General features: G+C 41.9%; 2 protein-coding genes across 2 annotated transcripts in view; one reads left to right on the top strand and one right to left on the bottom strand.

Annotated features, from left to right (window-relative positions):
* Positions 1-39,921: 39,921 nt before the first annotated feature.
* On the top strand, positions 39,922-53,626 carry LOC134667528 (uncharacterized). The gene is made up of 6 exons (XM_063524978.1): positions 39,922-40,131; positions 40,242-40,979; positions 41,039-42,510; positions 44,737-48,183; positions 50,410-52,654; positions 53,516-53,626. Exons 1-6 carry the CDS (start codon positions 39,922-39,924, stop codon positions 53,624-53,626), a joined length of 8,223 nt encoding a protein of 2,740 aa, XP_063381048.1.
* An 8,854-nt stretch (positions 53,627-62,480) lies between these two features.
* The window catches only part of LOC134671435 (uncharacterized), a 2,703-nt gene continuing 2,085 nt past the window's right edge, over positions 62,481-63,098 (bottom strand). The window contains exon 3 of the mRNA XM_063529296.1: positions 62,481-63,098. This exon is cut by the window's right edge and continues 1,011 nt beyond it. Within this exon, the coding sequence (XP_063385366.1) occupies positions 62,908-63,098 (191 nt within the window). The 3' untranslated portion in view covers positions 62,481-62,907.

Below are 63,098 nucleotides of genomic sequence, written 5' to 3'. Positions count from 1 at the left end.
ACGCTTGAAGCTAAAGGCACGCCTCTTCGGGACGCTTCGGGTCTTCGGCCTTATGCGGATATCGGCCTAGGGCCTTCGCAATAGCTGTCTACATCATGTTTCACTTAAAGTATTGCGGCTGTGTCCCTAAAAAAACCTAAACCGCATTTTTGTTTTTAAATCCGACTCACGCTTGACTCTAGATTTCTAATAAGTTTTCCTGTCATCTTTAGGTAAAGGACTATTTTGTGTATTTTTTTCAGAATTTTAGTCTTAGTAGTTTCGGAGATAGAGGGGGGGGGAATGGTCATTTTTTGTCTATTTTCTTGAATAACTTCTAAAATTTTTATCGTAAATTTATAAAAAAAATATATTTGAGATTCTCACAATGAGCTCTTTCGTTTGATATGTAACACGACATAGTTTGCAAAACTTTGATTTTTAATTTTATGGTTTACCCCCCAAAAGTAGCCCCTATGTTTAAAATTCATTTGTTGACGTTACATATCCGTTTTTGGGTCACAGACTTACATATGTGTACGAAATTTCAACTTAATTGGTCCAGTAGTTTCGGAGCAAATTGGCTGTGACAGACGGACGGACAGACAGACGCACGAGTGATCCTATAAGGGTTCCGTTTTTTCCTTTTGAGGTACGGAACCCTAAAAACGAAAAAAAAAACTGTAATGATATCGAAATCTGTACCCCTAGTGTACAGTCGCCATCAGATATATAGGAGCGGCCGAGGTGATCAAAAATATCTGAACACGCACTCTAACGCTTTGACAATAGAGGCGTGTTCAGATATTTGTGAGCACCTTGGCCGCTCCGATATATCTGATGGCGACTGTACATTTCATTCGATAGCGTGACGTGACGTACGCGTTTGTGTTAAGTGTCAATTTGTATGGGATTTTGAGTTTCCAAAACGTCCTGCTTGGTGAGCTGTTCAAAATACAACAACAAAACAAAATTAGACATATTTCACCTTCGAGCAACACCGGCTTCCGACACGTCGGAAGGGAGGGGCCCAAGCGATATCTCACCGTACAAATCATTCTGCCATTTTTCGCGGGGGGAAGGTGCACACAGTCGCACTTCTCACACACTTACATACAAAATCCAATCAAAGGCCCTACCTCGAACCACGTTCGACGTGTTGCCTCTCTATGGCACTTGTAAATTCATACGTAAGTGTGACAGGGAGGCAACACGTCGAACGTGGTTTGCGGTAGGCCCTCTGTAATGACGACACAAATACATAGAAAATGACACACGTCAAAGACAAATCTTGCAAACCTCGATCTCTTTTTGTGTACGGACGAGTGACTAGTGTCACAACACGTACACTAACACATTTTCTTTGAAGTATGTCACTGTATTCTGAGAGATGAGAAGTCGGATTTGTCGCTCGACCGATCCGCAATTTGTACTGAGCGAGTAAAATCGATAAATCCAACAATTACTTGAGACTAAAATATAATAATTGTATTTAAATGTAATTAAACGTATGATATGTAAAAAAAAAATATTACATGTGAAATGTAACACTTTCTTTTTGTAAATTTGATGTCCCCGACCTCTTTTTAGGGTTCCGTACCTCAAAAGGAAAAAACGGAACCCTTATAGGATCACTCGTGCGTCTGTCTGTCCGTCCGTCTGTCACAGTCAATTTGCTCCGAAACTACTGGACCAATTAAGTTGAAATTTCGTACACATATGTAAGTCTGTGACCCAAAAACGGATATGTAACGTCAACAAATGAATTTTAAACATAGGGGCTACTTTTGGGGGGTAAACCATAAAATTAAAAATCAAAGTTTTGCAAACTATATCGTGTTACATATCAAACGAAAGAGCTCATTGTGAGAATCTCAAATATATATTTTTTTATAAATTTACGATAAAAATTTTAGAAGTTATTCAAAAAAATAGACAAAAAATGACCATTCCCCCCCCTCTATCTCCGAAACTACTGAGTCTAAAATTCTGAAAAAAATACACAAAATAGTCCTTTACCTAAAGATGACAGGAAAACTTATTAGAAATCTAGAGTCAAGCGTGAGTCGGATTTAAAAACAAAAATGCGATTTAGGTTTTTTTAGGGACAGCCGCAATACTTTAAGTGAAACATGATGTAGACAGCTATTGCGAAGGCCCTAGGCCGAGGCCGAAGACCCAAAGCGTCCCGAAGAGGCGTGCCTTTAGCTTCAAGCGTGAGTTGGACTGTAGATAAAAAAATGCGACTAGGCTGTATCTGGCACACAGCCGCAATGGTACTTGTAGTACTGATTGATTAGGTTACTAGGTATTGTCACGTGTTTTACAAAGCACTATACAGGGTGGCCAAAAAATAAACTAAGTGTATTCCAGTTGCCGACGTGCAACACCGAAATCGCGAAGAAAAATTTGGCTGTTTCATACGTTTTGGCTGGTCCGTTTTCTATGATACATTTTTTTTTCGCGATTTCGGGTCCCATAGTAAATGTTGCTCAGTAGGTACAATCCCAAAACCTCCCTGGCTACGGGAATGTGCGTATTTTTTGGCCACCTTGTAGGTATTATCTCTCTTTGGCCTTCGCTTTTAAAACACTTGCGGAAGTTGTAGGAAGCGCGACCCGTCAGACGTTCCGAGTTTTAAGCTCTACGCGGAGCCACAGAATAAATAATAGTACTAGGTACAGAAGACTCACTCTCTAACAAAACGCGTCTGTCACGATCAGCACAGATATGGCCGCTAGGTGGCGACAACGCCACGCGCGGCTTATGGCAAACCCCAAAATTGGGGTCGAAGGGATGTACTTTTAGCTACCTGTAGCAAAGCGACGAAATCGCGGAGTGAGACACGCCTGGCGGAGCTAGGGTGACCAGACGTCAGGAATTTTCCTGACATGTCAGGAATTTTAGGCATATGTCAGGAATGCGGCCGGAAAAGGGAAATGTCAGGAATTTTGGCATTTCCGTTTCCCGAAGGACAAATAAACAAAACAATAAAATGGTATACACAGTAAAAATAATATTTTTAATCAAAATAACAAAAAAAATAGTAAAACAGTTTACTGACATAAGTATTTCCCTTTACAAGCTTAGAACTTCACTTCTTTCATTTAAAAAATCACCTTTTAACTTAACATTGGTATATAATTGAGATCAGCTTTTATTCACATTATTAATACAAATAGTTTACTACCAATAACGTAAATCCGTAAAAGTACATACTCGAGCGTTTGCTACTAGACGCCATGTTAAGGACACGACACGCGCACTGTTATAACGTAGAAACTGGACTAACGGTGCGCCGCGCGGCATGCCAATGCACCCCCCCCCCCCCCCCCCCCCGCCACCTCGCCACCCGCCGCGACAGCTCATGTCAGGAATTTCGGTCGAAAATCAGGAATTTTGTCTGGACTTTTGAAATTTGTATCTGGTCACCCTAGGCGGAGCTCGGTCTTCAGTCTTCGCATTTAGACACTTGTACTATTGTTCGGCATTTAATTTCCTATCTAAGCTACTTTGCATATTTGCAGAGATATAAGCCACCACGCCAGACTTCATATTACATGTGTTGAAAACTTGATTGACTCATTCGGGTTTTTCAAGACGTTTCACTCATGTCACGTTACACGTACAAAAAAAATTGTTGAAAATTGTGTGATGTACGGAACCCTTGAAACGCGAGTCCGACTCGCACTTGACCAGTTTTTTTATAACAAAAAACCGAGCAAACAGGCATTTTTGTGCAGCAGTGTTCACGCGCGCGTCTGGACTCAGTCTAGTGAAAAATCTAAGTGCAACTAGTTTTATTACACGCGCTAGATTTTATTGACGCGCTAATCTTGTACCTCGGCAGAGGGGAAATAGTGCGAATGCCGCCTCCCTTCCGTGTTGCTCGAAGTATTTCACATTTTATAAAAACTTTTAACAAATTAAAAACCGGTCAAGTGCGAGTAGGACTCGCGTTCCAAGGGTTCGGTACATAAGTCCGACTCACGTTTGACTGCACATTTCTATTAAATTTTCCTGTCATCTCTAGGTAAAGTACTATTTTGTCTATTTTTTTCAAAATTTTAGGCCCAGTAATTTCAGAGATAAGGGGGTGGGGGAATGGTCGGACAGACAGACAGACGCACGAGTGATCCTATAAGGGTTCCGTTTTTTCCTTTTGAGGTACGGAACCCGAATAAAGAAAATATATTTCGTTTCCTTCTAATTTCCTGGTCTAGACCCCTCATTACATTGTAATAGAGTTAGACCAAGAAAAGTCTGCAGCGATTTTGATAGCCCACGCAGTGCAAAGTGTTATTTATACGTCATAATTTCAAAGACGTTTGACGTTTAAAATAACAATGCAAACTTTTCTTAGTCTAAGGGCTCATTTAGACGATGCGAGAACTCGCATAATAGTTTCATTACATTGCGGGTTTTGATCGGTCGGTTGAATTGGATGTAACCAACAGTCCGCAATGTAACTTAAATCGCAAGCGAGTTCGCGCGCCGTCTAAATCAGCCCTGACTCTATATGGGAGACCGAGCTTTGCTCGGAAAACATAAAAACTCAAAAATGCCCGTTTACCCAGAGATAAGACCTCTAGCTAGATCTATTTATCGGTCCCGAAAACCTCTATATAGCAAACATCGAAATCGTTAGAGCCGTTTCTGAGATCCCCGAAATATAAACATGAATTGCTCGTTTAAAGGTAAGGTATTAGCAGTGGGGAGACACTCCTGACTTCGGTCGAACTCGGCTCCGTTCGGCTCAGCATTGCTCCGAGCAATTACTAGGGTTGGCACCACTTGACTTCCTTGTACGTGCACGACCACAGATAAGATAATCACTTGAATTTTGACAACCCTAAATAGTCGAAAGGGTTAGTGCTATATATTAGAAAGGGATAGCATGATTCGACCCTGAATCGCTGTCAAACTTTTTCTTCTTAGATCCAACTTCTTTCCGATGGATCTGTGAAATTTCTTCTGTGGTCTTAGATAGTTAGATTATCTACAGTAGGGCTACCGCCAATACCGAAAATCGTCAATTGCGGGGATTTTTCTCTGTCACTCTAATTACGCCTTCATTGGAGTAAAAGAGAAAGATCCCCGCCATTTGCGAATTTCGGTTTTCGCGGAAGCCGCTCAGGTGTATGTTTCTTTATACGTGTTAGGTTTAGGTATGTATTTTATGTTAAGCAGTTGACGGGCAGGTGTCAGATGGCTCCATTATGTAACACTCCAGATATTACGGGAGATATGCGGTGTCGAGCTCAGGTATCAAGTTGATTGCAATTCGACACGAAACTCTGATTATTAATGTACTGGGAAACTGATAGCTATATTGGTCAAACGCATTTCAGAAAAAGGTCACTTCTGTGGACAATAAGGTTAACCCACTACATCTATATGTAGTGGGTTAACCTATGTACATCACGTTTTTTTATTTGAGTCTCAAGCCCTGAAAAAATGTAACCCGCCTTTAGACGAGCTTACGCTACGTCTTACGTAGGCGAACAACGCGCGAACGCGGCGCGGCGCGGCGCGGCGAAATCAATCCTTTGATGCCCATAGAAGTGTCCTACGTAAGCGATCTCGTTGCGAACGCGGTGCGGCGCGACTTGCACGCGAATGTCAGGCGGCGCGGCGCGGCGCGGCGCGGCGGCGGCCGCTTTCGCCGCGCCGCGCCGCGCCGCGTTCGCGCGTTGTTCGCCTATAGTATGAATCAAGCGATCTGAGCTAGTTCACTCAAAGAGTCTCAAGAATACAATACCATTGAGTGGTAAACCACAAATTAGGATAATCCCCTCGTAGTAAAAGCAGATTATAACCGCCTTGAAATGTTAGTATAGATTAACGACTCTATTTCTTTAAACAATAGACTACAAAATACACTAACTAAATAATGGCTAACCCAACTTTTTTTTGCATTTAACAACCATCGACACCTGTTGTGGCTAAGGTGCATGTGACTTTCCAAAAGATTGAATATGATATTATCTTTTTAAACCATTTTAACCCCATTCAACACGACATAAGGTTTAGAATTCAATATAAATGCAGTGTACTTCTAACTTATTTTGTAAGTAAATTGGTTGGCGCCTACGAGAACAAAAGCAGATAATAGGATTGTAATAGAACAATGCCATTGTTAGTACAGGTAAGTGAACAAGATCAGTTCAAAAAAATTTACCTATACGTAAGACGTAGCGTTAGGGGAGCAATCCAAAAATTTGATTCTCGGCGATGCCTAATACAGGAAAGACGCAAACGAGTTAAGCACACAACTATATGTGTATCATCTGTCAAATTATAACATAGTCGATGAACTTTTTAGTTGCAGTAATTTTGACTTACCTAACTCTTTATTACAATAGAATCGGTTGATCGTCGCGAACCAACACTAAGACTAACCCTACCACAGAACATTTAAAATAAATTAGGTTCAATAAATTTTCACCTCAAATAATTTTATTAGGTAGGTACATAAGCTGTAACTTGGTAAAATAAATAATACGAATGCAATAAATTCAGCAACTTAAAAATAAGCGATAAAAATTCTTCAGTAAAACCATGTAAACCCTACCTGGGTTTTTAGTGGGACTTTAACAAGTGGCCGAGAGGACAGCTTGTAAAATAAAGTTAACAGTTTTATCTCCTTTTCGTGTTATAACTACCATCCAATTATCGCGCTCCACTCCAATCCGACCTTTGGAAATATGATTTCCGCGTTTTTCGCCGGCTGTCAAATAAAGCTGACGAGTCAGTTATTCCATTTTGCGGGACGTCAAAGGCGCCTTAATTCGGGAACCATGAAGGTGAGGTATATGTATCTGCCAGTCCCGGCGTTAATCTCTTTTTCAGAGCTATGCAAATTGGCCTTTTTGCTTTAGATTTTTCGCCGACACTCTAGTGTTAGTTACAGTGGCTTATTACCTACTACGAACTCGAGTGGGTCAGTAAATTTGACCAGAGATGCGATATAGTTTTAAAACATATATATATTAGAACACGAATATATTTTTTTTCGGAAATAGGTCATTACAAAACAAAATTCTCGCGAAACTTAATAGATAGTTAACTAAAAGATGAAAGACACCCATTTCTGAAGAGATAGTTTCAGTCAGAAGAGGTGCTTTCACCCGAGTTAAACACTCTACTTTTAATTTACGAGGATAGTACAATGTGTTTTACAAAACGTGCCTATAAGTATAAACTTGTAGTAGGTATGTATTTCTTGAGGTAATTTTCTGTAAGCAATTGAGTTAAAAGGTATCAGAAGTTATACGGCAAATCCATTTTGAACCAAATTTTCATTGATAATTGAAAAAAAAATCAAAGAGCATGAGACATGAAAATATATTTGTTATATGACGTAAAAATCATAAAGGTACAAAATACACGTCGAATCAAGAAGCTCTTCCGTTTCTCCATATTGGAAAAATATTTCATCCAATTTTAAAGCGCAGGATACTGACTTCCATATTTTACCGAACGAGCAAATTATTTACAGGTAAAATCCGAAATGAATCATATCAGCGTAGTACGCTACAGACGGCGTTAATTGTTTTCGAATCATCGACGTAAAGTGAATTAATTTCTGCATAATTTTAACGCGTCGAAGAATGGATTCATGCACAAAGGGAATGCAAGTAAATCTATATTGGTAATACTGTCAGAATCAATTTGGCGGTGGTGGAATAATGGTGGAAAAATAAATAATAATGGCGACAACAATCGGTCGTGCTCTTCACTCGTCCCAGTCTTCCCTGTGATCATAATTATAAGAGAAAGACCGTTCCAATGGGTATTTACATTTCCACGTGCACCTTTTGGTAATTATTTTCAACTGAACGAGGACCCGGACAGACTGCGGACGTCAAAATTTCAAATCACTTTTATACTCTAAAGTCTGTTGTACGTGTGTTGTATTATTTTACCCATCATCTATAAGTAGGATTTGAGACACAAAATATTGTGCCTCGGCGCCTAAATTCATTCGCTGCCGTCTTAAGTGTGAAAAGACGTATGTTTTAATGAAACTCCTAAGGACATATAATTGTGTCAGGATGGCCGGGGTGTGAGCATCGTGGCTCTAGTCTAGTAACTATAGTTGGTCAAGCAGATCTTGTCAGTAGAAAAAGGCGGCAAGTTTGAAAAATGTAGGCGCGAAGGGATATTCGTCTCATAGAAAATTTGAATTTCGCGCCTTTTTCTACTGACAAGATTTGCTTGACCATCTATAACGAGGTTAGCGCGAGTACGTTAATATCAGATTTACCATACCTGAAGGAGGTGAAAATTTACATGATATGGAACTATCTACCTAAAAAATTTGAAAAATTATTTCAGGGACATTGTGTTTGTTTGTTTAAATAATAAAGAAATATTTAACCGAATACCGCTGTACAATTTTCAAAACGGTTATCAATGTAGGTATCTTACAACGGTTTTTAGATGATGTTAGCAGATTAGCACTTTGGGGCACATGGTGTGAAAGCCTAGTGCGGTCAGACACTTATTTACATGCTTGAGTCACGATTTAAGCCACAATCAAATAAATAAATAAAAAACTAAATAATCTGGCAAACCAGTTTTGTTTAGTAAAAAAAGAAGATAAATAAAAAAAATGTGTCAAGTTTCGACCTCCCATAAAATTATTAAATTTCGCGCACTTTCTGACAAATTATAGTTTGTCAGCGTGCTAGTCGGTTTACCCACGGCTACGTCTGATGCCCGGGTAATAAAATCAAAACTGTATACCGGGCAACATTGTATTACCGAATTTCCCGCCATTTCCCTCAAATATCCGGTAATGAGTCCCGACGCGGCCAAAATAGGGATGCGTAACTAGTATTTGAAATAGCGTTATGGCGCGGTTATCCAACTTATTTGGGAAATTGGATGATGCTTTGACGAGATATCGGATATGTAAACCACAAATAAAAAAATACAGACGGTGAATAGGCGAGGCGACAAGTAAAGGGGTAAAGTGGGTACTTACCTCTAAGTACATACCTACATACTATGTTTACAATCTTCGATATAGTATTATATTCTTTGTTCTATATGCAAGGCAATGCATACAAACACGGTAAAAACCACCCATTTGCCCTCAAGTCCATACAACAACAAAAAAAACCACCCATTTGCCCTCAAGTCCATACAACAACAAAAAAACCACCCATTTGTTTTGTTTCGGGGTCACTAAAAAACTATGGTTATTAAAATGGATTATTATAAAAATTCTGTGCAAGCCCCGCAGTGCGTAAATCGACATGCACTTGACCGAATTTCGAATTTAGATTAAATACTCAATTCCCTAAGTTTTTGTAGCTTAAATGAATTGGCTGCATGTTAACATGCCGCCCTCGTGTTAGTTAGAGGACACTTTTAGATATTACTCTTTTGACAGCTGTCACATTTCAAATAGCATGAAAATTTGTGGCCACAAAGGTTTACATGTTGACATCATCTTATTTAATTTCCCTACCACCCACTTCCCACATATCGAATAGCATGAAAAGTTTGTGGCCACAAAAGTTTACATTACATTATTACCATGTTGACATCATCTTATTTAATTTCCCTACCACCCACTTCCCACATATCGAATAGCATGAAAAGTTTGTGGCCACAAAAGTTTACATTACATTATTACCATGTTGACATCATCTTATTTAATTTCCTTACCACCCACTTCCCACGTATTATATCGAACACAATCCATGTCAGTGAACACTTCAATGTTGTTTGCAAGCAAAGACCGAACCTATTTTCTCAGTCAAACCGTATACATCCACAAACTTAGTTCGTCGCGCTCACGTACCAACTTAGCCGAACTATACCGAACTATCCCGAAGTGTACAGCTAGATGTCAGCCCACTGCAATATTGTGGGAAGTACGTGACTGCATGGATGATGTTCCCATCTCTTTATTAATGTTTGCCTCGGGTTACAAGTATATTTGTGACCTTTTCTCTATAACCTTATAAAAACCTCAAGAAATTTTGAGAACCACAAACGTCTCTCGGGGAAACCACGACAGTGGAAGGAATGCCACAGCTGAAACCTTCTAAGAAGAAAATGTCTCTGAAACCGACCAGTGCCCCCAATACAAGTAGGTCCTATATAGGGTGTGAGTATGAAGGTCCTGCCTGCGGCAAGCGGTGCGGTGCTAGAATGCAGCCGTGTGCGCAACAATTCTCCTGACCGTAATCCAATATTATCTAGATAGAACATTAATAAGAAGGCAAAATCATTACTTTTACCTCCGATCACCTTATCCATGTCCGTTATATGACTCTCACGTTCGCGCTTGTATCAAACTAATCGAGACGAAAGCTCGCCTCCTCTCTGTAATAACTACACAACTACCTGACTACAAAAATTTGCTCCCGACTGTAAGCTGGTCCTAAAATACATTGACCTCAAAATCCGTAACAACTGTTCCTAATCAGAGCTCACACTTACACTGGGCGTCCTGTAAGCGCTCAGTAAACGTGAAAAGTAACTGCCCAAGCGACGGTAGCCATTATTCTCTCTTTTTCTCGGACAAGTGTTTAATTTTATTTGTTCTGGAAAAAAGCGGAATTGTCTTTTCTGTTCGGAACGTGACGTTTTAGTTTCCAGTGGCCTGGTATTGTAGTGTTAGCTGAATAAAGCGCTTGACTAGAATGAGCAGTCTATTTGAACTTTTTTACACAGTCGTTTTTTCTGAAATTTTACTGGGATTATAAAATAACCTCTGTCAATTGGTAGCGAATGTTTACCTAAAAGTAATACCATTGGGTTACTTTACTTAGATACTTTGTGATCCAGTGGATAATGACTATAAAACGTATTTTTATTCCTACAGAGCGGTAGTACCTACACATTTACGTTTGCTATCACGTCGATGTCGTTATCACGCAATAAATGTGTCCATCACACGCTCGCTGATTAATCTTCGCTCAGCTGATAGGTCAAAATCGACATAGCTTGATAAACACACGAGACACACTTATCAAAGGGTATACACTTATATATATAGTTTCTACCAAAATAATGCAAGTTTATTTCAATTATCTCTGTAACACTGAAAAAGCCACCAGATAAGCTAAAATCAAGTTAACAATGAAATATAATTGACACGGCCGTGTTTCATCAAATTGATCGCATTATCCCGAATTTCGGCTTCAGTGGTGGTAACCCTATTTGGTATGATATATTAAATTATTGAGTAAACGTCATGAAGCGAATTCGATATTGTAACTTGTATTTTTGGAATTGTTTTAGTATAATATTTCGATGAGATATTTTGAACAAAATTGTGCTTGTCTGAAAGCTGCACTATGAGAGCTTGAAGCATTTAAAGAGAATAGTGGATAAGTGGACAACCGATTTTCGATACAAACGTAGCCTCCATTTTCCTCCCTAGATATTGATACTATGGAAAATATTGTACCTACTTACATTTAGGCAGCTGTCATTCTGAAGAAAATCAACGGTTAGTGAATTACATGATCATATTATTATTCTGATCCATCTTAGGAGTCACGTTTTTTGCTCGAGCAGAATATGAAAAGAAGATTTCATTATTGCGAAAAATAATAATAATATTAACCGCAGGGCAGCTTGTGGCGAGCTGTTGGGGAGTAACGACCCCACGGACCCGAGTGCTCCCGAGAGTCGGTCAGGGTCTCCGTCTCCGGCGTGTCTTCGTCGGTCGGAGTGGACCCCAAGGAGACCCGCAGGACTCTCAGCTCTGGCTTGCCTTCATTGGCCGTCCAGAGAGGAGTCGCTAGAGCTATATGCTCCAGGGGTGGAAGTGAAAGATGCATAAGACGCGAGTTGGCACAGTGGCTGGTAACAGCCACTGGGTAGAAAGCGGCGCACACCTCTCGACACCCCTGAGCCGCCTACACCAGTGTTGCTCCTGGTCGTCTTTACGACGACAGTTTCAGGGGCCCACCTAGTTAGTGGCAAGTCACCGCCTGCCTCGATAACGTGTAGAAGCATTGTTATGGCAGGTGTCCGGACCTCTCTGCAATAGCCCAATCTTTTGACCAGCCAAACTTCAACACCATAACCGGCACTCTTCTCCACTGTATTTACAATAGCTCCTATGCCAGCTGGGACCGATTTACGGGTATCTATTTGTACCCGTGGATGGGTTCTAGCTGGTGTATTACATAACATCAAACTTGTCTTAAAGGGCCTCTGTGCTGTTGGCTTCGGCCCCACGCATGCCTCCCAAAGGTCCGGGACCCCATGGTCCCGAGATATGGAAAGACATACAAATATTAACTGAAGAAAAAATAATTGTTTATTAATAATGCCTTTTAGTACAACTATTATGGCACAACTAATCCAAGACCCTTTCCCCTTATGGTGTTCAAGTTTCACAGTACGATCTAAAACTGTTACCTAATACTCGTCTCTCGTCTCGTCGCTCGTAGCCAGGACGGGTATTACCAGTAGGTGCATTAAAGGGCTCATTTAGACGATGCGAGAACTCGTATGCGAGTTTCATTCATTACACTGCGGGCTTTGATTGGTCGGTTGAATTGGCTGTAACCAACAGTCCATTAGACGTAACTAAAATCGCATGCGAGTTCGCGCGCCGTCTAAATCAGCCCTAATAATTGCCGTACGTACATGTTATGTTTATATTGTGTAGTCACCTTTAGCTTAGCTTATTGAGTCTGGGGTCTGCTTGCTTACTCAATATGTATACTATGCCAATATCAGCATACGATAATTATGTATATGGATTACTGGCCTCGAGCGGGTTCGTCCGGTAGATTTACGACGTCCCTTCCTCATTAGACAGAAAGACGTAACGTACCGTACGTTTATGTGTAACATATGGTCTTTTTCCGATAAACACGGGTAAAGGGAGCTTCAATATTCATGTTCAAAGGGCGCAAGGTCGTGCCACGGCAACATTTTCACCCGGTCCTGAATTAAGTAAAGATGATCTTTGATTTTGTCGAAAATAGAACAGCTATTTTAGTTAGACTATCTTTAATAAGGGTGTGTAATATAGGTTAAATTTGAACGCCAAAGATTTTTCTGTACTAAAATTTAATCCTTGTCACTTTGACATAAAGTGCCCATGTCGAATACTAGTGCAGCGTCGAGCACTAGTACTTCTACCTTACATATTTAATACGATTGGTCATTACAATAAAGCGCTGGTAGCTTAGCGGTAAGAGCGTGCGACTTTCAACCCGGAGTTGCGGATTCAAGCCCCGGCCCGTTCAATGGGTTTTTCGGAACTTATGTACGATATTTACCAGTCGCTAATCGGCGTAGGAAAACATCGTAAGGAAACACATTAAGGCCTAGTTTCCCTTATTCTGGGGCAGTTGCTTTCGTAAAATCTAGTGCCTATGACAATTCTTGGTATTAATTGCCAAGCGGACCTCAGGCTCACATTTCGGCAGTTTTTTTGACAGAAACCGATCCTTCGGTCGAAACATGATTTTTATGCCGAAATCTGCCGAAACCGAAACCAAAACTTCGGCCGAACATTGATAATTAATGTGCAGAATCAAATCGGCATGGGTCTACTCCTACAGATTTCTCTAGTACCTACAAAAAATACCTGAGTTTGGGTACTTACGGACCGAACCACCTCTTTGGATTTCAGAGACTTTATATTAAGGTTGACGCACGCTAGACCGGGACGGGGCCGGGTCGCAGCTTCCGGCGCGTCGTTTTCTATGGAAAGCACCACGTGATCACCGATCAGCCGTCATAGAAAATGACATGTCAAACACCTCGGCCCAGGCACGGCTCGGTCTAGCGTGAGTCAACCTTTATATTTTACTAGACGGGCCCGCAGCTCCGCTCGCGTAAATGAAATAAAGTGTTTGTCTTATGTTTACTTAAATACCGATATTATTATGTATTGAATTGAACCCTGCCAGGGTTTATAACTGTGATAGGGACTTCTTATTTGTAACCGATATTTGGATAACTTACTTCGCAAATTTCTCAAAAAATTATGTGATTTGATAAAATGCAAGATTGTATTTTTTCATCTACGTAGGTATTTATTTAAAACTTGTTTCAACATAAAATTATGGGGTTGCATTTGAATTACGCATTATAGGGAGGGGGGAGGGAGTAGGACCCCCCCGCCCTCCGAACCCATCCCCAAAGTTAGGAAATCAATAGTTACCACGAAAATATTTTTTTTTATTTGTTGAGGTTATGTTCAATAATACAACCAAAGCGTACGAAAGGGTAACCAATTTTGAATTTTGTATACATATTTTTGAGCACTATGTCCGTATACATGTTTTTGACCACTGTATTTCGTTTTTGACAGCGAGTCAGGTGCGTTGTGAACGCAACTTCAAACTCGCATAAAAAAACTACGCGTCTCCTAGACACGAATTGGGTGTCATTTGAAAGTGGTGACCAACCCCTATAAAATGCCACCCTTCCCCCCGCCCCTCCCTATAATGCGTGATTCAAATGCTAACCCAAAATTATTATTTATTTTTATAAGCCCAATTGCAAACACGTTCATTAGAATAATTTCCGCCTTAAGACGAATATGTACGACCACCGCCCATAAATCGCATTTTCATACAAATGTAAATAGTCCCCATTTCCCTGTCTGGATATTGACATTACTTACGACGGCTACGGTGACGCAACGACCGAAAATGAGTCCTGGCTTCCGACACCAGATCACACCATGTTTCCCGGTCTTGCGATAGCTCTCGCCAGTCGCCATGGCCGAGGTTGATCAGATCTTGAGCAACCCTTGAGCTCCAAAATATCTGAGCATGCACTTTAACTACATTATAATTTACATTGTTCAGATATTTGTGAACACCTCACCCGTTCCGATATATCTGATGGTGACTGTTCAGCAAGAAGAAAAAATCCTACCTGGTCGAGTCGCATCGTATTACGCGAGAAAACAGTTCCCGAATTGGTTATATCTGTAAAGTCATTAAAGTATAATTATCACACACACATTATTACGGGCACCATCCCTTAAACTGATGGGTTCTCTGGCCCATCTCGGAAGCCGTGAAAGTCAATCTGAATAATATAACTCAAAAAGAAATTTAAAACAATAAAATACAAATTATTAACACGATAATCATACAATAATATTAATTTGATTGATATGTCATGTCATAAATGGCATAAGGCACTCGTATGGGCTATGGACTAAGGTTGAGGTTGGCAGCACTTTTTATTTTACTTCGTGTAAAATAAAAACTTTTTACAAAAAAAAGAAAACCGACTTCAAAAAGGATGAAATAAAATATTATCCTTTTTAAGTCTATGCGTTACCAACTGATATGTTTGAAGTCGGTGCCAAGCCAAGTAGTAAAGAATACCCGTCAAAAATAATCATCCAATCAGACTTTCGCGGTTCGCGGCAAACTAAGTACGCGTAAAGTACGAGTTAATACTTGTTTATCCTTTAATTTAATTGTGAGTTAGTGCACATCGAGACTGACTGTAGAAATTCGAGTTGTTTATAAAGACTGATTGAACTAAATTGCAAATACGAGTATAGTTAAATTAAATTGTGAAAAGTGTAAATAATAGTTTCGTTATGGCAATATTCTGATAATGTATTAGTGCTGGTGAGTAATCGCTTTTTTACGGACTATTGGTGACTATAACTTGATTGACCTATTAAAAAAAAAATGGCTATAAACGAACTACTTTACGGAGACAAAACCAAAGCGAGCAAAATGTACGCACGTACGTGTGTACGTGTACGTATAGAATACTCGCCATATCGGGAAGCTCCATAGGCAATTATCTACCTGCGAAACTTACATACATATTACATAATTACATTATTTTATAATTTATTATAAGAACTAACAAAAAATCTTTCACAAGGTGACAAAACGCAACGCGTAATAAATAGATCGATCGCTGATACGGATCCGAGACGCCCTAGAATCACTAGAGTGCTGTATGCGCTGTGTAATGTAAGAGATAGCTGTAATGTGGCCGTCTCGCGCGCGCCCGAGCGCTGTTTCACGTTCGGGTCATGTTTCGAGTGATGAGTGATGTGATATCTCAGTGTACCATTACGTGTTCGGAAAAGTGATGTGATATAGCATCACTTTTCGAAGCACTGTTTCGCGCATGTCTAATAGAAAGCGATAGTTTTTATGTTCTAGTTTTATTCCTATATGTAGATAATAGATTTAAACAGTTTTTTCTTATCATACGTGCGTTGTATTCGAGATACGTGTCAAAAACTTTTTTAGAAATTTGTAAGGCGCCATCTCTCTTCTTCGCTGGTTTTTTATCCCGTTCTGGTTTTTCAATTTTATATATATGATAGTAGAGAGATTAGCCAGTCATTTCCACGAGCAGCATACTGCGCAAATTTCCAAAAAATGTCGTTCAAAAGCGCTCCGACAAGCCCGTGTACCGAATATCTAACGCCATTTGGCATCCCTTGCCCGTGACACGTCACGCGACGCGCCGTCACGCGTCACGCGATCGTCACGTCACGCACCCGTCTCGTCACACGTTGCGAAATTGAAACCGCTAATCGAGCTGTCAACTGAACTCCGTGTTTTTCTGTTAATTATTGTTTGAAATATCCGGGTTTGCGGTGGGAGTTGAGTTATTGATAGTTCGGCTGCGGGCTGTGGTATGAATTCGTTTTTATTTAAAATATGCAAACTGATTTTTATGTTTACTGCATAGCGACTGTCGTATTGTTAACTGTTTGGTTTGCATTTCACTTCTATAGATTGGCCAATAAATCATTCTAATTATCCTTAAAAATATAATTACATTAGTTAAAAAACAATATTAGTTGCTCTTGATTAGTGTTTCAAAATCGTCTGCTTTGTTGCTTAAGGGGCTACCCGAGGTTTTCAACGATTTTTGACAAGTTTTGAATCGTATCTTCTTTTTTGCACTACAGATAGAATTATAAGGCAAACGGTTATCGGTTCTTCAATCTTTTATCTCCGGTTTTGTCCACCGTATTTTGAAAAAATGAATACTTATTTTTTTATGAATTTTTTAAACATAGTCTAAAAAAACACTTTTTTCGTATCTAGTTTGCAGTGTAGGATCTTACATGTACGAAATCCACATATTTGGGTTCGTCTTTGAAGTCTCGAAAATCGTGTCCAAGGTTTTAATTTTAAACTAATTAACACAAAAGTTATGGCCAGAAAACCAGTTTTTTAGCCTAAAATTGTTCAACTTTGATGCTAAATATCTCGAAGACAATGAACTTTAAAGTAAATATGGGATACTATATGGGATACTATAAGCCGTTGCTGTTAATATGATAAGCTACAAAAAACATTAGAAAACTAAGGGATTCAGATCGAAGGTCATTGGCGTGGGGGACCCCCTTAAGAAACATGACACTTTTGGTATAGTCAGCCAAGAAAGTGGTCTACCACTTTTCGACTGTATCATCTGATTGATAGAGTCGAAAAGTGGTGACCACTTTCTGCGTTGACCGTACTAAATAGGAAAAATTCTTATCATCATCATATTGATATGATTTCGCCGCAGTCTGATAAATAAGACAAAACTTCGTGTAACTTCGTAACGCCTGCGACACGAGCACGCTTGATGAAAAACTCTAGGTAGTTAAAAGGTTAATAAAATGAAATAGACCCAAGCAGCGCAAAAAGGTTCTCTAGAAAGGCGACCGCGAATCGGAGGAAAAGATCTCCAATAAAATGTAGTGACAATCATATGATCAATATCGCAGTGAACCGTTGGATGATGGTAGTAAACGTCGGTCGTTGTAGAGATCCTTGAGGGACTTTGTACAGTCAACTGTAAGATAAGAACATGCCCGCTAGGTTGACTGCCGAAACAGATGGCGCTGTGCTGCACCATATCTTTTCAGGTCACTGGATTATTGTCCAACGTCAAATTTTAATAACCAATGTTACCGCATAATGTACGAGGGCGTACAGCGCCATCTCGTTTAGCTATCAAATTCAAAGCACGAAATTGTCTTAGACTTTCCCCATCCTTCAAAATTTGTAAATCTTTGATTTTAAGCATGACCTAAATCAAGAAACAACTAGACTACAAAACACCAAATAAATAATGACCCCATTTACCCCAATGAACCTATTTTCCCCAACACCCTAAGCACAACGCCCCACAGTGGTTCGGGTTGTATGGGCGCGCGGAATTAATTGTTTTTAAGAATAGGTGGGATTATAAAACGTGTGTAATGTGGTTTTATCGATAGAAATAGGTAAAATAAATAATATAAATAAATTTTTGTTTTGTTTATTAGAAATTTATATTAAAATCATCAAAAATATACTAAAAATACAAAATTATAATAATTCAAAAATGGCTTACAGAATTAAATTGCAATAAATTGAGTATATAATAAAAATAATTACTAGTATAAATAAATAAAAAAGGCTTTAAATTAATAATTTTCTACAATAAATTGTTGTATTTCGTCGTGCTCTCGTCCTGTTTTCTTATAATTATTATTTGCTCTTAAGCTGTAAATAAAAAGGTCAGAAGATGTCAAAAGCAAGTTTATGATATCTTCGTTCGCAGATTCCCTTAAGCATTTCCTCGAATGGTACAATCTGTACCGACGATAATCTTATTCCGCGCTTCCTGGGCTTCTTCGGTTAACATTCCAATCGGTAGAGCAGCAGCGGATATTATTTTACTTCCATGGGTCAGTATTTTGTGTACTGTATTTGGCATATAGTACCATTCGTACAAGCCAACGAATATTTCAGCTGTTTTATTGCAGTAATCTCCAAACTTTTCAGCACCTATTGTGGCACCAGAGTTAATTGCCTGTAATATTACTGAAAACCGGTGAATCAGTTCTTTCTACCCCTGTAATCTCTGCAACTAAACTTGGGTTACTGAAAAATCTCCTGGAGGTATTACCATCATTAGATGACCCGATACCTTGCTTGACGAAGTCAACTTTCAAACCCAATCTTTCGTACAACTCTTTTTGAATTTTATTCTTTTCTGCTTCTTTTTGTGACCGTGTGACTGCATTTGTACTCCATTTACAAAATGACTTGTTGTAGGCTATGTGTAGAATACATTCCATGAGCTTTCAATACACTTATGCACATCTCGGTCACTTGAAATAGCAATTTCAACTAACTCTGCATTTGAAATGCTGAAACTTCCCATAACTACTAAGTAGGTACAATAACGCAAAAAAACAGTGTTATTTTCTCGAATCGATAATTGTAACTGAAGAAGAAGAAAATAATGTATGCATTTTATACCCAAAATCAAGATATTTATTTATTAATCACCCCCATTTAGTGCCATGCCTTATGGGAAACGGTCGCAGAGATAGTTCAGAGCCGGAAACCGCTACCAACTTTTAGTATGTTGTTGGGTATGGCATTGGGTCTCCAAAACTGCCGGGAGACGGCGGCGCCGGCCATCTACTTCAGCGGAATGACGTCATCAAAATGACTCCCGCTTCGTTGCGAATATTGCATACTGCACCCAAACTATGCATAGCACATACACTTGTGGGGTATTAAATGAAAGCCAATTAAATGAACTATATTTTATTTATACAAAGTGTACCAAAATATGCATTAGTTTAAGAGAAATTTACAAATAAATAAAAATTACGTAAAAAATTATTCGATTATTTGGGTTTTACAACCAAACCAAAAGTCGGACGATAAAGCAATGTACTACAACATTAAAGATGACGTCTCAAGCCATACACTGATATCAATAAAATCAAAATTGGACCAAATATGTGGAAATTATGCATCAAAATGTAGATATTTGCCCATACAAATGTATAAAAGTTAAAAAAATCCAAATTGGTCATTTTCAGGATAATCCGCATAAGCTTCTAGTATGTTATTAGCAATATGACCTGGATTCTAAAACTGCCGGGAGACTATCTTTGTTGTTCCTCAGTTACAAATAATGACATCATATAAATAATCACTGCCGAATTTCGCAAAATGTAAATTATAGCTATACCACGAGTCTCACATACACGTGAGTTACATGTAATGAAAGGTTATTAAATGTATTATGATTCACCTAATCATTGTTTGTAAAAAAAAATTACGGTTTCAGAGCTAGAAACAACGAAATACCACTTTTTATGCAAAAAGTAGATATGTATCAATTTTATAGCTAAACTAAAATCGTCAAAAAAATTTTGCGTATAATATTTGAAAAACCAGTTATTCAACTATATATCACAATTTAAATTTTACATTTCCGACAAAAACTGTGGAAGTTGTTGAAAAAAAAACTAAAGCGCCCCACCAATTCTACCTTAATGCACTCATATTATGCAAAGAATAGTCCTAATTATCGACTATTAAATGAATGAACATTACATAAAATACATGAAAACGACATTTTCGAATGGAACCATAATTAAAAAAATAATAATTTACTTGATAAGTAAGCAAAACACTGTTTCTTTAAGTACCTAATCTCCTCCTTTCAAAGTCGGTTAAAATGTAGCTTTTGTGACCAGGGCTACAAAAACAAATAAATTGGCACCTAATTTATCAAAATCAGTTCAGTAGTTTCATGCAAACGGTACCTACACATGCACGCATAGATAGCAAATTCTGCCGTAGTCGGACAAAAAATTAAAATTCAATAATTAGACCTTTACTATTATGGCCTGGCGTGGCTTGGCATCTAACGTTGAAACCCTCAGGCCGTAGATGTTAGCAGACCAGAGGGGTGACCTGTATTTCGGAGGATCAGAGGGAAAATTCTGCCAGCCTTCTCAGCTCAGCCTTGAAACCCTTGCACCACTCAAGATTCCACTTTTATAAGAATACCCAACTGGCGCGAAGTGGCGCATAATAGGGCAGAGTGACGCTCTTTTGTGTCAGAGGTCAAGATCCTCTTTAGGTCACTGAGCCAGTGATGTATGTATGACTGTATGTATGTATGTATAAGGCTAATCGAGGCTTAAATATATAATTATGTATCGCATTAAGTGAACTGATATGGCATTTACCGAGATAAGGCATTTTGTATTAGGCATGTACCTACTTACTGGCATGTAACTTTACATTTCTCTAATAATGTAGCGTTAGGCCATGACAATAAGAGTCTATTTGATATTAATATTTACCGCGACTACAGCAGGAACTGCTATCTACGTATGTAATTATGTATTTTTTACATGAAACAACTGAATTGATTTTGATAAATGAGGTGTCAATTTATTTGTCTTTGTAGCCCAGGTCACAAAAGCCACATTTTAACCGACTTTGAAAGGAGGAGATTAGGTACTTAAAGAAACAGTATTTTGCTTACTTATGAAGTAAATTATAATTTTTTTAATTATGGTTCCATTTGAAAATGTCGTTTTCATGTAATTTATGTAATGTTCATTCATTTAATACTCGATAATTAGAACTATTCTTTGCATAATATGAGCGCATTAAAGTAGAATTGTTGGCGCGCTTTAGTTTTTTTTCCACAACTTCCACAGTTTTTATCGGAAATGTAAAATTTAATCTGTGATGTATAGTTGAATAACTTGTTTTTTAAATATTATACGCAACATTTTATCGACGATTTTAGTTTAGCTATAAAATTGATATACATCTACTTTTTCCATAAAAAGTGGTATTTCTTTGTTTCTAGCTCTTAAACCGTACATTTTTTTTACAAACAATGTTTAGGTGAATCATACTAAATTTAATAACCTTTCATTACATGTAACACACATGTATGTGTGACTCATAGTATAGCTATAATTTACATTTTACGAAATTCGGCAGTGATTATTTGTATGACGTCATTATTCGTGACTGGGGGACAATAAAGATGGTCTCCCGGCAGTTTTAGGACCCAGGTCATATTGCTAATAACATACTAGAAGCTTACGCGGATTATCCTGAAAATGACCAATTTGGATTTTTTTAACTTTAATGCATTTGTATGGGCAAATATCTACATTTTGAGGCATAATTTCCACATATTTGGCCCAATTTTGACTTGATTGATATCAACGTATGGCGTCAGACGTCGTCTTTAATTTTGTAGTACATTGCTTTAACGTCCGACTTTTGGTTTGGTTGTAAAACCCAAATAATTGAATATTTTTTTACATCATTTTGATTCTTTTGCAAATGGCTCTTAAATGGCTGAATATTTTGGTACACACTGTATAAATGAAATATAGCATATTTAACTGGCTTTCATTCAATACCCCACACAATTATGTGCCATGCATAGTTCGGGTACAATATGCAATATTCGCAACGAAACGGGAGTCATTTTGATGACGTCATTCCGCTGAAGTAGATGGCCGGCGCCGCTGTCTCCCGGCAGTTTTGGAGACCCAATGCCATGCCCAACAACATACTAAAAGTTGGTAGCGGTTTCCGGCCCTGAACTATATTCCCATAAGGCATATGACTAATTAAGGTGTTAACCTCATTAAGGTGTTTTCTTACATTAAGTACGCTCATTAGTTATATGGTCATTATTCAAATGTTTGGAGGCCCCGGCAGTTGGAATCAATTTAGTAATTATCTCAGATACTTAAGCTATCATTTGTGCTATTTTTCGATGGAGCGGACGCTGGCGGAAGAAAGTAATACTCTTTTGAATAATGAAAATTGGCAAAATAATGACTATGTCGTTTTCGCCCAAGCCATACTCAAATTAAGCCACAAAGTCACTAATATTATATAACATATAAATAGCTTAATATATGCTCCTGTAACTAAAATAAATATTTTGTATACTTTAGCGCTGATTTCAGAAATATATGACCTGCAATAAACAAGTTTTTTAAGGGAACATTGGCATGTGTACAGCATCGTGTACTTTGGTCTATTAATTTACTAATAAATAATACACCAAAATTAAAATCCTTTCACGATAGACCTACACAAGTATTCTACTTTTAGATTTAAGACATACGAATGACTAAAGCTGACCTGTAAAATTTGGACTTTATTCCGCTCTTGAACCAATGTGCGCCCTAAGGGCCACGATTAAGGGCTGCAGCAACAGCGAGGCGTCACACTCACACCAGCGATAATACACCGCCTGTCGAGCGTCGATTACCCAATTTTCTGTAAAAGGGATTTTTTCTGAACGTAATGATGCTAACTGGCGCGGTCGCAGTGGATATAGGAGCACAGTAAGGCCCTCAGCACACTCGGCGTCGTAACGTAACGTAAGAGACGCGTAAGCGTAGAACGAGAGCGCTACGAGCAGGAACAAGTTCAAACAAGTCCGCACACTAAGCGTAGTCGTAGCATAGCGTATGAGATTTCTATCGTAATATTAGTTTCTATCGTATTCTGTAAAGAAATTTGATGCAAACAGAACGCTTACGCGACGCTCGGTGCCCAGAATTCTACGCGTCTCGTACTCGTAACGTTTATACGATACGCTTACGCGTCTCTTACGGTTACGCTCCGTGTGCTGTGGCCCTAAGAGACATCTAGATTTCAGTTGGCTATATTTACTCTGTGCACGACTGTACTGCGTGACACGTTAATTTCATATCGCACATATCCAAAATGTACTAATGCTTTATGTACCATAGCGCGATTGTAAACTGGTTGTTCAATACTTGCGCTAGCTATGAAGCTAGATCCATAAATGACATAACAATCACGCAGCGTGACTATACAATACTGTACAGTGTCCGCGAGGAAAATAGGGATGTATTGAAGCTACCTGCCAGAAGCGAAGCAAATATGCTTTAATTTGCCTGCTCGTAGTTTCCCCAAAAATCATCGAAAATCTCAGTTTTGTGCCTCACCATTTTATTTGCTTGTTAAATTAACTTACGATCCATTTAAACAGTTCATAAATCTAATCCATTTTATATCAATTTAACATTACATCCGTTTTTATATTGGATACTGGAAGTACAACAAGTGAGATGCGCTGTGACATCATAGTCAAAGTGAGATCAGATAGTGTCCATCAATTTATTTACATGGAAGTGTTATATTTCTCGTAGCACTTGACGGTCTTGACGTGAAAACTTAGCGTTAGGTAGTTGGATTCTAGGAACATTCGATTCGATCGATTGCCTTTACGTACTGTTGTTAAGGATGTAGTGTGGCCTCCCGCTTCGTTATTGCGCGTTTTTAGCCCAAATGATGATAATTCCCGGAAGTGCGGTGGCCATTACGGCTAGTAGGCGTGAAATCCATACTTGTGAGCAGTAAGTAAGTGTATGATGGAATAGGAGATCTAGATAGAGTTAGACGAGGATAACTCTGCAACGATGCTAATAGCACACGCAGTGCAAGCGTTATTTTAAACGTCAAAATTTTTTACGACAAATTTCATAGAAGTTTAATGTTGAAAATAAATAAATAAATAACACTTGCACTACGTGTGCTATCCAAATCGTTGCAGACTTGTCTTGGTCTAACTCTATGTACCTATTTTTTTGCTAGTTAGGTAAAAATGTTACAAGGCTATGTATTTTGGTATGTTGTGTACTTATTATACATGGATTTAATATGCTCACAGGAAGCAATTCGCATCTAAACGCGTGTTACCTTTGCGCATAATCTGAAATTCAATCTGCCTAGCTTTGCGCACTGAGTGCGATGTGCAATTTGTATATTGGTCGCAAATCCCCCGTGACGCGACACTATGACGAGACACATGACGCGTGTCGCGGCTCTGTGGTAGCCGCATAATGTCCATTGTACCAGGCGCCACGTAGAGAATCGTCAAGTTAGTAACGATTAGACTGTTTATGCTCGCATCATCATCAACACAGATGGTTATTTTATAATTTGTGTTATATCATATTGGTCACAAATCCCCCGTGACGCGGCACTATGACGTGACACTTGACGCGTGTCGCGGCTCTGCGGTAGCCGCATAATGTCCATTGTACCAGGCGCCACGTAGAGAATCGTCAAGTAAGTAACAATTAGACTGTTTGTGATGGCATCATCATCAACACAGATGGTTATTTTATAACTTGTGTAATATGATATTGGTCGCAAATCCCCCGTGACGTGACACTATGACGTGACACTTGACGCGTGTCGCGGCTCTGTGGTAGCCGCATAATGTCCATTGTACCAGGCGCTACGTAGAGAATCATCAAGTTAGTAACGATTAGACTGTTTATGCTCGCATCATCATCAACACAGATGGTTATTTTATAATTTGTGTTATATCATATTGGTCACAAATCCCCCGTGACGCGACACTATGACGTGACAGTTGACGCGTGTCGCGGCTCTGCGGTAGCCGCATAATGTCCATTGTACCAGGCGCCACGTAGAGAATCATCAAGTAAGTAACGATTAGACTGTTTGTGCTGGCATCATCATCAACACTGATGGTTATTTTATAACTTGTGTAATATGATATTGGTCGCAAATCCCCCGTGACGTGACACTATGACGTGTCACTTGACGCGTGTCGCGGCTCTGTGGTAGCCGCATAATGTCCATTGTACCAGGCGCCACGTAGAGAATCGTCAAGTAAGTAACGATTAGACTGTTTGTGCTCGCATGATCATCTGCACAGATGGTTATTTTATAATTTGTGTTATATCATATTGGTCGCAAATCCCCCGTGACGTGACACTATGACGTGACACTTGACGCGTGTCGCGGCTCTGTGGTAGCCGCATAATGTCCATTGTACCAGGCGCCACGTAGAGACTCGTCAAGTAAGTAACGATTAAAATGTGTGTGATGGCATCATCATCAACACAGATGGTTATTTTATAACTTGTGTAATATGATATTGGTCGCAAATCCCCCTTGACGCGACGCTATGACGCGTCAAGTAAGTAAACATTAGATCATTGGTGCTCGCTACACTGATGGTTATTTTACAAATTTTGTAATATGATATTGGTCGCAAACCCCCGTGACGCAATACTAATAGGTAATACGTGACGCTTGACGGGCGTTGCGGCTCTGCAGTGGCCGCATAAAGGATGACTCACGTTAGACCGGGCCGTGTCCGGCCGGGCTGGAGCATCCGGGGCTTACTTTTCTATGACATGACAGGTGATCACGTGATACTTTCCATAGAAAACGATGCGCCGGAAGCTACGGCCCGGATACGGCCCGGTCTAACGTGAGGCATCCTTAATGTCCATTGTACCAGACACCACGTAGATAATCGTCAAGTAAGTAAAGACTAAACCAAGAATTCTCAAACTTACGAACTCTGTTATATTTCCCAGGCGACTGCGATCCTCCATACATTTTTCCAAAGCTCATTTGTATAAAACGAACCAGTCAGTTTTTTTATGTCATATGCTGTATGTTTTTGCGAACCCTTTAAAATCACTGGACCTTTGGGGGTTAACCTAACCCAGAAAGAAATCCCGGAATGTTTGTGTCCGTGTCATCATTTTTCAAAATTCAGATAAATAATTAGGTTTGTAACATATGCACAATTTAAATAGGGTTCAGATGCTCTTTCACAGCTATTTAAGTTTTAATTTGTTTGTTATATATGCAAGGCCAGATATTTCAAATCAATATGGTGTCAGTTTAGAATTTAGCAACTTGGCCCGTTTTCCCGTGCATGTTTGGAGAGATTAGCCCTCGTTGCCGCCCCTCGACTGCAAATGACTGTTGAGCTGCCCGATATATGCACAACCACTTTACCAACCGACCAGTATAAGGACCTCCGAGTTCAAATACTTGTTAATAAAGCAGGGGTCAACTTATACTGGAGACGAATGAGAGTTTAATAAATTGATCTCATTTTGAACTGACTCTCAACGCATCTCTCTCGCACGCGTTTTTTGGCTTACTCCGTGAAGTGAAGAAGTGAACAACTCTTAAGTACTCGTACAACCATTTGCAGTCCATATGTATTTGCTGTGGTTAACCAACAGTGTCGACGATAATATTTAAGGCTTCGTCACACAGGCGCGTTTTCCGGGCGTAGCGTGAGCGGAGCGCGCCATTTTTACCTAAAACGCTCACGCCCCGCTCTGAAAATGAGCCTGTGTGACGGAACCTTTAGAAAAGGTTGAAACGGTTAATAACGGTAGGTTATAATAGGTACCGTAAGGCTACTCAAAAGGATCATGTTCCGTATTTTTCGTTTTAATTTTATTATGAAAAATTATTTTATTCTGGAAAAGATTGTAATGGCCTTATAGGACCAATGCAGGAGCAAAAAAAACTTACTGACTAAGGCCCCCCCCACATCTGGCGTCTTTCGAGCGTCGGCGTCTGTCGGCGTCGGTCCAGCGCTATGGAAAATGACGTCGCTGCGCAGTTGCGTCGACGCTGCGTCGACGTTGCGTCGACGTCGGCCATAGAATTGTAGACGCCGACGCTCGAAGGACGCCAGATGTGGGGGGGCCCTTAGGTACGTACGATGTGGTAACAACTAAAATGAATGGACTACTCGTATGTACAGAGTTTAGAGGAATTAACGCAAACACGTCTGACCCGCAAATGAATTTAATTCGGAAGTTCGAAGGTGTTACATCAGTTGCTGAAACAAACGCCGCGCTGCATAGTTTAGCTTCAGGCTGCACTTGCTAAAGTAACAGTAGGTACGTTAATAGTTATTTGTTTTACAAGGGAGCAAAGTTGTTGCTTAACCGCTCGTGCTAATATTGATACCCGAGCAAGCGAAAGATTCCAAAATTGAACCACGAGCGTAGCGAGTGGTTCTAAAAAAGGAATCTTGAGCGTTGCGAGGGTTTGAAAGCACGAGGTTTAAACAAAATTTGCCCCCGAGTGAAACACAAAATTTTTCACCACACCAACCCAAAGCAAATATTAAATGTAAAATATCAAACAAAATCAAACCAAATCAAATCCAAATGAATGTTATTAAATATTTATCATCCAAAATCATTTAAAAGTCAATTCTACCAGCAAACATAAGAAAACAACTCAAAATTTGCATTTGATTACTTTGCCTCACATGTGGATAAAATGCAACTTTGCTATTCGTTTTCGAAGTGCAAAGTAAGCCTTTCCGAGCTGGTGTGGTGAAAAATTAATTACAATACAAATATATGATATGGCCGTATGCCTTACTACAAATAGAAGCTGTGTTTCAGAAAACGGCCCAATTCAACAATTTTCTATCTGTATAAGTAAATTATTATATCAACGGCTCAAATGGCAAGTTTAATAGTCCCAGTAACTATGTAGTTATACAAATATATTGAGTAGTTAATGTAGTTATAGCTTTAGCGCTCGTCTTTTAGCTGCTTATAAAATTCAAATCCCATCATTATAAAACAGTATATTCCAAATTTATGGTATGAAAATCAAAAATGCTTAATACATTTTATCTGATTTCATTGTAGGTACAGACATCCTACGCATGTTACGCGTGTATGGAAAATGCACACGGCCTGTGCACGGCATGTGCATTTCGTGATTTTCGTGCTATGCCGCAGTCATTTTGATGGCGTCATTACGTGGGACACTGTCTCCCGGCAGCTTTGGGGTGGTAGGATTACGTCCAACAACTTATTGAATACGGTTCAGGGCATGTACTTACATGCTTTGTTATTGCCAAGTCGGTGTAAAATTATCGTACCTACACAAACTCTGTGATGCCGTACATACGTAGTTTACGTAGACGATGATTTTGTAGAAATGTAAAGACCTCAAAGCGAATGCGCCTGCTGTTTTGTGATGCCCTATAGCCGGTGTATATGTTAATAATTAAACAGAGATACTGACCAGTCAGCTCGTAGTTCTCTGTTCCACGTAATTTATTGGCTTCTGGCTGTATTATGAGCCAGCTTTTAATATATACCTGCGGCGCCGTACTTTATTGCGTTTAGTTCTTGCGCGGAATGAACGGCGCCGACCTCACTTTACAGTTGCTGTTTCGAATTTTTATAATATAACCCCCTTATTTATAAAATTTTACGGGACTGATTGAGTTAAATTATGTATGTTTTATCCCTTTCTTGCAAATACATAAGTCAAAATGACAGATACGGACAAACGATTATTTGCTAATTGAGGTTTTTAGCGCGTTTAGGTATATACTGTCGTGTGAATAATATCTTCATTTGATTCGCGAAAGTTTTTGTTAAATATATCGAACCTAATTCTCTTTATGTTAAGTACATTCTCAATTCTTGGGATTAGGTTGCCGTGACGGACCCCGGTCTCTTTTAGGATTGAACTGGGAAAGTGCCCAGACAAGGATGTACGGGATAGTACGTAACCGAAGTCAGAAGATTGAGGAGCATAATTTTATATTTATAATTGCAATGTTTACTTATATTTTGACAGTAGAGTGATGTTTGACAGTCGAATGCCGACAGTCGCGATAACCGTTTATCTCCTCTACTGCTTGGAATTAAGATTGAAGATGGCAATCATTTTAACAGTTTTCAGCACTAGGATATTTGCGTTAGTTTGGCGGTCTAGTAAAAGTTGCGTTCTCGCGCGCGAGTCCATACTTCAAGTCGTGCTTGATGTATGGAGTGCGCGAGTACGCAACTCATACATATATGCTAGACCGCCATTCGTAAAGTACCTAGGCACCAAACCTACCAATGAGTTTAATTTGTCATGAGTTGCGGCGAGAGCGTTTAGCATAGGTACCTACAGTAAATTTAGCACGCCTATCATTAATACGGGCATTATGGAGATGCGTATCACACGCCAAATTGGATGAACCTAATGGAACAATCAATAGGCATACATTAGTGCTCACACTGTCAATATAGATAGCTCTCATACTCGCTTCATTGGAATCTTAGAATACCTAGGTACCGCCTACATATATATATATGGGACTTAAGGAGTTATTTAAGACAATAGTGAACGATGATTACGTGCACTTTCAGGCCCAATAACTAAGTACAAACTGTTTATTTTTATGGCTATTGCTATTACTCTTATTTCCCTTAGGCCGATTTTTTAAGAGGAAACTATAAGGCCACAAACGACCGCTTCTTCATACTAGCGTAGTCTCTATTTTCCTCTCTAAATATTGACTTTAACTAAAACGAAACATATTATCTATTCAATATTCTTCTGTAGCTTTGATACACAAATGAAAATATTTGTTAAAATTATCAACAATAAATATACCGCAGTTAACATTTTTGTCAATACATATATATATTTGAGCTAACCAGTAATATTGTCCCGTTCAGCCACGGATCCCCAAACTTATCAAAATGTGAAACGGAAAACATTATCCACAGCCAAAGTATAAAGAGCCTGTAAAATAATTCCAATCCATATTTTCTTCTTGTGTGTGTAACCTTAACATAAACATGAGACGAGAGACTTGTTCAAAATGTTTAGCCGCGGCATTGTTAAACGAAACGAGTTTTGTTTATGTTTACAAACAGTTTATTAAGACGTAAACTGTTCAGGATCACGCTAACTCTGTGCCGAGCTTCTACCGTTCGTATCCGAGTAGCATGCGTTAAACAAAACCCCATTTATAAGTAAGTATTCAAAACATGAATCGCAATGTAAGTAATATGGTAAAATTGTGCCTATACCTCTCGCGTCGATTAATGGTCCCTATGACAGTTAATTTTTATACAGAGTAGTTGTCACGTAAAATGTTTGCAGATATGTTTTGGAAGTTAAGAACATTCATTAATGTATTAATATATTCAGAAATGTAACATTGAAGTGATCAAAATACGTTTTTTTTATCTAAAACCAAGCATTAGGATCGCCACCACAATTCCACCAGAATGGAACTCCTCCGCGATAAGTATTTTACGTCTTACGATTGTACCTAAATAATTTTAATGGCATTTCACACTGCTTTGTTAAGTTGGCTTTTTTTTATTTAATCTTTAATAGATTTGTAAAAATAATACTTACGGCCCTATTCTAACTTTAACACTAGAGATCATCTAGAGATGAATAAGATACGATATCAAGAAGATATGGTAATTTGTAAGTTAGATATGTCAAATTTGACGTTTCCGCGATTCTGGAGGTCCTCTTGAACGATTTCGACAAGTTATGACTTAGATATCCAAGTCACACCTAGTCGATATCTAATGTAAATCTAGTTGATCGTCTCTAGATCTTGTGATTATCTCGTTTCCCGAATACGCGTGTTAGTGTCCGAACGCCGGCCGAGTCTCGTGTCGGGCTCGGCACGGTGTAACGCGAGCTATACTTACTCGTAAGCGTGCGCCCGTCACCGTCGGTTCAACTTGTCTCCAACTTTTAATGGCATTGGAAAACTTATATCGGCCCGATATTTTTGTGTCGCTCAACTTTTATACGATACATAAAGTTCATTTATCGAGTTATCTATCGTTTTTTAACGAACACAGCCTTTAGAAAGTGAAATTGGGTATAAAACTTGATAGCGGGCGGATTAGATTATTTGGATTAGCGGGGCAAAAGAGTATACAATGCCCTGTTTGCTGGGCACAAATATATTGTAATATAATTAACCCTTAAAGTACAGATTTTTAATAACACATGCAATTTAAGTTTGAATTACGGGTACCGGATTGAGTTCAAAACATTTTTAAAAACTTTGTGGATTTACATATCAAAACAATACGATAATAAAAAGGTTGAAACGTCACTGAAAACTAAAAAAAAATTGGTGTTTTATTGGATTGTTTTTATTCTGATCATGTTTAACATAACTTTAAATAAAAGTGTGCATATCCTCGGAAATTGACTGATACACCGTAACTTATTGGTAGGCAGCCTGTCTGTTAAAAAATATATGATGCCTTTCATTACATCTGTAACTGCGCGTAGAACGTAATAATTCCACGTAATTACATAGACGTAGGTAAAACTAGAGGGACGTCTACACAAAAACCATAAAGAATTTCAAAGGCTGTCCGGACCAAAGCTCCATCCATGCGGTGTTTACGAGGGGAAAAATACGACTCGTGTCAAGGGCTTCATCAGACAATAAGCGCAGGAAAATACGGCTCGGAAATAATAAGCCTTAGTAATCCAAGCATCTGCGATATGCATCTGTATTTTCAAGGTAATAAGGTTGTAATTGGGCTGGTAATGATGACGATTGCGGCGTTTTGCGTCGGGTAGTGGGGCGTCTCACGTTTTTCAGTAACGCACAAAGCTTTCGGGGCCTGTCTGCTGTGTTGACGGACTTTTTGCCGCGGTTTTGTGCCGTGATATCTTATTGTTAATTTTTTTTATAGACTATAAATTTAATTTTGTAACATAAATCAGTCTAGACATTATCAGAAAAAAAGTTAAAATATTGATATTCTTTCGTTTATATCAAATTATTTACCAAAGTTCACTCTTGTACATTGTAGATCTGTGACTAGGGTATGGTCAAATTTCGTTCGTTCATTCTGTACCTACATCTACATATTGCCTGTCTGTGTCTAGTAGTCCATATAACCCTCGCATTTGGCTTTTCTATAAAGAAGATTAAATGGCAAAATAAGTTTCAACACGTACCAACGGTAGTCAATTTGACTCGCCTTGACTATTCAAATGCCATTATAAGCCCTACCATGTGATAAGGAGCAAAGGCACCATTAACATATGCACATAATTCGCGATATTACCCACTAAGTGGCGGTAGCCAGCTCTGGCAGTATTGAGTAATAAATATCAACTAACCGCCGCTATATCGCCTACAAATGCCATGGGAGCTTCACAAATTAGAACAAATATATCTCGGATTCACATCCACAAAACCTTAAGTCCAGAAGCAAGCACACTGCATTTTCAACCTTAATTACATCCGCTTTAAATCCAATTTCTAATTCTCTTGAACACGTCATTAGTTTATTTCTATTTGACATAGTACGTATTAGGTATGTACTTACTAATACTTGTACGAATCATTCATTTGTTTGATGCAAATGAGAATAGTTGCGGTGGCGGTCAGTTGGTGGGAATATATGAAATAGACGAATGGACTGTTGCAAATTAAATGCTTTATTTGATATTAGATTTATGTGTTTGCCCATAAACTGGCTAACGCAAAGTACAGAGATAGTTGCAGGGACCTTTTTAAAAGCCTAGGAATCTTAACATCAGTGTCAACATATATTTATGAGGTATTATTATACGTAAGAAAAAACCAGAGTGAATTTGTATGTACTAGGGATATCAGTGTTCGCCCAACAAGGTATCCAGACAATCTGAGGCCAATAAAAAGTAGATTGAACATTGCTAAAAAATCCCCCAAGATAATGGCTCAGAAATTATATAATAAGCTGCCAAAAGAAATTAAAGCCGAAACTAATATCAACACGTTCAGTCTCCAAGTAAAGAAATTGCTACTCAATAAGACAGTGTACAGCATAAAGGAATACCTAAATAATGAATATAATCACACCTCAAATATGTAATTTAATATTGTAATTTGCAAACGATTATAGCATGTATTATTTACTAGATTATTTTTTTTTGTACATTTTTGACGATCTTAATATGTATTCATCTTTATATTCGGTTGTAATAAAAACATGTAATACTTATTGAGAAATAAATGAATCTAAATCTAAATCTAAATAATGTACTAGACTAGATAATTGAGTTAATGTTTAGGTATCTACTCTACAATATTACAGATCCATAGCTAAATATACTGTTAATAGTATCAATGCCAAAGTTATCTCTGTTTGTTACCTTTTCACACTTGAACCGAAATTTCGAATATAATTATTTTTAGATAAGGATATTATAGTATAATTTTCGCCCCAGAAACCATCCTTTATGAGGATGAAAAGGGGGTGGAAAATAATGGAAGTGGTATATGGATACCTATACTAATCGTACGCAAACGAAGTCGTCGAGAGAAGCTAGTATTTAATATGTTAATATTTTGTCAGTTACACGCCATCATCATTATTACAAGCTGGCAGCTGGGTGCGAATAAACTCAAACCCACTATTTTCAGTTCCACAGTACCACACATCTTACCGCTTGGTGTGCTTGTCTTTCTTACGTCGCAATATCTTAGAAATAGTATGACCGCCCGATTATAAACCACTAAAAGCTATAAGAAACTCAGAATAAAAATTCAGAAACGATGTCACGCAAAACGTATTTAAAACACTTCGTCCCTTGCCCGGGCCTTTCAGAAATTCGGATTGTATTCTTATGAATAATGGAGTATGAAATGCTTGACAATATTAGCTTTGTAGTAGTCTAGTGTCGGCCTTTGTGGATGAGACAGCTCAAAATAAAGCCTGGCGGGGAGAAAGGACCGACGGTATGCTGGTTCTGTATCAGATTTTAAATCTATTCGTATAATTATTTTGATAAGACAGGATACAATTAGGTATATACATTTAAAGGATGACTCACGCTAGACCTAGCCAGGCCCGGGCCGAGGCGTGACGGCTGATCGGTGATCACGTGGTGCTTTTCATAGAAAATGAAGCGCCGGAAGCTCCGGCCCGACCCCGGATCCGGCCTCTGTTCACCACGCTGACAAATCTCGCCTGACACTGACAATTTACCGAACATTGACGGTCCAACATTGACACTATATGTACCGTGGTTAAGACCACTACCACCAATTGTGTCGATTAACTTCAAACTCGGGTAAATCCATTGGACCCTCTCAGCAAATATCTACCCTGTTACCATTTCTTAATACCAAAATCGCATAATCTGACAGATGGATTTACCCGAGTTTGAAGTTAAGCGACTCAATTTTGACATTGACGTATTCACTCACGTCGAAGTAACTTACTTGCTATGCATCTCGCTCGTACTCGCATAATTATTACTCGTAGTAATTGTTTCAATTCTCCAATAAATCCACGTCTACGGGAACCCCAAGAATCTCCTAAAAAAATTCAATTCATGACGAGGACAGAGGGTTTTGTTATTTTTACAGCGAGCGCTATTTATGTGAGCACAATGAGATCGTTTGCTTTCAGAGTTCTAATGCGCTGTATTGAGTGCCGATGCTCAAATAAAGCATAACAACGCAAGGAGAATGCTTCAGGATAAAAAGAATCTTCTTAAAAAGGAGCATGTTTTTTAAGTAAGTACATACTTGTTAATAAGTACCTCCTTTCAATTTACTTTCAATAAGTATATGAGTGCTTGGACATCATTTTATGCAGGTACTTAGAAGTGAACTATTTGACAACATAGATTTATACAATTTAGGTAGTTGTATGGCATGTTTTTACAAAAAAGGCAATTACATAAATACAATTCTTTAACCTTTAGTCACCCATATAGTTGTGTTTGCTCAGAGCAAAAAAAGGTCAACCACGGCGTTGCATGAACAAGAGATTTCCTTTAGCAGGATTGGTCCTTAGGACCCAGGGATGGAGCTCCAGTGCCATCCGCTAATACGTCAAACCTTGCCAAGCAAAATGAAATTTTATGTTGTCAACACAAAGTTCAAATCAGAATGGAACAGGGGACCTTTTTATAGGTCTCTGAGTAGTTAGAAGTTCTAAGTCAACATTTAAACAGTTGCGCCACGCAGCTGGAGCGACGGCAGAGTCTTTCCATCTCCATCCACACATTACGCGTAGAGCTACAGTCGTAGCGCTACGTCGTAGCCGATAACATGTGTTTCCCGGTAAGTAGCGAAAATGCTTTGTAGAAGCAAAACGATATCGTTTTGTAATGCTGATGAGCGCTGAATGGGTTAAGAAATTATTATTTGACTGACTGCCGTATTCGAACTTCAAGATATTCACAAGAGATGACACGTAGTAGATCCATTCTAGATACGTTATAGTTTAGATATCAACCAGTTCTCTTTTGCAGCGCAATTTGGGCAACCAATGTCACTTTTACGTTAGATACTTAGAGTAAGATATCTATTAGATGTGAATTGGATCTCTATAAGTCATATCCTGTGGAAATCGTTCAAGAGTATCTCCAGAATCGCGCAAATGTCAAATTTGACAGATTAGATCTTCAACATATCGTTATCGTATCTTGGTGATGTCTAAAAGATATCTAATAGATGTCTATTTCAAAATCCGAATCGGGCCCTGATAGCTGCATGCATACATTCATATCACGGGCAGTCCAAATCCTTTAGTTCACTGAAAAAAATATGATCTATCGAGCACACATTAAAGTGATTTCATTAAGATTAACGCCTATATACAATATCAACAAATGTACGTACGTATCTACGTAATGTACGACCGGTAAAATTTACTGCTTAGTTCGATAGGCTCATATGGAACTGTTTAAAGCATTAAACGTTAATGCAATTTCAATATGTTTTAATGTTTTTTTTTCTCAGTGTTCGCAATTGGCGACCTAGTTAGCCGTATCAATTTCCGGTGAAAACTAGAAATCCGCCATTTTGTTCCGTTTTTATCTCTTTGAACAATCAGTGCCGAATACCTACAGCGAGTGGCAAAGGCTTTTGAGGGGCAAGAATTATGTATACAGAATGAATACACCTTAGAGTGCAGATGTAATCATCGAGCCAATTTAGATGATAGCACTGGACAATGTAACCAAAGAGAATTTAACCAATAGAAGAATACTGTCAATGTAAATTATGTAGTCAGTACATTTACTGCCATCTCTCGACACAAATGATTAATACAGTAGGCCAAAGGTATGGCGCCATCGCTCGGAAAGATGGCACCATATCTTTGGCCTATTCTCGAGTAAATGTAGTTGCTTTTTGACATTTAACTTTAAGACATATCAGTGAAAAAATAAGGAACAAATTCAAATGGCGTTCTAAAAGTGTCAATCATTTGTGTCAAAAGAAGGCAGTAAATGTACTGACTACATAATTTACTTTGACAATATTCCTCTAGTCTAAATTATTTTTGACGTATAACGTTATAAAAATGCGGGTTAGTGCGGTTGTCTGGTACATGTAACTGGTCTTCATACTGAAGAGAACCCCCTCCCCCCTTATACTTATCTACTACTACTAGTTAGACGATCACGACCATATTCTAGTGTTTATCCCATTTTACCTCAATACCGGGCCTGATTATACATTGATTAAATAGGCCCGATATTGAGGTAAAATGATTCCATGGCACACGGCGAACACGCTGTTAATACAGCGTGTAATTAAACCATTTCAAACATTCGCCATTCGGTTTTAGTTCATTGAGTGTTCAATATTTGAACAACTTAAATGTCACCCACATTAATAGGGAAATCAGATAATTTATAATTTAGTGCCTAATTGCGTGCCACTCTGTATAAAGGATGGATAAACAATAATTATATTCCCGTTGCTAGGGAGGTTTTGGGATTATACTGAGCAACTTTTACTATGGGACCAACACAGAAATCGCGAAAAAAAAATTAGCCTCCCATAGAAAATGGACCAGCCAAAATGTATATAAATAAATAAATAATAAATAAATAAATAAATATTATAGGACATTCTTACACAGATTGACTAAGTCCCACAGTAAGCTCAAGAAGGCTTGTGTTGTGGGTACTCAGACAACGATATATATAATATACAAATACTTAAATACATAGAAAACACCCATGACTCAGGAACAAATATCTGTATCATCATACAAATAAATGCCCTTACTGGGATTCGAACCCAGGACCATCGGCTTCGCAGGCAGGGTCACTACCCACTAGGCCAGACCGGTCGTCATATAAAACAGCCAAATCGCGATTTCGGGGTGGGTCCCATAGTAAAAGTTGCTCAGTATAATCCCAGAACCTCCATGGCAACGGGAATGCAGTAATTTTTTAGCCACCCTGTATATAATAAAGTCAAATTTCTATGAAAATATGACGTTTATAACGACACCCCCTCACTTTGTCATGTTCGTATCAGTGCAAAGTTAGCGTAGACGGACTCTATTCTCAGCTTGCACTAAACAGTGGCCGTTGTGTGCAGCAGAAGTTGCTAAGCGAGCGAGGTGTTCAAAATTACCTTGACACGCTCTTACTCTCTAAATAATAAAGTCGCGTCATGATCATTTTGAACACCTCGCCCGCTTTGCAACTTCTGCTGCTGACTGTACTCGCTAGCGACGGTCTAAAAGATTTGTATGGAAAACGCTACTGACCGGATAAGGACATAACAAAATGGAAACCGCTAACTGAAATAAGTAGCCGTAAAAATATATCGTAAATCGCGCTGCAAGTTACACGGTACGGCTCCTGAATAGTGATGGGCCGTTCAAGACAACTATGGGCCCGATTCGGATTTTGAAATAGACATCTATTAGATATCTTTTACACACCACCAAGATACGATAACGATATGTTTAAGATCTAACCTGTCAAACTTGACATTTACGCAATTCTGGAGATACTCTTGAACGATTTCCACAGGATATGACTTAGAGATCCAATTCACATCTAATAGATATCTTATTCTATCTAACGTAAAAGTGACATTGGTTGCCCGAATTGCGCTGCAAAAGAGAACTAGTTGATATCTAAACTATAACGTATCTAGAATGGATCTAGTACGTGTCGTCACTTGTGAATATCTTGAAGTTCGAATAAGGCAAAATATTTCCGAGGTCAATACTCTGTATCTTTAGGTACTTAAATAAAAGTAAATAAATAATTTGTATATTTTCGGATAGTTATAATTATAACATTTAATGATTAACCAACCAAATACAAAACCACCTGGATCTGTCACTGACGACACACGACGACAGCGACCTGACTTTAACCTACATTATTTGATCATGTAATGTTTTCATCTACCCTCAACTGGCTTACGATTACGAAGCCATTTGAGGGTAGATTTTGTTTACTCTTTTTTAAATACCTAAAGTTACAGACTATAGGGTTCCCCCACATATGTCAACGCGGAATCGGCAAAATCCATAGGCTTTTTGCCGAATGCCCAATGCGCGTCGATATTATATCTGGGGAGACCATTATCCCGCTAACTCGTTAATATTCGCTACTTATTCGAGAAAATACTTGGTAATTTTGGTCCTAAGAACGTATTTATAGTGTTTTCTCTCACTAATGTTCTTTTTTTGTTTTGTCTGAGTTATTTTTCTCACTGCGTCATTTAAACAAGTTACGCCTAAACAAAGATAAGTATTCAAGTTCATTTTGGACCATGTTTGGGAGATTTTGGACTTTTTTTTCGATTGTGGATTTTCGTAGAGTTATTTTACGGTGGCGAATCAATGTATTCCACTGTGTTACCATATGTTACGTGCATTGTTTGTTTTTGCAATTTACCCAAAACCATCAAGATAATATTCCCATGGGAAACACCCCATGGCCCAACACTAGTCTTGAATAGTCTGATACATTATAAGCCCGGTGATTTACCGTGGTCATAAATATCGCTTTTCCTTACTATTCTGTACGAGCTCATAATAATTCATACGACAACATTGGCAGTAGTAAATGCAGTATAATTTGAAGATGGCGCTCGACTTTCGCTTCGTTGATTCTATTTATCGCGAGTTTATTTATCGGTCATTGTTGAGAATTAAAATTGTCGCATACTTGTACCAATTTGTACATAGGTAATGTAAATTAGTTACTGAATTGCATACTAGATGTCTCTTTTTAGGGTTCCGTACCCAAAGGGTAAAACGGGACCCTATTACTAAGACTTCGCTGTCCGTCCGTCCGTCCGTCCGTCTGTCACCAGGCTGTATCTCACGAACCGTGATAGCTAGACAGTTGAAATTTTCACAGATGATGTATTTCTGTTGCCGCTATCACAACAAATACTAAAAACAGAATAAAATAAAGATTTAAATGGGGCTCCCATACAACAAACGTGATTTTTGACGAAAGTTAAGCAACGTCGGGAGGGGTCAGTACTTGGATGGGTGACCGTTTTCTTTTTGCTTTTTTTTGTTTTTTTTTTTTGCATTATGGTACGGAACCCTTCGTGCGCGAGTCCGACTCGCACTTGCCCGGTTTTTTTAAAATTATGTCACTAGCTCAATATGAACCAAGGAGGTTTTAAGTAAAATGCTTGTTAAAAGTTAAGGTATAAAATTAGTTTTTTTTTTAATACTTACTAACGTTTATGTAACGTAATGTGACACCGTATTTAAGAATTATTTCGCTTAATTTTATTTTTCTTTGCTTTGCAACAATGACGCCAGCGGCGACGGCCTCTCCGACCCCGAGCGGCCCGAGCTCGACCCATCAGAAACGCCTAGTCGCGAGGGTCCTGCCACTCCCGCCCCCGCCGCTACGCCTCCCCCATGGGATGCGCGAGAGCGACCGATGGGTCCCCCCGGAGCCGGTGGTCGACGTAGCCGGCGATCACGATCAGCCCGGTAATCGCGGCGGCAGCAGACGCGTACTGCGAAACTGCGATTGGGACTGCAGCGGGCCCGGGAGTTAGGGAGGGGTTCGTTGTCGGTCCCCCCGGAGCCGGTGGTCGACGTAATAGCCGGCGATCACGATCAGCCCGGTAATCGCGGCGGCAGCAGAGTGCTGCAGCGGGCCCGGGAGTTACGGAGGGGTTCGTTGTCGGTCCCCCCGGAGCCGGTGGTCGACGTAATAGCCGGCGATCACGATCAGCCCGGTAATCGCGGCGGCAGCAGAGTGCTGCAGCGGGCCCGGGAGTTACGGAGGGGTTCGTTGTCGGTCCCCCCGGAGCCGGTGGTCGACGTAATAGCCGGCGATCACGATCAGCCCGGTAATCGCGGCGGCAGCAGAGTGCTGCAGCGGGCCCGGGAGTTACGGAGGGGTTCGTTGTCGGTCCCCCCGGAGCCGGTGGTCGACGTAATAGCCGGCGATCACGATCAGCCCGGTAATCGCGGCGGCAGCAGAGTGCTGCAGCGGGCCCGGGAGTTACGGAGGGGTTCGTTGTCGGTCCCCCCGGAGCCGGTGGTCGACGTAATAGCCGGCGATCACGATCAGCCCGGTAATCGCGGCGGCAGCAGAGTGCTGCAGCGGGCCCGGGAGTTACGGAGGGGTTCGTTGTCGGTCCCCCCGGAGCCGGTGGTCGACGTAATAGCCGGCGATCACGATCAGCCCGGTAATCGCGGCGGCAGCAGAGTGCTGCAGCGGGCCCGGGAGTTACGGAGGGGTTCGTTGTCGGTCCCCCCGGAGCCGGTGGTCGACGTAATAGCCGGCGATCACGATCAGCCCGGTAATCGCGGGGCAGCAGAGTGCTGCAGCGGGCCCGGGAGTTACGGAGGGGTTCGTTGTCGGTCCCCCCGGAGCCGGTGGTCGACGTAATAGCCGGCGATCACGATCAGCCCGGTAATCGCGGCGGCAGCAGACGCGTACTGCGATTGGGGCAGCAGCAGGCCCGGGAGTTAGGGAAGGGTTCGTTGTCGGTCCCCCCGGAGCCGGTGGTCGACGTAATAGCCGGCGATCACGATCAGCCCGGTAATCGCTGCGGCAGCAGAGTGCTGCAGCGGGCCCGGGAGTTACGGAGGGGTTCGTTGTCGGTCCCCCCGGAGCCGGTGGTCGACGTAATAGCCGGCGATCACGATCAGCCCGGTAATCGCGGCGGCAGCAGAGTGCTGCAGCGGGCCCGGGAGTTACGGAGGGGTTCGTTGTCGGTCCCCCCGGAGCCGGTGGTCGACGTAATAGCCGGCGATCACGATCAGCCCGGTAATCGCGGCGGCAGCAGAGTGCTGCAGCGGGCCCGGGAGTTACGGATAGGTTCGTTGTCGGTCCCCCCGGAGCCGGTGGTCGACGTAATAGCCGGCGATCACGATCAGCCCGGTAATCGCGGCGGCAGCAGACGCGTACTGCGATTGGGGCAGCAGCAGGCCCGGGAGTTAGGGAAGGGTTCGTTGTCGGTCCCCCCGGAGCCGGTGGTCGACGTAATAGCCGGCGATCACGATCAGCCCGGTAATCGCGGCGGCAGCAGAGTGCTGCAGCGGGCCCGGGAGTTACGGAGGGGTTCGTTGTCGGTCCCCCCGGAGACGGTGGTCAACGTAATAGCCGGCGATCACGATCAGCCCGGTAATCGCGGCGGCAGCAGAGTGCTGCAGCGGGCCCGGGAGTTACGGAGGGGTTCGTTGTCGGTCCCCCCGGAGCCGGTGGTCGACGTAATAGCCGGCGATCACGATCAGCCCGGTAATCGCGGCGGCAGCAGACGCGTACTGCGATTGGGGCAGCAGCAGGCCCGGGAGTTAGGGAAGGGTTCGTTGTCGGTCCCCCCGGAGCCGGTGGTCGACGTAATAGCCGGCGATCACGATCAGCCCGGTAATCGCGGCGGCAGCAGAGTGCTGCAGCGGGCCCGGGAGTTACGGAGGGGTTCGTTGTCGGTCCCCCCGGAGCCGGTGGTCGACGTAATAGCCGGCGATCACGATCAGCCCGGTAATCGCGGCGGCAGCAGAGTGCTGCAGCGGGCCCGGGAGTTACGGAGGGGTTCGTTGTCGGTCCCCCCGGAGCCGGTGGTCGACGTAATAGCCGGCGATCACGATCAGCCCGGTAATCGCGGCGGCAGCAGACGCGTACTGCGATTGGGGCAGCAGCAGGCCCGGGAGTTAGGGAAGGGTTCGTTGTCGGTCCCCCCGGAGCCGGTGGTCGACGTAATAGCCGGCGATCACGATCAGCCCGGTAATCGCGGCGGCAGCAGAGTGCTGCAGCGGGCCCGGGAGTTACGGAGGGGTTCGTTGTCGGTCCCCCCGGAGACGGTGGTCGACGTAATAGCCGGCGATCACGATCAGCCCGGTAATCGCGGCGGCAGCAGAGTGCTGCAGCGGGCCCGGGAGTTACGGACCCAGCAAACATTTTTGGTCGATATTCCGAAAAAGGCACCTATTTTAGGTCGCACAATTTAGGAGACCAAAATGAGGCACGTCGAATCGACGTCGTGGGCACGTCGAGTCGACATAAATGGGGAAAAAACGCACGTGCCGGCGACGTATTTATTGACGGTAAATTAGTGATTACAACCATTAGGTCAACACTAGGTCATGTTTCCGACGTGGATTCGACGTCGCCACGACGTGCCGCGTAGTGAAAATGTACTAATTTGGTATTCTTTACCACCTTTAGACGTGATGGCGACATATTTTTATCCATATAATTAATTACTCTGCGAGGCAATATTTAGATGAGACGCGATGAAGAGAAAAAGAGACACAAACATTACGCTTATAAATTCTTTTCACTCAGAAACAAAATGTCTAGAGTCTGGCTAGCCAAAAATTGTTGACAGATATTTCGTTGTTGTATCACCAATTGTCTATGATTTTAAAAAAAGCTAAAAGTCAGTTGTCAATTTATGTCATTCATTCAAATTGTTTGCTGGATTTAAGGGGTCTATTTTAAATAATATTAATAATTTCTATACTGAGTGAGGTTCGCAAACTATTATTTAAACACGTAAATAATTACGACAATGTGCGAAGTCGACGTGTAGCGTTGTATAACGAAAAACTGCAATGTTTACAACTCCTAACCAAATGTAAACAAATTATGAGGTTGGTGCTCTATAAATATTTTGATACTTTAAATACTAGTTCTAACATTTGCCTATTACTTTGATTAAGTACGTGAATTTATTAATGCCTGAATCTCAGAAACAGGACAAGTGTATAAAGAAACGGATAAACTAAAAGTTCTGAAATATATCTATAAAATCTAAATATTGGAACGTAAACATATGTGTTTGTCATTGATTGTACTTTAAATGGTGGTAGAAATTATGTGAGCTGACTTTGAGAGCACGTAAACGTTTATTTAAATTATTTCCTTAGGTACCTTACTTGTCAAAATATTGTCTAGTATCAAACCTATAATTCCTACTACACAAAGTATGACCCCGAGTATGAGCCCGAGATTTTTTGAATTTCCCGCCAATAACTTAGGTAAAATTTCAGTAGCCAGACTCTAACAAGAAAACAACTTTAAGTTGTGCAATGATAATGGCGGCCACTAAGTCATGTAAAATAATTTAGGCCGATTACGCTGATGAAGAACGATGAAATCTAGTGCACAGAAAATTTTTTCGTGCAGTATGTTAGGTTTACATACAAAACTATCGATGGGCTTTTGAAATATTTAAGTTTTCAACATTTTATAAAATCAAAATGCATATATTTGCTTGTAATTGAGTGTTGTAATTGAATATTTGTGTGTGTGAGTGTATTGACTTGATCAAAATTATTGTTTTATTTTGAATATCAGCACAATGAAGTACCGTGCGATGGCACCATTCAAGATATAACAACTTAAATTATGCAATTTCATATTTAGCATCTCGTTATAATGAAAAAAAATGGCGTCACAACCTTATGGTATTGATAGTACTTTACAAGTGATTTTAACTATATGGTCGCAATTTGGTATCTATTTTAAGTAACATTTACCTAAAATTAGTAGCTAAATCGACATAAAATCGACGACCTAAAGGTCTCCGTATAAGAAATAATTACGTCGCAAATACACCTAAAATGTCTTATTAGTACATTTGACCTATTGGTCAGACGTTGCAGTTAATTTTATCTAATATTTCGACTTATTTTCAACCATTAAGTCCCTGACTTCATGGTCCCCGTATAAGAAATAATTACGTCGTATATACACCTAAAATGCCTTATTAGTATATTTGACCTATTGGTCAGAGTACGAAGTTAATTTTACCTAGTAATACAACTTATTTTCAACCATTAAGTCCGTGACTTCATAGTCCCCGTATAAGTAATAATTACGTCGCAAATACACCTAAAATACCTTATTAGTAGATTTGACCTATTAGTCAGGGTTTAAGGTTAATTTTACCTAATATTTTGCCTTATTTTCAACCCCTAAGTCCCTGACTTCATGGTGTATTTATGAAGTGAAATTTACGTTTTATTAGCCCTATATTTTGACTTGGAAGTAAAAGTGTACAATACGTAAAATAATTGGTGACTTAGGACGTCATTTTCACTTAAATTGGTAAAATCTTCTTCGAGCCTAGGAAAAAATACTTAAAATGTTTGCTGGGGAGGGGTTCGTTGTCGGTCCCCCCGGAGCCGGTGGTCGACGTAATAGCCGGCGATCACGATCAGCCCGGTAATCGCGGCGGCAGCAGACGCGTACTGCGATTGGGGCAGCAGCGGGCCCGGGAGTTACGGAGGGGTTCGTTGTCGGTCCCCCCGGAGACGGTGGTCGACGTAATAGCCGGCGATCACGATCAGCCCGGTAATCGCGGCGGCAGCAGACGCGTACTGCGATTGGGGCAGCAGCAGGCCCGGGAGTTAGGGAAGGGTTCGTTGTCGGTCCCCCCGGAGCCGGTGGTCGACGTAATAGCCGGCGATCACGATCAGCCCGGTAATCGCGGCGGCAGCAGAGTGCTGCAGCGGGCCCGGGAGTTACGGAGGGGTTCGTTGTCGGTCCCCCCGGAGCCGGTGGTCGACGTAATAGCCGGCGATCACGATCAGCCCGGTAATCGCGGCGGCAGCAGAGTGCTGCAGCGGGCCCGGGAGTTACGGAGGGGTTCGTTGTCGGTCCCCCCGGAGCCGGTGGTCGACGTAATAGCCGGCGATCACGATCAGCCCGGTAATCGCGGCGGCAGCAGAGTGCTGCAGCGGGCCCGGGAGTTACGGAGGGGTTCGTTGTCGGTCCCCCCGGAGCCGGTGGTCGACGTAATAGCCGGCGATCACGATCAGCCCGGTAATCGCGGCGGCAGCAGACGCGTACTGCGATTGGGGCAGCAGCAGGCCCGGGAGTTAGGGAAGGGTTCGTTGTCGGTCCCCCCGGAGCCAGTGGTCGACGTAATAGCCGGCGATCACGATCAGCCCGGTAATCGCGGTGGCAGCAGAGTGCTGCAGCGGGCCCGGGAGTTACGGAGGGGTTCGTTGTCGGTCCCCCCGGAGCCGGTGGTCGACGTAATAGCCGGCGATCACGATCAGCCCGGTAATCGCGGCGGCAGCAGAGTGCTGCAGCGGGCCCGGGAGTTACGGAGGGGTTCGTTGTCGGTCCCCCCGGAGCCGGTGGTCGACGTAATAGCCGGCGATCACGATCAGCCCGGTAATCGCGGCGGCAGCAGAGTGCTGCAGCGGACCCGGGAGTTACGGATGGGTTCGTTGTCGGTCCCCCCGGAGCCGGTGGTCGACGTAATAGCCGGCGATCACGATCAGCCCGGTAATCGCGGCGGCAGCAGACGCGTACTGCGATTGGGGCAGCAGCAGGCCCGGGAGTTAGGGAAGGGTTCGTTGTCGGTCCCCCCGGAGCCGGTGGTCGACGTAATAGCCGGCGATCACGATCAGCCCGGTAATCGCGGCGGCAGCAGAGTGCTGCAGCGGGCCCGGGAGTTACGGAGGGGTTCGTTGTCGGTCCCCCCGGAGACGGTGGTCAACGTAATAGCCGGCGATCACGATCAGCCCGGTAATCGCGGCGGCAGCAGAGTGCTGCAGCGGGCCCGGGAGTTACGGAGGGGTTCGTTGTCGGTCCCCCCGGAGCCGGTGGTCGACGTAATAGCCGGCGATCACGATCAGCCCGGTAATCGCGGCGGCAGCAGACGCGTACTGCGATTGGGGCAGCAGCAGGCCCGGGAGTTAGGGAAGGGTTCGTTGTCGGTCCCCCCGGAGCCGGTGGTCGACGTAATAGCCGGCGATCACGATCAGCCCGGTAATCGCGGCGGCAGCAGAGTGCTGCAGCGGGCCCGGGAGTTACGGAGGGGTTCGTTGTCGGTCCCCCCGGAGCCGGTGGTCGACGTAATAGCCGGCGATCACGATCAGCCCGGTAATCGCGGCGGCAGCAGACGCGTACTGCGATTGGGGCAGCAGCAGGCCCGGGAGTTAGGGAAGGGTTCGTTGTCGGTCCCCCCGGAGCCGGTGGTCGACGTAATAGCCGGCGATCACGATCAGCCCGGTAATCGCGGCGGCAGCAGAGTGCTGCAGCGGGCCCGGGAGTTACGGAGGGGTTCGTTGTCGGTCCCCCCGGAGCCGGTGGTCGACGTAATAGCCGGCGATCACGATCAGCCCGGTAATCGCGGCGGCAGCAGAGTGCTGCAGCGGGCCCGGGAGTTACGGAGGGGTTCGTTGTCGGTCCCCCCGGAGCCGGTGGTCGACGTAATAGCCGGCGATCACGATCAGCCCGGTAATCGCGGCGGCAGCAGACGCGTACTGCGATTGGGGCAGCAGCAGGCCCGGGAGTTAGGGAAGGGTTCGTTGTCGGTCCCCCCGGAGCCGGTGGTCGACGTAATAGCCGGCGATCACGATCAGCCCGGTAATCGCGGCGGCAGCAGAGTGCTGCAGCGGGCCCGGGAGTTACGGAGGGGTTCGTTGTCGGTCCCCCCGGAGCCGGTGGTCGACGTAATAGCCGGCGATCACGATCAGCCCGGTAATCGCGGCGGCAGCAGAGTGCTGCAGCGGGCCCGGGAGTTACGGAGGGGTTCGTTGTCGGTCCCCCCGGAGACGGTGGTCAACGTAATAGCCGGCGATCACGATCAGCCCGGTAATCGCGGCGGCAGCAGAGTGCTGCAGCGGGCCCGGGAGTTACGGAGGGGTTCGTTGTCGGTCCCCCCGGAGCCGGTGGTCGACGTAATAGCCGGCGATCACGATCAGCCCGGTAATCGCGGCGGCAGCAGACGCGTACTGCGATTGGGGCAGCAGCAGGCCCGGGAGTTAGGGAAGGGTTCGTTGTCGGTCCCCCCGGAGCCGGTGGTCGACGTAATAGCCGGCGATCACGATCAGCCCGGTAATCGCGGCGGCAGCAGAGTGCTGCAGCGGGCCCGGGAGTTACGGAGGGGTTCGTTGTCGGTCCCCCCGGAGCCGGTGGTCGACGTAATAGCCGGCGATCACGATCAGCCCGGTAATCGCGGCGGCAGCAGACGCGTACTGCGATTGGGGCAGCAGCAGGCCCGGGAGTTAGGGAAGGGTTCGTTGTCGGTCCCCCCGGAGCCGGTGGTCGACGTAATAGCCGGCGATCACGATCAGCCCGGTAATCGCGGCGGCAGCAGAGTGCTGCAGCGGGCCCGGGAGTTACGGAGGGGTTCGTTGTCGGTCCCCCCGGAGCCGGTGGTCGACGTAATAGCCGGCGATCACGATCAGCCCGGTAATCGCGGCGGCAGCAGAGTGCTGCAGCGGGCCCGGGAGTTACGGAGGGGTTCGTTGTCGGTCCCCCCGGAGCCGGTGGTCGACGTAATAGCCGGCGATCACGATCAGCCCGGTAATCGCGGCGGCAGCAGACGCGTACTGCGATTGGGGCAGCAGCAGGCCCGGGAGTTAGGGAAGGGTTCGTTGTCGGTCCCCCCGGAGCCGGTGGTCGACGTAATAGCCGGCGATCACGATCAGCCCGGTAATCGCGGCGGCAGCAGAGTGCTGCAGCGGGCCCGGGAGTTACGGAGGGGTTCGTTGTCGGTCCCCCCGGAGACGGTGGTCGACGTAATAGCCGGCGATCACGATCAGCCCGGTAATCGCGGCGGCAGCAGAGTGCTGCAGCGGGCCCGGGAGTTACGGACCCAGCAAACATTTTTGGTCGATATTCCGAAAAAGGCACCTATTTTAGGTCGCACAATTTAGGAGACCAAAATGAGGCACGTCGAATCGACGTCGTGGGCACGTCGAGTCGACATAAATGGGGAAAAAACGCACGTGCCGGCGACGTATTTATTGACGGTAAATTAGTGATTACAACCATTAGGTCAACACTAGGTCATGTTTCCGACGTGGATTCGACGTCGCCACGACGTGCCGCGTAGTGAAAATGTACTAATTTGGTATTCTTTACCACCTTTAGACGTGATGGCGACATATTTTTATCCATATAATTAATTACTCTGCGAGGCAATATTTAGATGAGACGCGATGAAGAGAAAAAGAGACACAAACATTACGCTTATAAATTCTTTTCACTCAGAAACAAAATGTCTAGAGTCTGGCTAGCCAAAAATTGTTGACAGATATTTCGTTGTTGTATCACCAATTGTCTATGATTTTAAAAAAAGCTAAAAGTCAGTTGTCAATTTATGTCATTCATTCAAATTGTTTGCTGGATTTAAGGGGTCTATTTTAAATAATATTAATAATTTCTATACTGAGTGAGGTTCGCAAACTATTATTTAAACACGTAAATAATTACGACAATGTGCGAAGTCGACGTGTAGCGTTGTATAACGAAAAACTGCAATGTTTACAACTCCTAACCAAATGTAAACAAATTATGAGGTTGGTGCTCTATAAATATTTTGATACTTTAAATACTAGTTCTAACATTTGCCTATTACTTTGATTAAGTACGTGAATTTATTAATGCCTGAATCTCAGAAACAGGACAAGTGTATAAAGAAACGGATAAACTAAAAGTTCTGAAATATATCTATAAAATCTAAATATTGGAACGTAAACATATGTGTTTGTCATTGATTGTACTTTAAATGGTGGTAGAAATTATGTGAGCTGACTTTGAGAGCACGTAAACGTTTATTTAAATTATTTCCTTAGGTACCTTACTTGTCAAAATATTGTCTAGTATCAAACCTATAATTCCTACTACACAAAGTATGACCCCGAGTATGAGCCCGAGATTTTTTGAATTTCCCGCCAATAACTTAGGTAAAATTTCAGTAGCCAGACTCTAACAAGAAAACAACTTTAAGTTGTGCAATGATAATGGCGGCCACTAAGTCATGTAAAATAATTTAGGCCGATTACGCTGATGAAGAACGATGAAATCTAGTGCACAGAAAATTTTTTCGTGCAGTATGTTAGGTTTACATACAAAACTATCGATGGGCTTTTGAAATATTTAAGTTTTCAACATTTTATAAAATCAAAATTCATATATTTGCTTGTAATTGAGTGTTGTAATTGAATATTTGTGTGTGTGAGTGTATTGACTTGATCAAAATTATTGTTTTATTTTGAATATCAGCACAATGAAGTACCGTGCGATGGCACCATTCAAGATATAACAACTTAAATTATGCAATTTCATATTTAGCATCTCGTTATAATGAAAAAAAATGGCGGCACAACCTTATGGTATTGATAGTACTTTACAAGTGATTTTAACTATATGGTCGCAATTTGGTATCTATTTTAAGTAACATTTACCTAAAATTAGTAGCTAAATCGACATAAAATCGACGACCTAAAGGTCTCCGTATAAGAAATAATTACGTCGCAAATACACCTAAAATGTCTTATTAGTACATTTGACCTATTGGTCAGACGTTGCAGTTAATTTTATCTAATATTTCGACTTATTTTCAACCATTAAGTCCCTGACTTCATGGTCCCCGTATAAGAAATAATTACGTCGTATATACACCTAAAATGCCTTATTAGTATATTTGACCTATTGGTCAGAGTACGAAGTTAATTTTACCTAGTAATACAACTTATTTTCAACCATTAAGTCCGTGACTTCATAGTCCCCGTATAAGTAATAATTACGTCGCAAATACACCTAAAATACCTTATTAGTAGATTTGACCTATTAGTCAGGGTTTAAGGTTAATTTTACCTAATATTTTGCCTTATTTTCAACCCCTAAGTCCCTGACTTCATGGTGTATTTATGAAGTGAAATTTACGTTTTATTAGCCCTATATTTTGACTTGGAAGTAAAAGTGTACAATACGTAAAATAATTGGTGACTTAGGACGTCATTTTCACTTAAATTGGTAAAATCTTCTTCGAGCCTAGGAAAAAATACTTAAAATGTTTGCTGGGGAGGGGTTCGTTGTCGGTCCCCCCGGAGCCGGTGGTCGACGTAATAGCCGGCGATCACGATCAGCCCGGTAATCGCGGCGGCAGCAGACGCGTACTGCGATTGGGGCAGCAGCGGGCCCGGGAGTTACGGAGGGGTTCGTTGTCGGTCCCCCCGGAGACGGTGGTCGACGTAATAGCCGGCGATCACGATCAGCCCGGTAATCGCGGCGGCAGCAGACGCGTACTGCGATTGGGGCAGCAGCAGGCCCGGGAGTTAGGGAAGGGTTCGTTGTCGGTCCCCCCGGAGCCGGTGGTCGACGTAATAGCCGGCGATCACGATCAGCCCGGTAATCGCGGCGGCAGCAGAGTGCTGCAGCGGGCCCGGGAGTTACGGAGGGGTTCGTTGTCGGTCCCCCCGGAGCCGGTGGTCGACGTAATAGCCGGCGATCACGATCAGCCCGGTAATCGCGGCGGCAGCAGAGTGCTGCAGCGGGCCCGGGAGTTACGGAGGGGTTCGTTGTCGGTCCCCCCGGAGCCGGTGGTCGACGTAATAGCCGGCGATCACGATCAGCCCGGTAATCGCGGCGGCAGCAGAGTGCTGCAGCGGGCCCGGGAGTTACGGAGGGGTTCGTTGTCGGTCCCCCCGGAGCCGGTGGTCGACGTAATAGCCGGCGATCACGATCAGCCCGGTAATCGCGGCGGCAGCAGACGCGTACTGCGATTGGGGCAGCAGCAGGCCCGGGAGTTAGGGAAGGGTTCGTTGTCGGTCCCCCCGGAGCCAGTGGTCGACGTAATAGCCGGCGATCACGATCAGCCCGGTAATCGCGGTGGCAGCAGAGTGCTGCAGCGGGCCCGGGAGTTACGGAGGGGTTCGTTGTCGGTCCCCCGGGAGACGGTGGTCGACGTAATAGCCGGCGATCACGATCAGCCCGGTAATCGCGGCGGCAGCAGAGTGCTGCAGCGGGCCCGGGAGTTACGGAGGGGTTCGTTGTCGGTCCCCCCGGAGCCGGTGGTCGACGTAATAGCCGGCGATCACGATCAGCCCGGTAATCGCGGCGGCAGCAGACGCGTACTGCGATTGGGGCAGCAGCAGGCCCGGGAGTTAGGGAAGGGTTCGTTGTCGGTCCCCCCGGAGCCGGTGGTCGACGTAATAGCCGGCGATCACGATCAGCCCGGTAATCGCGGCGGCAGCAGAGTGCTGCAGCGGGCCCGGGAGTTACGGAGGGGTTCGTTGTCGGTCCCCCCGGAGCCGGTGGTCGACGTAATAGCCGGCGATCACGATCAGCCCGGTAATCGCGGCGGCAGCAGAGTGCTGCAGCGGGCCCGGGAGTTACGGAGGGGTTCGTGGTCGGTCCCCCCGGAGCCGGTGGTCGACGTAATAGCCGGCGATCACGATCAGCCCGGTAATCGCGGCGGCAGCAGACGCGTACTGCGATTGGGGCAGCAGCAGGCCCGGGAGTTAGGGAAGGGTTCGTTGTCGGTCCCCCCGGAGCCGGTGGTCGACGTAATAGCCGGCGATTACGATCAGCCCGGTAATCGCGGCGGCAGCAGAGTGCTGCAGCGGGCCCGGGAGTTACGGAGGGGTTCGTTGTCGGTCCCCCCGGAGACGGTGGTCGACGTAATAGCCGGCGATCACGATCAGCCCGGTAATCGTGGCGGCAGCAGAGTGCTGCAGCGGGCCCGGGAGTTACGGAGGGGTTCGTTGTCGGTCCCCCCGGAGCCGGTGGTCGACGTAATAGCCGGCGATCACGATCAGCCCGGTAATCGCGGCGGCAGCAGACGCGTACTGCGATTGGGGCAGCAGCGGGCCCGGGAGTTACGGAGGGGTTCGTTGTCGGTCCCCCCGGAGACGGTGGTCGACGTAATAGCCGGCGATCACGATCAGCCCGGTAATCGCGGTGGCAGCAGACGCGTACTGCGATTGGGGCAGCAGCAGGCCCGGGAGTTAGGGAAGGGTTCGTTGTCGGTCCCCCCGGAGCCGGTGGTCGACGTAATAGCCGGCGATCACGATCAGCCCGGTAATCGCGGCGGCAGCAGAGTGCTGCAGCGGGCCCGGGAGTTACGGAGGGGTTCGTTGTCGGTCTCCCCGGAGCCGGTGGTCGACGTAATAGCCGGCGATCACGATCAGCCCGGTAATCGCGGCGGCAGCAGAGTGCTGCAGCGGGCCCGGGAGTTACGGAGGGGTTCGTTGTCGGTCCCCCCGGAGCCGGTGGTCGACGTAATAGCCGGCGATCACGATCAGCCCGGTAATCGCGGCGGCAGCAGACGCGTACTGCGATTGAGGCAGCAGCAGGCCCGGGAGTTAGGGAAGGGTTCGTTGTTTGACCTTTTAGAACAACAACGACCCACTTTCAGACCATGAGATATGAAAATATATTTAGTCATGATATTTTGAGTTTTAATCACCACTACTTGAGTTCACTTTTATTAGCGATTTCATCAAGATGTAGCTTTACTGAATTATATTGGAGTGATATAAAGTTAGAATGTAACTGTAAGATCCTCGTATTTCAACCCGTACAAGATTAGAACCTTTTTCATGTAATGTCATTGAGTTTTTCTTTATTGGTTTAAATGCCATCTAAATGAGTGGCCATCTAAACGTTACGGTCACGTGATCGCTGTCTCGAGTTTATCATTTTTTCCCCACCTCAGAAAGTGCCCAGCGCCGCTAAAGAAGTTTTAACTTCAAAAATTCTCATAAATATTTTGTTAAGTACATCACCTTATAAAGTAAAATATTCCAAAACGTCGTAAAATTCGTGCCAAAACAAACAACTTAAAAACTGTGTGTTTATTCCTAGTATAATGTACTAGTAAACTTACCGTAATCTGTAAGCAAACAATGGAGTGACAGAAGTAGGCGTGCCTGTACAGTCAGCAGCAGAAGTTGCTAAGCGGGCGAGGTGCTCAAAATTACCTTGACACGCTTATTCTCTTAACAATAGAATCGCGTCAAGATCATTTTTAACCCCTGGCCCGCTTGGCAACTTCTGCTACTGACTGTACCAGCGTTCACTGTACACTCACGACACGCACCACGCATGCGATAATACATACAGGATGTTTATTATGTAATATTACTGATGATAATATATGTACAGGATGATTATTATGTGACTCTGGGCAGCTAAAGGTTAAAGTTCTAGGTCAACATTTAAACAGTTGCGTCACGCAGCTGGAGCGACGGCAAAGTCTTTCCATCTCCATCCCCACATTCAGCGCAGAGCTACAGTCGTAGCGCTACGTCGTAGCCGATAACATGTGTTTCCCGGTAAGTAGCGAAAATGCTTTGTAGAAGCAAAACGATATCGTTTTGTGATGAGCTCTGAATGGGTTAAGAAATTATTATTTGACTGACTGCCGTATTCGAACTTCAAGATATTCACAAGAGATGACACGTAGTAGATCCATTCTAGATACGTTATAGTTTAGATATCAACTAGTTCTCTTTTGCAGCGCAATTTGCGCAACCAATGTCACTTTTACGTTAGATAGAGTAAGATATCTATTAGATGTGAATTGGTCTATTGGTCTATTAGATGTGAAAATAAGTTATATCCTGTGGAAATCGTTCAAGAGTATCGCAGAATCGCGCAAATGTCAAATTTGACAGATTCGATCTTCAACATATCGTTATCGTATCTTGGTGATGTCTAAAAGATATCTAATAGATGTCTATTTCAAAATCCGAATCGGGCCCTGATAGCTGCATGCATACATCCATATCACGGGCAGTCCAAATCCTTTAGTTCACTGAAAAAAATATGATCTATCGAGCACACATTAAAGTGATTTCATTAAGATTAACGCTTATAATATACAATATCAACAAATGTACGTACGTACGTATCTACGTAATGTACGACCGGTAAAATTTACTGCTTAGTTCGATAGGCTCATATGGAACTGTTTAAAGCATTAAACGTTAATGCAATTTCAATATGTTTTAATGTTTTTTTTCTCAGTGTTCGCAATTGGCGACCTAGTGAACGGCGAGATCGTCATCCATCGGTGTTTGACATCACTACGATAACCGACAATGTCACATCACTAGAGGTGGTCGTCCATCTTAGATTGGTTCTACGCGAGAGCGTCTTGGCATATTATTTCAGAACTATATTCTCATATTTGTGATTCCCTAATAAATCTTGTTATAAAGTGGTGCCTGGTGTTTTTACTCTTACAGCTTCAGAAGTGCGATATGTGATTCCTCGCCTACTGCGATATAATTTGTCGGAAATTGGCATTACAAAATTAACCTCGCGTAATCATTCCTTGTTTCATTGTTGTGAACGTTATCGTTATATAAAATAATTACTCTGATTGTAATGAGTAAACGCATCAACACCACTCATCAGTTAGGGACTACAAAGTCAAATTTATACTTACAAGGATAACTTACAAACTAACCTCATCCGACAATTACAAGCCTGTGACTAACCTACTAAGCGGCTGTCGGCTACCGACGTACCGTGCCTTTGTCTTTTCTTGTGTTTACTTTCAGATATCTATCCAGTTATGTACATCCATCATCATGACTGGCTATAAAAAATATATATGGACAGTGTAATACAGCTGACTCCAAGATGATGATGAATGATGATGATGGAGATTACAATATTCACAGCAGAAGTTTACAAGACATAGACTGACAGTATGGTGTAATGTATAATAAAATAAATCCTTGGGATTACAAAGTAAGAATTAAAGTTGACTCAGGTAAGCAGTCGTTGATCCAGCACCTAAGAATGCTCCGGGGCCAAAGTGGTAAATATTCACTGCCTCTCTTATATGTTGTGTTATTTTTGTGATTAATGTGCTTTCAGATACATAACATAATGTGATTATATACACCTGACACATTAACACAATGCTATAATCATTTTCTAAGATTTGTATTCCGGTGTGAGAATTATATTCAAGTAAAAGTCATACAAAACAAATTTGGTAATATAAATTTAGCCTTGATTGATACTATGTGTATGGTGATATTATGCTTTCACAATTAACAATGAGCGCTGCTTAATACTTTCCCTTTACAGTCAAATTAAAATAGATTCCAAGTTTTCAAAACCACAAACCGGTAAGGAAAGTGAATTGTTGTTTCACATATGTGTGTGTGTAAAACATGCTTATTGCAACTGAAATAATGCTTTGTTAGTATGTTTTTGAGTTGTGTAATTTCCAGAAATTTGACAGCAATGATTCTTGAAGTGAATTACCATACCGTTGAAGGCAGAGCGCCTATCAGCTCAGACCTCTATAATGAACCCAAATCGACATGGATAATATTTCAAAGTTAGTTGGTTATGGATGCCAGTTATATTATGTTCAAGTAATTCATTATATGCAGAAAATGTTGATAAGTGACTAATCTCTGATGTCATGGAAAATGAGGTATTTATTTAGAAATAAAATGATTGTTGATGTTTTACATGGGTACTAATGGTTAGTATGTGTTACATGGACTGTGGGTTGGTAAAATGCGCTTTGTGAATAAGCAAAAGGAATTATTGGCATCTATTTGTAGCTGGTTAGTATTGTCTGTGACAGGTTTAGTCGCTCCATGTTTCCGGAGCCTCCTCGGGCTGAATATTTTAAAAGACATTCCATATCTCATATAACCTCATACATCCTTGCAATTCATATTAAGTTGGAGACATACTGATATATATTATAAGGTAGTATCTCAGTAGAAGTGTCAAGAAAATTAAAAAGGATAATTTCTGTCTGTACATATTATAGATTATGAATTTATGAATAAAATGTCTATCCAACCATTGCATACAACATATAGTGTGTTGACATGTTGTGATTGTTGTTTTGTTCATGGGGATGTTGGTTTAAGTTGAAATTGCAAATATTTTTCACAAAATGTCCTGTTATAAAATTAACCAAAGACGTATACTTAAACAGACTTACCAAACTAATGAAAATGTTATTGCTATGACATTGTCAAGTGTTTGAGTTATTGACAATGATAATCATTTGTGTTCTAGCAGTATTTTTCAGATGCATTTCCTTATAACAAAACTTGATTGCTGGTGAAGTTTTGACCATAAGTTGTAATCATATACTTGCACTGATGAATTATGTATACAGGAGATTCCAATGTTTAAATCTTGTCAAAAGATGGACATATTGTATTAGATATTAATTGCGCTGATTGGTAAAGCAGGTTGCTGCTACTGGTAAGCAAGGTTTATTCTTTCAGGAGTCAATATAGACTTTGACGGTCTACATGATATACATGTCTTTTACATACAATTGCTACTGGACTCTAAACGTACCGGTCAGTTAAATGTTAAATGGATGAATATTAAACGAAGGTAAATAGCTTGGTTAAAGCTTTCTAAGTAACTATTTTAACCCATTCACTGCTACTGAACATTGACTGAAGGATATCATGTCATCATGAGCTACTACTGTTTGAAGTTATTTATGGTTTTTGTCTGAACTTGTAGTGTGTTATGGTACTGTTTGCATTATAAAACAGTACACTTTTATTGCTTCTGGGTTTCATAAATCAGAAGTTGAAAAATAATAATAATAATGTTTCACAAATTTTGTGGGTTCACTAATTATCTATTTCATTGTTTTGCAAACTGCATAAATTGTGGTTTATTATTTTATGAACTCATTTACCTTTAAATGTGTGCTTGCATGGCATTTAACAAAATTATTTAGTTTTGTGCAGGTATAAGATTATGTGATGAGTTACCTACACATAAAATGCACATATACAGCTGAAGAAAATCAACCTTGTGTCTTGGGATTGAAAGCTTTATGGTTTAAGCATATGTGCCATTGATTCAGCTGATTGATCATTATCAATATACACTTTCATGATGGTTGAAAATACAAATTTGTGAAACCTCGGTAAGGCGAACCTGGGTAACAGAGGAACCTCGATAACGTGAACTTCTGTTCAGGCTCTACTGTAGTTCAACCGTGGTATAGTAAGAGTGTTGCCTTTATTTAGGGGCACGGAAGAGGCACGCCAAGTTGCACATGATCATTTACATTGGTTGCATAGTAGCAACTGCTTATTATTTTATATTTTCCATGTTCACGCCAAATGCTGTTATTTCAGGTACCGTTTTCAGATTAAGAACTGACGACGAGTATATTCTCAGATTAAGAACTGAGATATAATTTTATTAGACACTCGGATTGAGAACTGAGTTATTATATTATACTCTCGAATTAGGAACCGAGTTGTGATTTTGTTTTATTCCAGATTTAGAACTGGGTGACTGTTGTCATACTAATGTGTTTTGTTAACGGGTTTGCCGACTAATGAAGGCAAATGCTGTTATTTCAGGTACCGTTTTCAGATTAAGAACTGGCTATATTTTCAGACTAAGACTGAGTTATACTTTTATTGAACACTCGGATTAAGAACTGAGTTATTATTTATATTACATACTCTCGGATTAGGAACAGAGTTGTGATTTTGTTTTATTCCCGATTTAGAACTGGGTTACTGTTGTCATACTAATGTGTTTTGTTAACGGGTTTGCCGACAAAACCTAGAAAATAAACACATTGTGCTTGATTAAATATTGTAGTAACCATGGTAATGCTTGCGATATGTTATTTTATGCCACCTCACTGTTAACCATTTTACTCTAAAGGCTGGTTCATAATTCTACCGGTTGCTTCAATGTCTGCTATAGAGCTTTAATTATTGTGTGCTCTTTAAGAAAGGCTGTTACTTTTGTCTTGGCAAGGGATGCTATCCTTAAGAGGCTAGTTCCTGGCGCCGGTAATCGCAACAAAGGCTTGAAGGAGCGGTCTGTTGCTTGTCACTATCTGTTTTTGGTTTCTGCAGTGTAGGCCTTAAGAGGCGGTCCATTGCTGATGACATAATACTAACCTTATGAGGCTAGTTGTTTTTGGTTTCTGCAGTGTAGGCCTTAAGAGGCGGTCCATTGCTGATGACATAATACTATCCTTAAGTGGCTAGTTGTTTTTGGTTTCTGCAGTGTAGGCCTTAAGAGGTGGTCCATTGCTGATGACATAATACTATCCTTAAGAGGCTAGTTGTTTTTGGTTTCTGCAGTGTAGGCCTTAAGAGGCGGTCCATTGCTGATGACACTACTATCCTTAAGAGGCTAGTTGTTTTTGGTTTCTGCAGTGTAGGCCTTAAGAGGCGGTCCATTGCTGATGACAATTATGTCATAGTATTAACTATCCTTAAGAGGCTAGTTGTTTTTGGTTTCTGCAGTGTAGGCCTTAAGAGGCGGTCCATTGCTGATGACATAATACTAACCTTAAGAGGCTAGTTGTTTTTGGTTTCTGCAGTGTAGGCCTTAAGAGGCGGCCCATCGCTGATGACATAATACTATCCTTAAGAGGCTAGTTGTTTTTGGTTTCTGCAGTGTAGGCCCTAAGAGGCGGTCCATTGCTGATTACATGATACTATCCTTAAGAGGCTAGTTGTTTTTGGTTTCTGCAGTGTAGGCCTTAAGAGGCGGTCCATTGCTGATGACATAATACTATCCTTAAGAGGCTAGTTGTTTTTGGTTAAGAGGCGGTCCATTGCTTATAACATAGTACTATTCTTAAGATGCTAGTTTGTTCCTGGTATCTGCAGTGTAGGCCTTAAGAGGCGGTCCATTGTATGTGATATGAGATTATCCTTAAGAGGACCATTATTTCTACTACCGATAACTGTTTTATCTATATCGTACTATTTGTTGTTGACCTTGAGAGGTTGGCTTGAGACTTTGTTTACAAAAGGATATTTAAATGACCTTAAGACTGATGATCTCAAGGTTACCTTGAAAGGGTTGCTTGCACTAATACCTTCTAGAGATCGCTGGCGCAGTTCCGGATCCAGTAGACGTTGAGGTAGTGCCTGTTCAAAATGCCCGGTATAACGAGTGCGTGCAATGGGCTCCGTGACAGCCTTATCGTGAAGGGCTGACTTCTACGGTCGTTGCCCCTACAAGGGCAGTGGTATTCTAGCCTGCATGTGGTATTTTAACACGGTAATGTTTTATTTTTGTCCAATAATCAAATCTGTGGTTATCTGCCATTATTCACGATGCTAGAAAGCGGTGACATGAATACTTGATTACATCGCCATTAAGGGTGATTATGTAATTTATTAACAATGTTGCTAAAGAGTGCTCATGAGTTCTGTCCAATTATAACTGCATCTTTCTCATGTATTTACAGAAGTAGACTTTTTGACTGTGATGGTTATCACGGTATAATTTTATGGCTATCAAGCCGGACCTGTGATCAAAGGGTCTAACTGTGCCATTTGCGCATTAATATATCGTCGAAACCTTATCATGATTATTTTGAACAACATTGTGGTATGCTAATGTCAAAGCCTGTCGATGGCGCTAGGGTGAATTATAAACCCTTGTTATATTAAGGAACTGAGGCTTTTCACATGTATGTTACAGAGTTTCGTGAATAAGAGTTTGTACTGTTTACATGTGCTGTATTGGAGGGCAACTATGCACATGCATGAGACGTGTCCCACGTTAGCCTCCCACCAGTTGAGGAGCCAACTCAACGGAGGAGCCAACCAGTAATGAACTGGTGGAGGCTACCGCCACCTGGTGAAGGCCCAGCTTGCTGCGACTGCGTTGGCTGCGGCAGTCTTCAGTGGCGGCCTTGATAACAGTGACCTGACGGGACGTAGGTCGGGTCAGAAGATGGCCGAGCTGAACGGCGAGATCGTCATCCATCGGTGTTTGACATCACTACGATAACCGACAATGTCACATCACTAGAGGTGGTCGTCCATCTTAGATTGGTTCTACGCGAGAGCGTCTTGGCATATTATTTCAGAACTATATTCTCATATTTGTGATTCCCTAATAAATCTTGTTATAAAGTGGTGCCTGGTGTTTTTACTCTTACACTAGTTAGCCGTATCAATTTCCGGTGAAAACTAGAAATCCGCCATTTTGTTCCGTTTTTATCTCTTTGAACAATCAGTGCCGAATACCTACAGCGAGTGGCAAAGGCTTTTGAGGGGCAAGAATTATGTATACAGAATGAATACACCTTAGAGTGCAGATGTAATCATCGAGCCAATTTAGATGATAGCACTGGACAATGTAACCAAAGAGAATTTAACCAATAGAGGAATACTGTCAATGTAAATTATGTAGTCAGTACATTTACTGCCATCTCTCGACACAAATGATTAATACAGTAGGCCAAAGGTATGGAGCCATCGCTCGGAAAGATGGCACCATATCTTTGGCCTATTCTCGAGAAGATGTCGTTGCTTTTTGACATTTAACTTTAAGACATATCAGTGAAAAAATAAGGAACAAATTCAAATGGCGTTCTAAAAGTGTCAATCATTTGTGTCAAAAGATGGCAGTAAATGTACTGACTACATAATTTACTTTGACATATTCCTCTAGTCTAAATTATTTTTGACGTATAACGTTATAAAAATGCGGGTTAGTGCGGTTGTGTGGTACGTGTAACTGGTCTTCATACTGAAGAGAACCCCCTCCCCCCTTATACTTATCTACTACTAGTAGTTAGACGATCACGACCATATTCTAGTGTTTATCCCATTTTACCTCAATACCGGGCCTGATTATACATTGATTAAATAGGCCCGGTATTGAGGTAAAATGGCGGCGAACACACGCTGTTAATACAGCGTGTAATTAAACCATTTCAAACATTCGCCATTCGGTTTTAGTTCATTGAGTGTTCAATATTTGAATAACTTAAATGTCACCCACATTAATAGCGAAATCAGATAATTTATAATTTAGTGCCTAATTGCGTGCCACTCTGTATAAAGGATGGGTAAATAATAATTACATTCCCGTTGCTAGGGAGGTTTTGGGATTATACTGAGCATCTTTTACTATGGGACCAACACAGAAATCGCGAAAAAAAAAATTAGCCTCCCATAGAAAATGGACCAGCCAAAATGTATATAACACAGCCAAATCGCGATTTCGGGGTGGGTCCCATAGTAAAAGTTGCTCAGTATAATCCCAGAACCTCCTTGGCAACGGGAATGCAGTTATTTTTTAGCCATCCTGTATATAATAAAGGCGTATAATATTGTCAAATTTCTATGAAAATATGACGTTTATAACGACACCCCCTCACTTTGTCCTGTTCGTATCAGTGCAAAGTTAGCGTAGACGGACTCTATTCTCAGCTTGCACTAAACAGTGGCCGTTGTGTGCAGCAGAAGTTGCTAAGCGAGCGAGGTGTTCAAAATTACCTTGACACGCTCTTACTCTCTAAATAATAAAGTCGCGTCATGATCATTTTGAACACCTCGCCCGCTTTGCAACTTCTGCTGCTGACTGTACTCGCTAGCGACGGTGTAAAAGATTTGTATGGAAAACGCTACTGACCGGATAAGGACATAACAAAATGGAAACCGCTAACTGAAATAAGTAGCCGTAAAAATATATCATAAATCGCGCTGCAAGTTACACGGTACGGCTCCTGAATAGTGAGGGGCCGTTCAAGATAATATTTCCAAGGTCAATACTCTGTATCTTTAGGTACTTAAATAAAAGTGAAGAAATAATTTGTACATTTTCGGGTATTTAGTTATTTTAACATTTATTGATTAACCAACCAAATACAAAACCACCTGGATCTGTCACTGACGACACACGACGACAACGACCTGACTTTAACCTACATTATTTGATCATGTAATGTTTTCATCTACCCTCAACTGGCTTACGAAGCCATTTGAGGGTAGATTTTGTTTACTCTTTTTTAAATACCTGAAGTTACAGACTATAGGGTTCCCCCACATATGTCAACGCGGAATCGGCAAAATCCATAGGCTTTTGCCGAATGCACAATGCGCGTCGATATTATATCTGGGGAGACCATTATGCCGCTAACCCGTTAATATTCGCTACTTATTCGAGGAAATACTTGGTAGGTCTGGCCATCAAAACGTGATACTGAGATTTTTTTTTTAATTTCAAATATGTAGATATGGCAAACCTTTATGAACTAGGAATACGCAATCTTGATAATTGTCAACAGGTGTCAACTGTCACTGTCACTGTCAATGGTGGTTTGCAAAAAGAAACAACACAGTTTTCCCCATCGTTTATTTAAAAAGTTACTAGATAATCAATCTCAAGGCAATTTTATGTTTATAACATTGTATTATTTTATTTATTAAACAATGTTTTACTCGTACATATAGAAATATACACTGAAAATTAAACTCTGACAGCTTAATAAAAAAATAGAAATTAATAAAGCGCATTCACAAAGTTTTCAGTATAATACAAATAAAGATTTAATAAATAAAATTTTCGTTATGAACTTTAACCACAGCAGTTGGACAGAGTAATTAACAAATATATTTTTTTATTATGGTGGGTAGACTTACCTACCCTCCATATATTTTATGAACATTGATAAAGACAGTTGGAAGCAAATATTCATTATAAAACTATTTGGGGACATAACTTTCTTAGGAAGTGAACAGGCCTTGCTGTGAACTGAACTAATCTAGAACTATTCTACCTATAACTAACTATCATAGTCAAAATCAGATTCCAAAAACTCAACTGGCTCCTCAGACTCACTGCTTGAGTCCCTGTCACTGGTTACATTTATAATGAATGGTTCTAATGTTGTGACGATTCCATCTCGTTCTATATATTTTTGTTCCACGTGCAGTACATGATCAGTGCATTTTTTCCAGTCCTCTGGAGTTACCG

This window comes from Cydia fagiglandana, chromosome 1 (genome assembly GCF_963556715.1).
Source record: "Cydia fagiglandana chromosome 1, ilCydFagi1.1, whole genome shotgun sequence".
Lineage (NCBI taxonomy): Eukaryota > Metazoa > Arthropoda > Insecta > Lepidoptera > Tortricidae > Cydia > Cydia fagiglandana.
Note: the sequence above shows the minus strand (reverse complement) of the source record. Positions and strands in the feature narration are given on the sequence as shown.

Excerpts from the sequence above, each read along its gene's own strand:
- LOC134667528 (XM_063524978.1), top strand. The coding sequence starts at position 39,922 with ATGACGCCAGCGGCGACGGCCTCTCCGACCCCGAGCGGCCCGAGCTCG. Across the intron at positions 40,980-41,038 it reads GGCCCGGGAGTTACGGAGGG|CCCGGTAATCGCGGCGGCAG; the intron begins GTTCGTTGTCGG and ends GATCACGATCAG. Across the intron at positions 48,184-50,409 it reads GTGCTGCAGCGGGCCCGGGA|GGGTTCGTTGTCGGTCCCCC; the intron begins GTTACGGACCCA and ends TTTGCTGGGGAG.